Source organism: Amblyomma mixtum, chromosome 2 (assembly GCF_055824585.1).
Source record: "Amblyomma mixtum isolate Tamu chromosome 2, ASM5582458v1, whole genome shotgun sequence".
Taxonomy (NCBI): Eukaryota; Metazoa; Arthropoda; class Arachnida; order Ixodida; family Ixodidae; genus Amblyomma; species Amblyomma mixtum.
Genome location: NC_143013.1, coordinates 249,931,632 through 249,989,981, shown reverse-complemented (window position 1 = coordinate 249,989,981; position 58,350 = coordinate 249,931,632). Strand labels below are relative to the sequence as shown.

Below are 58,350 nucleotides of genomic sequence, written 5' to 3'. Positions count from 1 at the left end.
GAGCTACTACTGGGGCTAGTTGGAAACACATACTTGAAGGAATTGGTGAGCGCTACCAAAATGCGGAAAAGGGACGAACACACAGGACGAACACACAAGCGCTTCGTCATGTGTGTTCGTTCCTTTTCCGTATTTTGGTAGCGCTCACCAATTCCTTCAAGTATATTCTGACAAGAAAGGTAAAGCAACTTAATCCCTGTGGTTCTCCCGACATGGGACCATTCCGAACGTTGGGCGCCACGTTTCCGAGTCCGTATTTTTTTTCGCTTAGTTTTTTGAGCTACTGTTTTAAGCTCCTACGTGAACTCTCATCTGTAAGTGCTCCCATTACCAGTAATTAGGGGCAAACGCTTCTAGTTACCCTGGCTACCACCACGTGGGGCATGTGTTTGAATATTCAAAAATAGAGTGATGACGTCTTCCTTGATGTATGAAAGAAAGATAATGTCCTCCAGAACAAAGTGTGGAAGGCCTCAAGCTAAGCGGAACCGGCTGGGCGCTGTCCCGAATTGCTGGTAATGAGTTTCAAAGAAACAGAAAAGAATAAATAACATGTTAAGAGCATTTAAGCAAACAAGGAAAGGAGAATGAGGGGCTTCTCTCATGCTAAGAGCATGCACGACTTGCAAATAATACGAGCTAATGAGACTTTCTTTAATCTGCTTCTTTCTGTGGTCGACTTCTCGCCTTTTTGTAGCGTACATAAATCCCACATTTTGCCTTGCTTGTTTTCTGTACTATGCCTCTTTTTGTTACGGCGTGTTTAGGTAACCAGTCGTAAATATGAAAGTGCAGTAAAGAGTTGGGATAAAATGAAAAATGAGTGATGTGAAGTCTGTGAACTCTGACCAAATTTTCGCGTTCTTATAGCCGTGTATCAGAGACTGGGAGCAGCAGTCTCATCTTTTGCGTGTTAGTCCACTTAATACACCGCCAAGGAAGGCAGCGGCAACCGACCCTCCGTATCGGGTTAATTAAACCGCAACCGCGTCCTCCCCCTGCCTCGTCCACGTACGCTGCTGCAGCAGCGTCTTTGACGTCTAATTGGGTGCGCCATCATGCGTGGTTTTTGGGATTAAGTTGCTCCTCGCTATGTAGACACGGAGAACGACCCACATTTTAGGCAGCAGATTTTTTTTTTGTTCGGAACACCGGATAGGAGCTCATACTCAGATGGAAATGAAAAACTGAAACGTTGTTGTGTTTTCAATTTAATTTCCGTATTGCTTCCTGCGGTTCATTTGACACAACTGGTGCAGCCTTGTTTAAAAGCCGCAGAAGGGAGGTCGAGTGCGTCTTGAGCCTTCGTGTCCAAGGTGACATCTGCGATTTTACGAAGTCGACGCCACCCTGCGGCAGTGCCTCAAACTACTCCAAGCTGGATCGCGGTGTGCGCGGAATAGTGTCCTCTGTTCCGTTGTGTGAGAGCTCGCAGGCGCGTTAGGACGCCGTCACGAGTTTTGCGGTAGAAATGAATTTTAGACGGTACAGTTACAACGATTTCAAAGCGTTCCCTCTCACCAATGAGTGGTTGACGCTATCATGTGGGACGCCGTCACGAGTTTTGCGGTAGAAATGAATTTTAGACGGTACAGTTACAACGATTTCAAAGCGTTCCCTCTCTCCAATGAGTGGTTGACGCTATCACGTGGGACACCGTCACGAGTTTTGCGGTTGAAATGAATTTCAGACGGTACCGTTACAACGATTTTAAAGCGTTCCCTCTCACCAATGAGCGGCTGACGCTATCACGTGGTCCAATGTAAATACTGTAAAACGTGCTTGATCATTCGATGTAATAAATATTTGATAGTCTGCGCTCGTCCTGTTTTGCGTGTCTTCTTGAGTCCGAGTTCCATAGCGGTGTGGAAACCTGTCGAAGAAAAACAATGAACCAACTATAGCCCGGACCAAAGTCCTAATTCACAGTTGCACGGATGTCTTCATGGTAAAGGGGACAAAAAAGTTCCTAAGTGTAACTGCTTGAATCCTCTGGTGTAGCGACACGGTACTGGTCACAGGAAGTTTCCATGCGTTAGTGTAACACTCGCAGGATGTTAGTCGAAATGATGCGGCGTAACATAGATCACCTAAGCGCAAATTGCTTATCTCTATGAGTAATCCCCATTTATGGTGGCACACAACTTAAGTCTGCGGTGAAGCTACGCTCACATCATGACCACCACACACTGTTCCTTCGTTATAAGAAAATAGTCCGCTGTCACATCTTTCCCCTTTATTGAAGCAAAATCCCAAGAAGAAATTTTGATGTCGTTTGTTTTAGTGCAAACGCATTACTTGCTATCAGGAGAAATTCCGTGGACGACCGTCGTTGAGGTCGAGAAATGGTCCCCAAAAGGATGACGTCATCACGCCGCATTCGAGCGAGGCGCACGCACTGCTTTACGGCCAAGTGCGCCACAGGATGAGCAGATGGCGTCGCTTGCGGAGAGCCGCGGCGACTACCCTTCAAGGCCAAGCGAGCTGTAGCGCGCTGCCTGGTGTACTGATCGAGAGCTTGGTCGCATCACCTCCCTTCATCAGATAGGATTTCTTCATTGGGGTAACGTCACTGCTGGTGTGGTGACGTCACGTCCTTTCAGCCAATGGGATTTCCCCTCTCTCGTGACGCCTAGTTTCACGTCACTGCCTTCCAGCCAATCCGGCTCCTCGCCAGTGTGACAACTCTGGTCGCCGGGTGTTGGCTTCAACGACGATTCTATGCTATCGCGGAAAAGGTAGCCTGCTGACGGAGCACGAGCTATAACCGCTGCACCAGGCCGGCATCCCGCATGCCACAGTGACGGTTTTCTCTTATTAGTTGGAAGTATGCGAGAAAAAAAAGATGGACCTTGTATCGTTGCGCGCTGCAGACGAGACACGACCAGAGGCTCCTAGCAATGGGAGCAGAAGAACCGCCCCTTTATTAAACAGCCGTGTATATATACACTGAAATGGGAAAGGAGGGTGTCCCTCACCAACATGTGTTCCTCACCAACAATACAAAAGTCTGATATCGCGTACCTCACACAGGTCATAGATACGAGGCCCGCGCTACACCAGATATGATACAGGCCTACGCGGAAATTTATCTCTAGCGCAGAAAGGAGCGCGAGAGGTTTTCTGCAGTCCTGTTCTGCGCATGCCCGGATGGTGATTTCAGGACTGAGATACTAGCCGCCCCCGGTTCACTGGTCGCGGGCGTTGTTCCGGGGCCTACAGTTGAGGCGCGTCTCAGACTCATGCCTGGCAACCCACTTGCTAAGCTTTTGCGGGATCAGACGGTAAACGACTGTCGGAAGGAGCGGTTCTTATGTGTATGTGCATGCAAGTAACTGTAGAGCCAGTATTGAGCATTATCTATCACGTGAACTCTATCACGCCCCTCCTTAGCCCTAGCAGTTTCAACAGTTGGAGCCTTTGCTCTCGGCTCCATCACATCTTTCGCCTTGGTGTCGCTGAGGGGATGTCAGTCGGGATGTCCGCAGGCTGACGTGCACGCTTGGTGAACAGGTAGAACCATCTAATCAACGGTTGATTACCGAATGCTGTCTGGTGTTTATATTCTGTGGCATCGCAACTGTAGCTTCCTCCTCGGTTTCAACTAATTCTCGGACAGTGTTCATACATGTGCGGAAATCCAGAGCCAATAGCCGCCTTGTATGCGGCCTTGCACTTCGCGTAAAAGTACTCATACTCATGGACACGCTAACGTCGGACAGTGCAACGTCTACCAAAAACTATTGGTGGCGGCGTGTAGCTAGGAGAACTATACAGGATGTTTCACGTAACTTGAACCAAGGATTTAAAAAAAGCGACAAACCGCAGTCCGCTGAAACCAACACTACATTGTTCGCCATCATGTGGCGCTCCTCAGAATAATTTTTATTGTGCTTAATTAGTTAATTAACTAAGATGAATTATGCAAATTTTCAAATATTCATTTTAGTGCAAGATCGTTACGTTAGGTTGTAGAGCAGGTTTATAAACAACCGATCCAGTTTATTGTAGCATCGTATCTCTTACGGGGTCCTTTTTTCCGGCATCTAAAGGAAGCCTGCGAAATATGAAAAAAATACCACGTGACTGCGCTCGTGCGCTGCCATATTGCAGCGCTCTCAACGGCGCTTCGAGAAAACACCACAACAAGGACCTGCCTGCATGCGTGTCCGTACATAGCTGCGCGCGGAAATAATAGCCTGTCACGCAAAAGCACACGCACGGCAGGCCGCCACCGAGTGGCCGAGACAGCTTACAAGAATTCCCTTTGGCCGCAGCTCAGGCCACATCATCGCGTGGCGGCGGTTAGTGAAAGGGAAAGCCGGGCGTTGAAATATGCACCGGGTATACGCATACGCCAGCGCCGCTGCATGTCGTCGAGAAAAGGAGCGTGAGTGAGCATATGCCCAAGCGCAGCTGCTGAGCATACGCCCAAGTGCAGCTCAGTTATGCGGATAACCTTCGTTTTTCCCAGCGGCAGCGAGACAGACATTCTGGCAAGCGATTGCATATGTACGCGGGTGTATGTGGGCAAGAGCACGATCCGCTTCACATGTGTATGCCATATACGGAGCCATACTAAGCGCAGGCACGTGGCATGAACTATACCCATATCCCGGCCGTGGATGTCCGTGCCCCCGTAAGTGAGGCAGCTTCGATGCAGGTGAAAGAAACAGCTATAATGCAATGAAACGCAAGATGCGCGAATGCAGGGTAACAGGCGAAGGATAAGCGAAGATAACTTTGTGAGAAATCTTTCGACCGGTGCGGTCCTATTTAGTACCTGGTTGAGTCCTTCACGCCGTAACGTCCCAAATGCGCCGTACTCTGGGTAGTTTCATAGGTTGTACAGGAGAGTGACTGTAAGATAGAGCGCTATTACGTGAAATGAATACTATAAATGTGCCTTAAAACTATACGCTTAACCACGCTGAATAAGAAATTCACTTGATATAACATAAGCACCTATTGTGGTGTGTCAAAGTGCGAGCTCGAAATCGGTGTTCCGAATATTATTTTATGTTTTGCCATGTGTTCCTGTTTGTATATCTTTTGCTCTGATATAAACCGCGCTTCATCAACAGCTGTCCGCCTTGGGGAGAAGTTTGAGCTTAAATGGCAACGTTACCGATCAACAGTTTCTAAAGAATTATAAGCTGCTGGCAGGACTGCAGGAAATTTCGTGACAAATGTCAGAACCTAAACACTGTGCACTCGAAGACAGTAGACTCGAGTTCAACCTCACAATAATTATATTGTGTAGAAGTACAAATCCCAACTAAGTGACCCGTAGTGTGAATAGAAGAAAGAAAAAGGTGTTAGGGAAGCACGAACGCAGGAACTGTTCCACTCCATGGGTACTCCAACTGAGTTGCGAGGAAAAGAGTAACCGTTTGTACCGAACTATTCATATTGCGAACTCGACGCTTTTAAAAAAAAAATATGCTCTAGGTAGCATTAATTTCTAACATGCAAGAAAGTTTAGAATCGTTAGCCTTGCAAACAGGATGTTTTTTTATTTTAACTAGCGCATGCAGCAATAAATATTTCCCAAACAGTCAGCCATCTTGCGACATTTTCTTTCTTACTCATTTTGTGACCAGCACTAATGTCCGTTTTTTTCCTCTAGATTTCTTCCGCGATGTGCATATCCGAAAAAAAGAAATCCGCGTTCCCTGAAGTGTTAATTTCATAAAACTTACTCTTTTATTATTACAGTGTCCAACTCTCTTTACAGTTTGTAAGAAAACTTCTGTGTGCGTGTAAATAATTATCTGTAAGTGCTTTTGTTTGGAAAACTAAAGAATTGGCCTCGTTGATGACTGGATGTGTATTATGGCCCGAAAAATATTTGTTGTGAACCGAACTTACGTATGATGCCTGAAAAGGTTAATTTCAACCAACTGGTATTTTTTTTAAACGTTCGGACGTATTTCAAATAATTTAGCACCATGATGGTCAACGCGCAGAATCGATGCTTCCAGGATCACTTATTCAGCGTCAATCATTCCATTAACTGCCAGGAAAAAGCGGGAATTTCGCATCGCAAAAAACAAAAAAAAACCCCAAAAATTATATTTTCTCGCTCTCAATATTGTCTTACCCTGTTCCTCAACGAATCACAGAAATGAGCAATCGCTAACTCCAAAGTTCACTGCCGTAGGGGTTTTGCTTTACCATTAGCGATTATGACTATGATAGTTAAAGCCACCTCCCCGCAATCTGTGTCTTAGTGCGCTGCGCTGTTTTGTCGTCGTGCTGTTGTTTCCCCTGTATGCTGTTTTGTCGTGAGGTATTCGTTTGTGTCCCCCTGTTTAAATATTCCCGCAGAAAAGGGTTCCACGGCGCAAGTTCGAAACCAATGAAACCCGTAAAATTCTTTGCGGGTATATTTCATTTTCGGGAGTTTTCCGAAGACGAACGGACGGACAAAAAATTAGCGCGCACCAAGAGACGAATGCACCGAGATGTAAAATGCATACCGGCATTAAATTCCTTCAAAACATGTATCTCAAAAATGGTGGCGAATTTAAGAACCATGCAGCTCCCGTTGAAAGTAGAGAACCCCTTATTATGCGTCCCATGTTCAGGCCACTGGCTGAAGGGCGCCGGTTGAAGCTGGAGTACGGCGCGGTGTAATGGTTGTCCAACACGTTGGTAACGTGAGCCACCAAGAGCGACTATACAGTAGGACCGAGTACGCAGTCAGGTATAGTGCCACGCACATGACCTCTGGAGCGGCTCGACTGGTTGAGCATGTGGCCACTGTAGATTCACATCGTCGGAGATAGTATCCGCTTATCTGCGTAAATACAATTTCACGAAGGGTGAGGTGTGAAGAATAGGGAAGAAAAAGCAGATGGAAGTAACGCGGCAAGCCGAGCCCCTGTCTTCTTTGTTTTCAATCCATGGTACACCGGACCTTGGGTTTCCATCTTATGACTTAGAGGAAACTGTTGCTCGGAGGCGTACTGTGAGCGAGGGTATGAGCCCGTTAGTTTCCCTCTATTCCCTGGTGACCGGGGACCCATTCCAGAAGGGCGTGTTCACCTGATCCTGCTTATGCCCTGGCAGGCAGGCGTAGCAGGGGGCGGCAGAAAATTAGGTGGGCGGATGAGATTAAGAAGTTTGCGGGGATACAGTGACCGCGGCTGGCGAAGGACAGGGTTAATTGGAGAGACATGGGAGAGGCCTTTGCCCTGCAGCGGGCGTAGTCAGGCTGATGATGATGATGATGATGATGAAAGGAGGTCACCCTGGCTGCCCGTGAGGTCTACACTGTTGTTGGTTCGGTGAGGTTGGTGAAGGATGGCTTCGGCGGTCGCTTGCGTTTGAGCCGCTGTGGGGCCAGGGATGTCTGTGGGATGACATGCATTCGTTGGGCTTTTAGTCATTTCAGGGTAAGCATCTGCGATTTAAGCACCGTTTGCAACCGCTGGAAATTGCGCTGTGAATGAGCGAAACAAATCGGGCTCAGTATTGTGGTTCCGCCGGCTTGTCTACGTTTCCTGTATTATAAAAATCAGACAAATCTCTCCGTCCGTTCATCCGTCTGATACTTCGGTTGGCAGGTGCAAACTGGAAAAAAAAAATGAGAAAGAAATTCGTCTCAAAGCGGAGAAAAATCCCTCTCTATTTTCAGGGAAGAAGATAGAGAAGGAAAACGCAGAGATGTGGAGGCAACGGGTGGCGGACAGTGGGGGAGAATGAGAGATGTTATGGTGTGTCCCTCTGTGATTGCTAGATAGGATTGGCAGAGTGGAGAGAGGTTACGGCGTGTCACACGATGATTGACGGACTGGGTCACGCCACCCGCTTGCACGGTCTGAACCCGTCAGCGGCAGCGGCAGCTCCGTCCGGGGGCAACACCAATGCTAACGCATACTCTGCTGTATCAATCGCATTGATCGTCTATAGCTTTTTATTGTGCCGAAGGGTGGCGATTGTCGAGAATGAAATTCGAAGTGCAGTCAATTCTTGAGCAGCGCAGGGAGTTCACTAAACGATTGAAAATTTCTCACTGCCATTGTGCAAACTTTCAAGGGGCGATCACTCGTTAGAATAGAAGGATGTTTCGGCTCCGCTGCAGAAGCGATCGTGATTCTGAACATGGCTTCCGTAGCGGGCCGAAACATATTTTTACCTAAACAGTGTTCGGCGCTTCACACATTTCAGCTACGATTATTCTCGACCGGACGGGCTTCTGTTAAGTCCTTAATTTCATTGTGCTATTTGTTCGATTCTATCTGAGTGGCCCGAATACTCCCGATCTGGGTTGTGCATATGAAAGCAGAAGTGTTAAGAAAGGACGAAACTGCTGCTTGGTTAGATGCACTTGCACTTGGTGCTGTGTCGTAAAACGCTCCGATATCCTTTGAGCGAGAAAAAATTGAGAGTACTCTTAAGCTCCTCCTTAAGGCTATGTCGCGATAGCGTCCCTTCAGTGCCCTGCGACCCTTTTTGTGCATCGCTCCGCAGATATGGATACTTTTCTTCCTTTCTGTTGAATTTCTTTGGAGGAGAAATTCTAGAGGCCCGTGTACTGTGCGATGTCAGTGCACGTTAAAGAACCCCAGGTGGTCGAAATTTCCGGAGCCCTCCACTACGGCGTCCCTCATAGCCTGAGTCGCTTTGGGACGTTAAACCCCCATAAACCAAACCAAACCAAACCAAACCAAACCAAACATAACGCTTAACCTACGGTTTAGATTACAATGCGATGGCACTTCCCACTCAAGTGCTCCTTCTCTGTCGCTTATAGGTTCTGTCTACATACCCATATATGCGGTATTGGCCGTTCTCTAGGTTCATAGATCGCAAGGATTCCCCATGCTACTCCTGGCGCAGTGGTGCAGCGGTTAAGCGATGCGTCACTGCTCCGGCAGGCCACAAGCCGCCGGTGAAGCTTGTGGGACCCAGGTTCTCTTCTTCCCGAGCAACCTCTCGCGACCAATCAAAAAAAAAAAAAAAAAGAGAGGTACACTCTCACTCCACCTGTGAAGGACTCGATGGAGAGTTTTTCCAGCGTATAGCACTACATTCCCTGGTTAAAAAAGCCTCCGCGATAGCGGATGTTTAACGCAAATCAGCATGAAACCTTTATATAGGAATTTTATATATTCCCTTGATATCTGTATAACCTGGCTTCGGCTATGAATAGAGTCTCCTTTCCAGAAACTGGACTATTCCCTTAGTCGAGTAAAGTCTAACCTTACTCTGACATCATTAGCAAAAAAAATTGTGAGCAATGTACAGTAAGGTATAGAAGAATGGACAAATTAGATTAATTGATTCGTATAGAAATCATGGTTTATGAAGCAAAGAAGTTGAGAAAACACGCGCCGATGGCCCCAGCTGGTTCCCCGCACGAACTTGCGTCCTGACGTGTATTGTGTCGGTCGTGATTATAACCAGAATTTTGGCATTTCTTGCTCATTACGCTAGGTACCTGTTTGTCGCTATAATTTTAAAGATTGGTTAATGCTCTTTTCATACAAACCTCCTTTCAACGAGGCGCTCTTTTCCTCAAGAAGTTCAACTTCGCTGCACGGAGCGAGTTGATAATGCAATACCCAAAATGGTATCGCAGATACCTTCGAGAACCGAGGAAACGTTAGTAGCCCATAAGAAACAGTTTCTTTTTTTGCGCAACAATGGCCCAAAGAAAGAAGAAAATACACCCAAAGAGGCCTCCACAGGCTGTAAAATTTTTGAAGTTAATTCTCGACGCATAAATGTAATGTTTATTGTGTCAGTGGATTTCCCCTGCCTATAGCTACAACCGGGCTATAAAGGGCACTCAAACTGGGAAGCCACCAACTGGGATTTTTCACCATTCCATCAAATGCCACTTCACAAGAGCTTTAGTATTCAGCTTGCCATTAAATGCGGCATCCGCGTCCAATATTCGACCAGCGACCTCGTGCTTAGTAGCAGAACACTTTATCCACTCAGCCACCACTGCGGGTTCCTTACCAATTTTGTAACCTTATAATTTCCTTGATACCCGAAATTTTTTCCCCTTCTCAGGGTAAGAGGGCCTAGCACTACGTATGAACACAAGGTGCCTGCATTGCCTCTGAAGCACGTTGCGCGACGGTGACAAGCACAAAGCAAACGCAATAGACAGCTGGCGCCACCTTTCCAAAGTCAGTAGCACTCGGGAATAATCAGTGCCTCCTAGCATCGGACGGGAGCGCAGCATGCAAAAAGTCAGACGCCATACTTCAGAAAAAGTAACTCCTCTTGCTTTCGGCAGGTGGCAGTAGCTTATGTGCCGCGCTTTTTGAAAAAGCAATGCGCGGCTTCTTGCGTTGGCGTAGTAAAGGATGCGAGGACTCTCGAGGTGTGCGACTGATGCAACTTCACAAGAGTCGAGTACAAGGTGTCTTTATGAATATAAGGATACTGACGCCCTTCAGAGTGCTATGCCATTATCACGTCCCCTCTTTCCTCTCTCCTTTTTCATTTATTACCCTTCACCTCTTTCTAGCATGAAGCAGCAAGACAGACCTGTGCCCTTCAGCTATAGCACGGAACACCGTACTGAATCATCATCACTGTTAAGTACTGTGATGCGTTGCGTACCATCGTTAACGGAGCGTTAGGATTTAATATATAAGGTATATGTAGTGCTGAAAACGCTCATATAATTTATAAAACAAAACTTAATACTGAAGTTACGAATAGATTTAAAATAACATTGTAATTTCGGTTGTAAAATATTTCGTATCCTAGAAATATTTATGCGAAATTTCAGATAAAGCTGGAAATTAATACCAGAAACACGTAAAGATGTACTAGGCGAGTGTAATACATAGTGTTTTGTTTGCAATCAATTGTTAAAGTTCAACGTTCAGAAAGTGATGCTATAATGGAAGTCAGGACAAGGCTCCGCTCCTCATTGATATTCTATATTTGTTTCACCAGTGGTTGTTCAGAAGTAACTTACAACATTAAGAAAACATTACCACAACGTTAAAAAACTTTCCACGGTAGCACGAGCTTACTTTCATTTATTTCATACACTGCCCCGGACCTCTCTTCCGGAGTTCCTGTGGCAATGATAAAGTTCGAATAATAGAACTACACTACTAGCTCACTTTGCTCGTGTCGGCAAATTATTACACACATGCCAAAATTCATTTACAAAAGCTTACTTGCTAATAATTAACCATTAACACTTTCGGGGACCCTGTGTATCAGTAGTAAAAAAGTGCGAGCCCAGGATGCCCATAAAAATCAGGAAACTGCCTGAGTGACAGATGCCTCATAGTTGTGGTGCGTTGTACAGCTCGCCTGAAGCCCTTGTGAAATCTTGTTTCATGTGCAGTTGATTGAATTTGCTAATGAATGTACATAATCTCAAAGTGCTTGTTGTGGCTCTGCAGGATTTACCTATAACTCTTAATGCTCAAATTATGAATTAACCAATTAAAATATTATTAGCGCCAGATTATATTAGCTAATGTACCCACATTCAAAAGCGACTATCAAAAATTTGTTGCCGCAGGTAAAATTTGAGAAATTTGTATGTCGCAAAATAGTAACATTAGCATTTCTTTCATTTCGTATTGCTAGTCCGAGTTTTTTTGAAAGCCCTAATCGAAGGTCGGCAACCAATTTGAAGGCCCAGAGACAGTGAACAGTTTTATCAGACAAATTAATTTGCCCCATAACATTTCTTAGGAAAAAAGATACGAGGAATTGTTGGACGCTGGCTAGAAATCGCACCCCTTTTTCCTTCGCTCAGCTTGATGGCAGCTACCATACATTTCGACCGAAGAGCGCTGTCTTAGCCCGCCTACTGAGAACATGTTGGCATAAAAAATTGGTTTCCGTGTAGTAATGAGTACACAGTGTGTAAACTGTATGTCGCAAATCTGCGGCAGTAGGCAGTAAAGGATTAACATAACCTTAGTGTAGCTTGTCCAGAGCGGATGTTTAAGCAATGCAGGAAAACGATATACGTTAACGTGTAATGTTCCATGAACGTTATGACCCACAAACACTGTTTTAACACCTGAACCAAACAGAAATAATGTTCCATTGCTGCTTGGAATTTGTCAAGCTGACCTGAATACACCTCTTTGTCCATACTGACATGTAGCCTTAGTGCTTGCTGTCGCGATACCATTGCCTTATGTGAGGAATTTAAGTTTAGTTGCGACGGCTGCAGTCTTTGCAGCGAATGATGAATAATAACCTTTCTTCTCACTTTGCTAGCGTCGGTAAGGGCGACCACCTACGGCGATAACGACGAACATCCTTTTCATAGCGCCGCCGCGGTGGCTCAGCGGTTATGGTGCTCGGCTGCTGACCCAAAAGACGCGGGTTCGATCCCGGCCGCGGCGGCTAGAATTTCTTTGGAGGAGAAATTCTAGAGGCCCGTGTACTGTGCGATGTCAGTGCACGTTAAAGAACCCCAGGTGGACGAAATTTCCGGAGCCCTCCACTACGGCGTCTCTCATAGCCTTAGTCGCTTTGGGACGTTAAACCCCATAAACCAAATCAAACCTTTTCATAGCGGTAGCACGGATTTTATAGTTTATTACAGTAGCGGGTCGTATACAACAGTTTAATTCCCGAGGGTAAAAGGCCTAATATTTCTATATTGTAGAGTTCGCTGCTTTGGAAGGCTTCATATGCACTTGGGAACCGATGGCGGTCTAGTTGCGAAAAGCAGAACGCCCCTTGCAGCCCTCTTCATCTGAGATAACGCGTGACTTCGTGAAATCATAGATAAGAAAAGCCTTAAGTACATCTAGAGGGGCTGGCATTGGCAAGTGGTACACAGGTGATAAAGGATAAAAAGCTATCACACTCACCTTTATAAGAAAGGATTACCGAACCAAGAGAGAGAGGGGGCTTTTCGTGGTCGCATACTCCAAGATAAAAAAAGAAAAAAAAAATAACGAATAAAAACATGAGGTCTCACCGAGACTCGAACTCGGATCGCTGGATTCAAAGTCCAGAGTGCTGACCATTACACCATGAGACCGACTTATTCCGACGCCGGGAATCGAACCCGGGCCTCCTGGGTGAAAGCCAGGTATCCTAGCCACTAGACCACGCCGGAGACACTCGACGCCGCAGCTGCGGAACGTTTTCCCAAGACGCGGAATGCGATACGCGAACAGCAGCTGCTGTGTGACGCATCGCGTTGGCTTCGGACACGTCAGTCGGCGCGCCGCATAAAAACGTCCCTCCGTCGTTTCAGGCGCACACAGGAATGCCGCTGTGTTTATGCTGCGCATTCTGCGCGTAATGCAGAATTACCCGTCGTTTACCGAAGTTGAATGGTAACCAAGAATTAATAATTGTAGAAAACTATCAACTGTTTCATCGCGTTATTAATGATCATTTCGTGAACGCAGGCGCCGGAAAATTCCGAACTTCTTTATCGCCTGACTGCAGTTTGAAAAGATATACTGGGCGGACGTCACGCAAATCCGTGCGCCCACTTCTGAGGATAAGATAAACTTTATCATGAACTCTCTTGATAATCTATCGGCAGCTAGCCGTGACGACATTAAAATCGCATCTCTAAAAGAAATAGGCCATGTACTGATTTCTGCAACCGACGGCCGACTTCGCGAATCTTTCCCGCAAAAATGACTATAGCACATGAGGTGATCATTCACGAAGGTGAAACTTATTATGGCGTGAATAACTGTAGTGCAATTTCGATTCTGCCACTTTTTTATACTTATAGAACTTGTCAAGCACATACGTATCGACAATTTTGTCGATGGAAACTGCTTCATATAAACGAATCAATATGGGTTCAAGAAAGGAAAATCGTCTGAAATGGCCCTGGTACAAATAAAAACATAGAGGTAATAAAAGTAGAAAGGACAAGCTCTAGACAACCGAAATATTTTTTTGAAGTTTTCGAAAAGGCCATTGTCTTCATCAAATATCATATTTTGCTAAGAAAACTCGAAGTACGCGGAACAAGGGGTGTAGCACTTGAAACTATGCGCAGTTACGCTGAGTTGCGTTTCTAGTCGATGCCCCTGCATAGTTATAAATCTCCGAACGGCAATAAGATATGATGTTCTGCAAGGGTCATGTACTCGGCCTTATGATATTCCTGCATAAATTATATTGTGAACATTTCAGAATCTGGTGATGAAGTATTCTAAGCAGGTGACACAAATTTATTCTCTTGAGTAATCTTAACGAATTTGAAATTACTTCTAACACATGGCTATTCGAGCTTAGTATATAGTTAAAGTTAAGCAGACTTGAACTGTAGGTGAAAAAGAAAAACGGAGTTTGTGGTCTTTTGTTCAAAAACCACGCCAACAGATTATGATATTATGCTTCTCTACCGTTTTTGTTACTTGAATGTGTCGATTCCAATTTCTTCCTAGGAATCAAGTTTCATACAATCTAGGCTGGAGCGACCGCATAGAAAACATCCGTGTTAAGATAGGGAGAGTAGTTGGTATGATGTACAAAATATGTTATGTGGTACCTTTCTGGCTGGAAAGACAGTTTATGCTCTGTCTCATAAGATGTTTGCAGCACTACGAAAGGTAGAGCTCTCTCGTCTAATCAGGATGGCGCGCACTACATTAGTGTGTTCCTATGCGCCTGTCGCCCCGCCAATTACTGACAGGTGGCTCCATCGATGTGAAAGAAGGCTTAGTAGTAATTAGCTTCTTTATACGTCTAGCAGGTGGCGCCTGATGTCTTCTTATTCTTTTATCTGTTTGTTTTTGGACAGGCGAATGCCCATTCCAAAGGGAATGGACCCACTTTTTCTTTTTTTGTCGCCACCTGTTCGTATCAGTTCCTCTGTTGTCACGTCTCAGTTATTTTTCAATGTTCCTGTCATGTGTATATAAATTTATTTTTTCCAGCGTGGTCACTAAACTATTAAGTTGTGTCGAATGCAGGCCGGGGCACCCGAATGTCGATGGTGGCGAAATGAGCTGCGCGAAAGTCAACGCACAAGCGGTCAGAACTAATCCGGAGTCCTCCACTACGGCGTCTGCCATATCTCATGAGAGACGTCGTCGTTCTCATTTTCGTTACTCTCCTTTCTATCGTACTGAATAGTCCTGACTTTTGCGCGCACGTTAGCGCGTTAACGGGGATCATCTCATCGTCCTCATCCGAACTTTATTAAGCACTGCTGGTTGTGTGGTCCTCCAGGTTGACAACAACAGCCGGTCCTTGGTAGACAACATCGTCGATGATGTGGTCCAGTTTCCTCATCACATCTTCCTCACTCGTAATATGCAGCACGTAATTCTTCAATTTCTCAGCCGTCACTTGCATGATGCCTTGCCAAACTAGAGGCTGCACGTTTCTTTTTGCCTTTCTGAGAGAAGCAATAAAAAGGGATAAAAGGGTTCCTGAATCCGGAGCCCTTCACTTGTGTGCTTAACAGCTGCTTTGGAACGCAAAAAATGATAGATAGGTTTATGGTGGTTTGACGTCCCCAAGCGACCCAGGCTATCAGGGACGCCGTACGGAAGGGCTTCGGAAATTTCGACCACCTGCAGAGCGCACTGACATCGCACAGTACACAGGCCTCTAGAATTTCGCCTCCATTGAAATTCGACCACCGTGGCCAGGATCGAACCCGTGTCTTCCGGGTTAGTAGCCGAGTGCCATAACCGTTGAGCCACTGCGGCGGCCGGATCGATCGATCAATCAATCAATCAATCAATCAATCAATCAATCAATCAATCAATCAATCAATCAATCAATCAATCAATCAATCAATCAATCAATCAATCAATCAATCAATCAATCAATCAATCAATCAATCAATCAATCAATCAATCAATCAATCAATCAATAAATCAATTTTAAACAGACCTATATATTACGCGCCTCAGGGCTGAGTTGTCAAGGAAAACCACTTTTCTCTCTTTTGAGGACGTGAAGATTACAGTAGAATTATTTATGAGTTTCCTAGTAGAGGGTGTGTAGCAAAATGGGAATAATAGGAACAGATTAGGAGGACCCAATGTTCTGTAAGTGCTGCTGCGGATGGTGATTATGTGTGACAGATATCTTTTTACGTGAATAGTATGGGTCCTAAGGAATGGCTGCTGATTTCATTATAGGCTGTACCATTAGAGCTTAGAACTCGCCCTATTAATCGAAAACACTTTTATGCAGGGATGCCCTTTAGAGTATGTATACAAGACAGTTCAGTGGAGCCTGCCTGTTGTATTTATCAAAACAAAAAGGCTCTTAGAGGTACAAAGATGGCAGTTGTGGCACTATGATACCAGTGGCGGTGGACATCAAAAAGGAAAATAGACATGCTGACTAGTCCAGAAGTAAGATGGCTTATTAGACTGAAATATTTTGCGCGGAATTGTTAGTGTTAGGCGACAGATCGCAATTAATGCTGCAGCGGACCCTTAGTTAAGGCCATATATCAATTCTTAGATTTCAGAAAACTTGATTTTGCTCAAGTCCCTGCCTCAAATTCCTAGCCACTTCGTGCTTTAAATCAAATCGGCGCTGCCGATAAGGGCCCGAGGAGTGCTCACAGGCATGCCAGCAAGCAAACAGCACTCGGCGGCAGCGCAGGTTTGCGTTAATTTCCAAGTTCCGACCACATAGGCGAGAAATAAACATTTGTAACATTAAAAAGGACTCCGTTCCATACCTTAGGAGAGCTTTAGTAGCAAGGGCGACGTCTCTCTTCTCAGACTACACAATACAGTTTGCCTGCTTACATAGACTTCCCCTGTGCTTATAACACTTCCCCTAGTGACAGAATCGGCGCAAGCAATTCTTATGATCACCAATCATCACTAAGGTAGGTTTGGTTTAGTTTGGCTTAGGGGGATTTAACGTCCCCAAAGCGACTCAGGCTATAAGGGACGCCGTAGTGAAGGGCTCCGGATATTTCGACCACCTGGGATTCTTTAACGTGCACTGACATCGCACAGTACACGGACCTCTAGTATTTCGCCTTCATCGATATTCGACATCGACGGCCGAATCCCGCCGGAGTTCTTCACTACGGCGTCCCTCATAGACTGAGTAGCTTTGGGACTTCCTAAACCAAACCAAACCAAACCAAACCTACCTTAGCGATTGTTGGCGACCATAAGAATTGCATGTGCCGATCCTGACACTGCGAGAAGCGTTATAAGCACAGGGGAAGTCTAGCCACACGAGAAACAGTGTGGTGGACAGGGTTTATCGTACATTTAGCCGCCTGATATGGGCTTTTGTTCTGTGGTCGGTTCGTTCTCGGATCGTGAAGCAGAAAGCGCTCTATACAGAAGTGGAACCATGAAGCCTCTTCTCGGCGATGCGCGAGTATAGTTTTATGCATAGAACGCTATTCTCTAGTATTATAGAGAAGACGACCCATCCCAAAGAAACATGGAACATTTTAATTTTTGATTTGAAGTATTCAAGATTCTGGTATTTAAATTTTCAGCGTTTATACTCTCTGCAGGCAGGTAATAGTGCCACATGCACTTCTGGCACTATTAAATTTGTTTCGAGGCGTTGTAAAACCCTTCGCTAATTAGGTAACAGGTGTCACCGCTACCACAAGAGTCATTGCTTTCCTGGTAATATTCAAGGCTTGTGGTTTGCTTTTTCCAAGAAGGGCCTTTAATATGCACCTTGTACCGCGTGTTTTGTTTATTCAACGGAATACAGAAGCTTCATGCATCTCTTGACAACGTTAGCAGATATGAATGCATTTACGAAGAAACATCACTTGGTGACCTCTATGTAGATTTCCTGGGTGGCTATTAGTTCCAAGATGGTGCCGGAGTTTCTGCGAAGCCTTCGCCAAGCTTCATCATGCTGCCCTTTGGGAGCACCTTAATGATGTAACTGTAAAATCAGCAAAATAAGCAGTGAATTACATGGCTGCATTAAGACTTTAAAACATTAACGTAATCGCTATTTGTTCATCCCGAATCAGAACGGTGGAGTATCGGATATTATGTGGCTTCAGACCCGATGCTGCAAGAGTTTCGAATACGAGAGTGCAGCTTTGACCGCAGGCCTGGATAACTGGCTCTAGTCTAGTTTAGGGATGCCTAAAGCTTGAAGATGAACTGGGGAAAGGCTTACTGTCTAACACTAAACTTCGTAAGCGATGGCATTGTTAAAGTAGAGTCGAAAACGTTGCCTTTTGTGTTTCTTGCGAAGAAGAAACATTTGCGCTCAAAATGTCCAAGTAGCTGAGGTCAATAAAAAATTTAAATTATTTTGTATGTGCATGAAGGGATGAACGCAAGGAGTGTTTTCTTTCAATGAAACAATACTAACTAGATAGGGGATCATATTATCTCTTCTTAATTTGTCCAGCAAGTAGCTACAAGCTCAGCTTACCTAGCCTACACCGCACTAATATCGTGCCCTTTGGTTCTGTGAAGTAACCCAAGGCACAAACAGTCTTGAATGCAAACATCAACTGCTCCGAAAGTTCTTCAAAAGTTTAAGCAACTTTGCGCCTCGTCGATGACGCTCGCAACCACAGCTTCTACAGATCGAACAGCCACTTACTTCCTGAATATGCTGGGAAAATATTGAGCCAAATAAGCAGTGATGAGGTAGGGGTTCCGAGAGATCCACACTTCGTCCATCTTGTTGGCTACAGCGACGGCGATGAGGCGAGCACAACGAGCAGGGTCTACACACCAAGATTGAGACGAAGGCTCCACTCCACGAAACTGTAAATGTCAAAGGAGAGTTGTGGTCATCAGTGGCTCCTCAAGAGCGCCAAAATCAAATGGAAGTACAGTATCAAAATGACTGGTACATGTTTATTTTTTTGGTGGTCCGTGTTTGTAATGCCCTGGCGATCAATTTATTTCTCCTTGAAAAGGCTTCAAAAGTGACCCAGTGCATATCATGGATGAGACCACTGAGCTGGTTCTTAGTTTTTCCGGCTGTATGTCACCTGACGTACAGGCTAAAACTCTCCAGCAGGCAGGTATAATACCAAACGTGCCTATTTACACCGCAGCTGGTCTCACATTAAAAAAAACAAAAAAACAAATGGAGCTTAATGAAGCAAGCGCGAATCGCTGTCATGTAGCTGTATGCTAACACAATGGAAATTGTTTCCGACTCTTAATGTCTCCTGTACGTAGCACAGAGCAAGCTTGTAGCGCCGCAATAGGCCGCATGATTCTATTACGTTCCATATTCTAGGTTTTTGAATATGCTCTCTCACACAAGTCAACCTGGTATATGTCCACCAGTGGCAGGTTCTCGAGTGCGTTCAGTCCCAGTCGTGGAGGTGTCATGTGACTTCTGTCTGCTTGAACGTCACTAGACAGCCGATGAAAGGGGGATCTTTGGTTGTGACATGCTGCCCCGCTGTTTACCAAGAAGCAGTTTACTTATCCCATTAATGGAACAAGTTGCCAAATAATATTACCTCATCGGCACCTATCCATTCATATAAAATTGTATTTCTATTCAAAGTACCCATTTTCCAACCCTCACTCGAGGTCAGGGGCCCACATGCATACGAGCATATATGCACATAATGCTAAGAGATAAAGACTGAATGAAGGTCCCTGCTGTGGCTATCTCTGTAATGTACCGTCGAACAGACAGCACAGCGTGCGCTTTATCTAAGGGTTAATGAACGAAATAGTCCTAACGTGCAAGACGATTGCGATGTGCGTGATAATTAAGACAAATAGATCGCGTCACCACATGAAATTTTGTTTAGGGGATAAATATTCATTGAGTGGATAAATTTCTTTTCATTGCTCAAGCTGAGTTCAGTATCTTGCCGAAGTACGTATCAATTAGAATTCTTCCATTGAAAAAGGGCATTGATGCCGAAGGGGCCTAGTTTCGTGCCGAAGAGTCCTGGCGTTCAACTTCTACAAACGAAAATGTGAAAAGCGATCGGACCTGTCTGGTAGTGTTATCTAGATCGACCAGAAAGCGGGGGATGCTGAGAACGTGGGCTGTTACGTCAGCGCGGCTTCAGGGGGGGGGGGGGCACAACTTTTGGGGTCACTTTTGTTCCCATAAGAAGGGCAGAAATCTGATTGCTGTGTGCGTGTGGGTAAAATGCCTAGTCGTTGATAAGCAGGGTGTGGCAGTCGCCATTGAGGGTTGATGTTAGCGGAGCTTTGCTGTAGACGAGTTGTCTCCAACTAAATTATGTTACGTTGTGATTGGTACTTCAGCCTTTACAAGCCACGTGGTTCGTTTCACGATGCGAAGGATCCACACCTTGTCAGCTGTAGCAGGTAAGGATTCCTCGGTGAGACGATGGGAAAGCGGTCCTGGACAAGCGACCGTTATGTCCAAACCTCCAAGCATCTTAGCCTCCGAGCGCAGTGCATCACAGTAGCCCTGAAAGACCCCACAAGCACTGTAAACTCAAGCGCATTTTGTTGCTGTGAGCAGAAATTCACAGGTACAGTGTCGGAATGTAGAGCGGTTACACGAAGGAAGCCTTTGATTTAAGTCAACAGAAAAACTTCAATAAACTGCCTTTTGAAAACACACTGAGATTTGATCTACATACACAATTTACGGAATTCTAGCAGCAAAGAGGCCTCGCTCACCGAAATCAGAGATTTTATAAGCTAGACAAGCCAAAAATTGCGAGGACACTTTGGCAACTAAAGCGTTGAGAGGCGAAAGCCGAGGACACTATGCGTGACGACTTCCGGTGGATGTGACGTCACACCGTTCCCGTGGCTATATTGATACCAAAATGATACATCTTTCGTCGATGTGAAGTGTTAATTACGCTTAATTAAACATTTCTCTATCTAATCTGACACAAATCCAACGTTTTTCTGACCATTCTGTGACAATTTTCACTATGCCGTGACGACTTCCCCTGAATGTGACGTCACACCGCTCCCGTGGCTATATCGACATCCGCGCTATTTCGACGCAGTTTCGACATTTTTGCCTATAATTAATTAACTAATTAATCTTCAGTCATCAAACTTGGCTTCTGGATTCATGTTTTCCTCCTTTCTCTGAAGCAACCATTGGTTTTCTTCTATCCTTTTTAATTCCAGAGTTATACGCGCGTAACACGCTTTGCTAACGGTATGAGCCATTAAAGGCTTTCGCCTCTAAAACTAAATACAAGTGTCGTCATTCCAGGCAGAATTCGCAAGCAAACGTGTCGACACCGAATTGTTCGCATGGATCCTAGAGGCACAGACATTCACTTGAAAACGGAGGCAACCAGCTTTTCTAGATCTGGACGTCATCAGTTTGAGCCTAGTGGCGGGAAGATGTTGAAAGTAAAAATTTTCAGCCATAATTTTTTTTTGCTTCTTAATGAACGTTACCATAAAGTGAAAGAGCCATATAATCAGAGTTAACTTGAGGCAATAATTGTATGGTGTTGCCATCAGTGTACCTTTAAAGTCGCGGGCACGAGAGTTTTACTCGATATGAGCAGGAGAAAAGGCGCGGTCAGCCAAGCGTAATTTGCAAGTAGTAGGGGGTTTGACAGCTGCCAAATTTCAAGCCCTGCTGGCAGTTCACTTACGTTCAACGCATGCTTGGAAGCACAGTAGATGGATGACAGTGGCAAGCCTTAAAGAAAAGAAAGAAAACGCTTGTTACCGTAAAAAAAAGGAGCCTCGTAATGCGATCGACAGAAATGGTGTTGCCTGTACTGCCTGTGCAGAAAAGCATGTGGAAGCGTAGTGTTTATTGCATAAAATGTCGTTGGGCCTTCAGGAATACTGCACAGGTGACGAACATGGTCACCGTTTGGGAAACATTTCAGCATTTGTTAAAATACTGCCGCTACAAGCGTAACGCATCAAGGTAATGAAATTGCACAACCGGTGAAATTTTACTTTCCACCGTCGCAGATTTCGTTGTGCTGAACGTGTTTATGTTCTCAGACAAAGTGGTAGGCAGCGTCGTCCAAAAGCGAATGCCTCAGCGAGAGAGGAGGTTTCTCCACGAGTGTTTTTTTACTAACTCGACACAGTTCCAAGGTGTTTGACATCAATATTGCGGTACTCGTAATCTGCTTAGCTTACCTCACTTGTGCCGTGTTCAGCCTAGCAGATGCTAGTCATTTGACTGACACGGTTTTCAGTAACGGCCAACGTCTGATTGTCTTGCGCAGTCAATATTGCCACGGACCTGGCTCGAGCTACCTGCGCGCTAAGCCGTGACGAGGACGAAGTGGTCGCGTTCGCCGCGTGAGGCGCGCTCGAGCTGGCTCTGTTCTGGGCGATTAAAACTCTCGGCCGTTCTGCGGTCCCCCTCTACGTCTACGACTGTTCTCCGTCTGGCCTGTGACCTCTGGTGGAGGTGCTGGGTATTCTCGGCTGATGCTCCATCCTTCCTCGGAGAGCCGAAGCACAAGCCCGGTGCCTCTTGTGCGAACCCCCGTCCATCGTGTCAGCCGCAGGCTCCGCGGCTTGTCTCCAGAATTCGGACTCCGGCCTCAAGAGAGCGCACCCATGGCTACGACCACGGCAGCAAGGTCAGACAGCGCTCCGTTCATACCTGCTTCTTTTGTGAGCCTGCAAAATCCCCGGATCCCGAAGCCTTTTCACGGCGGATACTCGGAGGACGCCCAAGACTGGCTTGATCAGTTCGAGCGCGTTGCGCGTTTCAACGGCTGGGACGACAGTGCTAAGATCCGGAACGTCTACTTCAGCTTAGAAGACGCCGCTCGGATCTGGTACGAAAACCGCGAGACGAGTCTAACGACGTGGCAGGACTTTCGTCGCCAGCTGTTGGAGACTTACACCAGCAGCGATCGCCGTGAACGGGCCGAGCGTGAATTGACCGCTCGCATTCAGCTACCAAATGAGAACGTAGCGATGTACGTGGAGGAAGTGACGCGCCTCTGCAACCGAGCGGACCCGACCATGACGGAAGAGAAAAAGCTCAGACACCTGATGAGAGGCGTGAAAGAGCAATTGTTCTGCGGTCTTGTGCGAAGCCCGCCCAGAACAGTCGCCGAGTTCCTCTCCGAGGCTGTGCTCATGGAGAGGGCGCTCCAGCAACGGTACAATTTCTACGACCGGCAGCTAAACCCTATCTCGGCTCTACACCCCATGGATGCTGCTTCGGGGGCCAATACAAGCTCCCTTCGGGACATCGTGCGTTCTGTGGTCCGTGAGGAGCTGCAGAAACTTCAGGGGATTTTTCCTGTGGACTCTCTGACTAGCGCCATTCGGGAGGAAGTTCAGCAGGCGCTCAGACCACCCGTCGCTCCAGTAGAGCCGCCACCACAGCCAGCTGCTTGGCCGCCAGCGACGTATGCGGACGTACTGCGCCGTCCTGCGCCGGTTCCCTGCGCGCCACCGTATGCCCCTTCGGTAGTCGCAGTACACGCCGAGCAGCCGGTTTCCTACTGGCAAGCTCGAGGACAGGCGTCGAGAAAGACCGATATTTGGCGTGCGCCAGACCGACGTCCCCTGTGTTATCATTGTGGCGAGGCCGGTCACATCTTCCGGCGGTGTCCATATCGGTCTCTGGGATTCCGAGGCTTGTCTGCAGGTAGTCCCCGTCCGCGGCATGCCGAACAGCCTCAGGAGTTTGACGAATACGTCACCCGCCGGCGTGGTTCACCACCTCCTCCGCGCCGAACGTCCCGATCGCCTTCACCTCGCCATTCGTCGCCTCAACAGTCCGGATATGGACCTGGTGCACAGCGTGGGTCCTCGAGCCCGCACCGGGAAAACTAGAACAGGCGACCTTTGGAGGCGAGGCCGCCGAACGCCGTATTGCCGAAAAGCTTCCACCGACGCGCCGACTGACCCTTCCCGAATTGACGACCACGATACCGATGACGACGACGACGAAGACGACGAAGACGGCGCCGACGACTGGGTCTGGTAAGACCAAGGTCTCCCTTGACATACCCGTGCTGATTGACTCTAAGGAGGTTAGCGCACTAGTCGATACGGGTGCGGACTACTCGATAATGAGCGGTAGGATGGCTAAGGTGCTGAAGAAAGTTATGATGCCGTGGGCAGGGTCACAGATACGTACGGCTGGTGGCCACGTGGTTACGCCGCTCGGAATGTGTACGGCCAGAATTACGGTGCGCGGATGCACGTTCGTGGCAACGTTCCTCATTCTACCTGAATGCTCACGAGACGTCATTCTCGGTCTCGACTTTCTTCGAGAAAATGGTGCGACTATAGACCTTCGAAATCGATTGGTTACATTTTCAACTGAACTCGCCGCCACCAAACCCGCCCCCGAGAATTGCAGAGCCGCACTGCGTATATCCGACGATGCCTTAACGGTGCCTCCACGGGCGAGTATTCTGGCTAGGGTCACTTGCGACGCGCCACATTGCGGACAACGTGTTGTTGAGCCAAATGTCTCTCTTTTGCTCACCATGGGTGTTTGCGTAGCAAGAGGGCTCGCCTTTCTATCTGACGGTCGCACTGAAGTCCTCGTGACCAATTTCAGTAATGAACACCGCCATTTATTTGGTGGCACAGCCATCGCCCACGTCGACCCTGTCCAAGAGGTGGCTGAGTGTTTCGCATGCCTAGAAGACACGCCTGGTGAAGTTGACGAAGAGGCAGTACGCGTCGTTCACATAAACGAGGTCCTCCCGCCCGCAGAAAGGCAGCAATTGCAAGAATTGTTGCTGCAGTTTAAGGACTGTTTTACCTCGTCGTCTAAGGTACGTCAGACGCCCATCACTAAGCATCGGATAGTCACGCACGATGGCGCGCGCCCAATACATCAACAGCCTTATCGCGTATCTCCCCGAGAGCGGGAGGCCATCCAAACGCAAGTGAAGGAGATGCTCAATGACGGCATAATCCAGCCATCGAATAGTCCCTGGTCGTCTCCTGTCGTTCTCGTAAAAAAGAAGGATGGCACGCTGCGCTTCTGTGTGGATTACAGAAAACTTAACAGCGTAACAAAAAAAGATGTCTATCCGCTACCTCGTATAGATGATTCCCTCGACAGACTGCGCCAAGCAAAATACTTTTCTTCGGTAGATCTGCGCAGCGGATATTGGCAAATAGAAGTTGATGAGAGAGACCGGGAGAAAACCGCCTTTGTCACCCCGGACGGCCTCTATGAATTTCGTGTGCTCCCCTTCGGACTCTGCTGTGCTCCAGCAACGTTCCAGCGAATGATGGATACCGTGCTCACCGGCCTTAAATGGCAAACATGTCTAGTATACCTGGATGATGTAATCATTTTTTCAACAACGTTTTCGGAACATTTGCAGCGGCTCAGAGTGGTGTTAGAAGCCGTCCGATCAGCTCATTTTTCTCTAAAGCCGCAAAAATGCCATTTTGGATTTACTGAATTGAAGTTTCTCGGGCATGTCGTCAGCTCCGAGGGCATCCGGCCAGACCCTGACAAAATTTCTGCCGTCGCGGACTTCCCGGTTCCCACTGATAAAAAAGCCGTCCGACGATTCCTAGGCCTTTGTTCGTACTACCGACGTTTCATAAAAAACTTTGCTAAGCTGGCCAGTCCTCTGACGCGCTTGACACGAGATGAGGAGCCATTTTTGTGGGGTGCCGAGCAGCAAACTGCTTTTGACGATCTACGACGTCGGCTACAATCACCACCAGTACTAGCCCATTTTGACGATGATGCCGCCACTGAAATTCACACGGACGCCAGCAACGTCGGTCTTGGAGCGGTTCTCGTCCAGCGTCCGAACGGTGTCGAAAAAGTGATCGCTTATGCTAGCCGTGCACTTTCCCGTGCAGAGTGTAACTACTCTACAACTGAGAAGGAATGTTTGGCCGTAGTATGGGCCATCACAAAGTTCCGCCCCTATCTGTATGGCAGGCAGTTCCAGGTTATTACTGACCACCACTCATTGTGCTGGTTGACAAACTTGAAGGACCCATGTGGCCGCCTAGCACGTTGGGCATTACGCTTACAGGAATTTGACTTCACCATCATCTACAAGTCTGGTCGCAAGCACACCGACGCTGACAGCTTGTCGCGTTCACCCGTGCAACCTTACGAAGGTAACGCAGAAGACGATGCATTCCTTGGTGCAGTCACGTCGTCCGACATCATCGCACAACAACGTGCGGACGACGAGTTGAAGCTGCTCATAGAGCATCTAGAAGGTCACCATCCCTCGATACCCTCCCACCTGGCTCGCAGGCTGCCATCCCTATGTCTTCGAGGCGGAGTGCTGTATAAGAAAAACTCCGCCTCCAGTGGTAAGAGTTACCTTCTGGTTATACCAGCCGCCCTCCGCCACGAGATCCTCCTCACCTGCCACGACGAGCCGACCTCTGGGCACCTTGGATTCACGCGCACACTTGCCAGGGTGCGGCAGAACTACTATTGGCCCAACCTTGCCTCATGTGTGAAGCGATACATTCGGACCTGCCGTGAGTGCCAGCGTAGGAAGACGCCGCCTCTGAAACCGCCTGGCATGTTGCAGCCTATCATGCCTCCTAGCACACCCTTTGAACAAGTCGGCATGGACCTCCTCGGACCATTTCCCTTGTCGTCGGGAGGAAACAGATGGATAGCTGTTGCAACCGATTACCTGACGCGTTACGCCGAAACGCAGGCTCTCCCTCAAGGCACAGCGTTCGAAGTTGCGCACTTCTTTATGCGTGCAATAGTGCTTCGACACGGCGCTCCGTCCGTCGTCATCACAGACCGAGGGAAGGCATTTACAGCTCAGCTTGTCCACGACATCTTTGAGCTGAGTCACACCAGCCATCGAACAACGACAGCATACCATCCCCAAACAAATGGGCTCACAGAACGCCTGAATAAAACACTGGCCGACATGATTTCCATGTACGTGGATGTGGAGCACAGAACCTGGGACCAAATACTCCCTTACATCACATTCGCGTACAACACTGCGACTCAAGAAACAACCCGCTTTACACCATTCCGTCTAGTCTACGGCAGAGAAGTGCGGATGATGCTGGACGCCATGCTCCCGTGCGTGGATGATGACTTGACACCAGATGCGGGCTCCTTTGTCGAACAAGCCGAGCAAGCTCGCCAGCTTGCTCGTTTGCACATCACAGCTCAACAAGACACGGACTCCAGACGTTACAACCGGCGCCACAGGGAGGTTACCTACAACATCGGTGACCGTGTGTGGGTGTGGACCCCTGTCCGCCAAAAGGGATTGTCCGAAAAACTGCTGCACCGATATTTCGGACCTTATGAGGTGCTCCGTCGTGTTGGAAACGTGGATTATGAGGTTGTTCCACGTGGAACTGTGGCTACCGGTCGTCGGCAACCACGGACTGACATTGTGCATGTAATGCGACTTAAGCCATACTTCTCGCGCGAGAGCGATGACGCTCCACTTTAAACTATGTTCGGGTTCTGCGTTTTAATTTATTTCTTTTTGTTCGTTCCTTTTTTTAAACATTTTCTTCCTGCTTTTCCTGTTCATTTTCTGCTTTGTACATACCCTCGCATCGGGACGATGCTCTTCTTTTTCGGGGGACTAATGCCACGGACCTGGCTCGAGCTACCTGCGCGCTAAGCCGTGACGAGGACGAAGTGGTCGCGTTCGCCGCGTGAGGCGCGCTCGAGCTGGCTCTGTTCTGGGCGATTAAAACTCTCGGCCGTTCTGCGGTCCCCCTCTACGTCTACGACTGTTCTCCATCTGGCCTGTGACAATATCATTAAGTGCAGGAGAAGCTAAATGCGGTTGTTCAAAAAATGTGCGCCGCCATTGTCGGGCGCGCAGTATAGACTCAGAAAATGGGCAAACTTACTCAGTCTCCCCGCCAGGGAACTGGTCACAACCACGTGACCATGCACCCGGTTATCCTTGAAATACTTCACGGCGCACCGAATAAGGGAAACGGGGCCAAACACATTGCAGTTGAAGATCTGTTGATCGACTTCTGTGGAGATTTCTTCGAAAAATGCTCGCTGGCTGTGGGAAGCACTGTTCACCAGGATGTCTAGCTGCAAAAAAAGAGGGTAGTGGCAATGTTAGAATAAAAAAACTGCGCCAGATTGCAAACTGTCCCTATTCTGAAAAAAATGTATTAATTTGAATAGGGTAGAAACGTATAAAGGGCTGCGGATAATTTCGAACACCTGGAGTTTTTTAACGTGCACTGACATCGCACAGTACGCGGGCCTCTAGCACGCTTACTGTGCGATGCTGTCGTACTGTGCTGTCGTACGATGCGTACTGTGTCGAAATGCGACCGCAGTGAGCGTGATCAAACCCCACACTTTCGTATACGGTGCGACGTGAGTCAATGTTAAAGAACCCCAGGTGGTCGAAATTATCCGCACCCTTCCACTACGGCGACCCTCATAGCCTGAGTTGCTTTGGGACATTAGATGTACAGAACAAAACCAAATGTGCCATGATCCTATTTGCTGATCCATTCAAACCTATCCACATTTTCCAATTTAGATGTGAGTAATGGCGACACCAATTTGGAGCTAGAATTAATGTCAATTGAACAATTGGGACCTACCTTTCCGTAATGTTCTAGGATTTTCTCTAGCTGCTCATTGTGCAACGAGAAATCGCAGATGTTGAATGGCAGTGCAATTACTTTCGCCTGTTTGTCTTTTCCGTATTCTGCACAAGCGAATAGATAAAAATTGAAGCAATGAGTGATCGCGATGACTGAAGATTAGGGAAGCAGGCAATCAGGTGAAAAGTTCTGGAAGGTGATGGAAACTGACTTTTTTAGTTGATGCAAAACGCTGCTTATAGCGTTAAATAACCTTGCCAGCAAAGATTCCCTACCATCTCTGAAACGTGCAAGATAAGATTGCGTAGAAACTAACATCTCTTGCTGCCATTCCTTGGCAATCTTTGTGTTCGCGCTAGAGACAAGAGAATATTAGCTTGCGAATTGTCAATGAGAGACAAATGACAATGAGACAATTTGCTAGGTATGTTGCCGTAGCGGTGAGTCATTGTTTTCTTCACTGTCTTTTCTTCGGGCAAATTGATGGTTATGGTGCTCCCAGTGAGTTATCTTTAGAGCAGAACTACTACGGCACCACCACAAAAAGGTGAGCAGCAAACGTACCCGACACACACAAAAAAATAATATAATAGGTGTAAAAAGCAGGTTACCAAGGCACTCGTTTTTGACGATTTCCAGATTTTCCTCGTTGGTGTCCGAGATAACCATGCGAGAACCTATTTTAGAGAACTCGTAGGCAAGGTGCTTGCCGATACCACTGGATGCTCCTGTAACCCATATAACCTTTCCTTTCAGGGATTCTGAAATGGACGCAAGATTCGATGTTACGTGTGTAATCGAGCGTGTACGCTTCGTGCTTTCGTCATATCGGCTTCATTTTATTACACACAGGCGTCCCCGTCGAAATCGGGGAAAATTAACTGTCTTTAAGCATGTGAATAGCTATGCAGGAGCTATTGGCTGTTCCTTTAATTCCTGAGAATGCTTCATTACCTAGTTAACAGACTCAACTGCTTGGCTAAATGAGGTGATATCTTTATGCATCTTTGACTGGTAAAGGAGAAATACATGAGTACTGTCGCCCCCGAAAACCATCAGCGCATACGACATGATCGCACTTCACTTCACTGATCAATGCGAGCCATGCGGTAGTTACTCATTTTTCCGACGTGCAGTGTGCGCGTGTCACAAATTTGGAGTCCATTTAGAGAGCCGGCGTAGCGGAAAAGAAAAGCGTAAGGATCAAGAGCGATCAAGAGAAATTTACCCATGACACGTGGAGGGCGTGTAGCCTTGTGCGTACTGAATGAAACCTTCTCCACTTCGCTCGAAGCGACGGCGTCGGCTCGGAAAAAAGAGCCTCGAATCTTCTCGAACCTCAGAAGAGAATAACTCTGGGCAAGTTGGTTGTTCGTACTTAAAAACGAAACAATAGGGCACAAAAGAAGACAGGACGAAAGCCAAGACAAGGACGAGCGCTAGCTTTAAATCGATGATTTATTGCATGAGCAGGAGCATATTTATACACTTGTAGAAAAATTCAAAAAGAGTGGAAATCTTGAACTCGCGCCAGCACCAGCCGTTCGCGCCTAAAATTCAAGCTCCTTTTTGGATAAATTTATCAACGACCCGCTGAGTTCCAGTTCGCACCATCTCGGAAGCTTCAACAATCTCTCTCGTTAGTTGGTCGTAGTGACAATACAGAATAACTTTACACTCAAAAAGTGGTCGGCGGGGGTGTGGGGGGGAAGGGGAGGGGGGGGGGGGGGGCAGCACAGTCACACGTTTCGCAGTGCCCCGCCAAGAGCCGTCACCGCCACCGCGGACCTTTTTCTTGTGCCCTTTTAAGCGATTTATACACCTGCTCGTTTGCCCGATGTAGAAGATGTAAATGTAAAATTGCAGTGGAATCTTACACATCATTCCCAGCCGACATGTGTCATAGGTGTTCCTGTGTCTGATAGTGCTAATTTAAAGAGCCCCCCCCCCCTTCCTCCCCCTTCTCCCCCCCCCCCCCCCCCCTCCTCGCTGTAGTCACTTCCAGTCCTGGGATTTATATGACCATACCACACACTTTTTTCCCTGTGAGGCTTCCAGTGCTCTCAGCACCACGAAAGCTCAGCGTGCCCCGCTATCAACAAGATAAGCTGCATTTTGAGAGGGACCTCAGAGAAGGTGATAACTTGCGAGCTCTATGTCCGGACCACGCATCACGAGATTTACCTTCGTTCCCCACTGCAAAAGATAAGTTTCGTGGGATGGTGATCTTAAATACCCGAGGAGCGTTTCAAAGCAAATTGTTATACTCACGACTAAGCAAACAAAAAATTCCTGGCGGTTTTAGCGTCTCTAAGCACTAAAGATTGTGAGAAAGCTGTTTTTTGCAGATGAAAATTACCGCCACGAACCTGAAAGCGCGATTCAGATGTCCATTGACCCAGTGTGCCAGTTATGCACATCTTTAAGTTTTTGATCGTCAATGCCAATTCACCCAATGTACGCCGACTGCCTATGCTCCAGTTCCGCGTTTGTGCAGCAATGTTGTTAACGCCAATGCGTATTGCTCTATAGTGCCTTGTTTCTGCGACAGCGTTGTCTACGCCAACGCATGGAGCGCACATCTCTCTGTCCCTACCGCCACATAGATCGAAGCGTGAATATTAGTTTGATAGCGGTATTAGTTGACGAAGAAGACGACGTGCAATGCACAGCTCAAGAGTGTGTCTATGTGCAATTAAGCTTGAAGACATCATCATCATCATCAAGAGTGTGCTGCAGTTTAACACGAGGCGTGCTCGGATACGGCGATAGCCTAGTGCTCACGCGGAGTGACCAGAAAAGCTGATCTCTTTACACCCCCGTGGGTTCGACTGCCAGTCGTGACCTAACGCGGCGCTAGAGCAGTGGAAGGTGACGCTCACCAGCGGAACCCTGGAAGACCAAGAGGCGCTGTAGTCGCCACCGCCAGAGAGTAGGCGGAAGCTACTGCAGTCCTGGACTGAGGACCCCACCAACAATCCGCTCCAGTCACTTTTTACATATTAAATGTTTATTATTTGCCTCTCTCTTTCGTTTTATTGCTTTCACTTGGTACAAAACCACAAACAACACAAGCATACAAACATCGAAAGCATACGAACACCGCAAGCTTAGAAACATCCCAAGAACTTGCTCGGGGTGGATCCATCGGAATAGGGCTGTCGCACCAATAATGGAAGTGTTGAGGACCATCGTGGGCCTAGCGGAATGCCGGAGTGAGTACAAAGAAAAAGTGGCAGTTCTAGGGATAATTATGCTTACTATAACTGACGAGTGTCTGAAAAAAAATTTCAGTCACCCTTTTAAGGCAGGAATATGTGAACTCAAAAATTTTCGGCTGCTCTCCTGCTGCTCTTCGTCCTTCCGAACGATTGTTTCAGAATAGTACGGCTGAAGAACTTCTCCCCTCGAATTCAGAAGTGGCTACAATGCCTGTATCATATGCCCCACTGCGTAAGTCGCTTCCCAGATCTGCTCGAACCACGTAACTGAAGTCTACTTATTATTGAGGGTGATTACATACCTGATTACGTTTGTACCCATGTAACCGAGTCGCTGGCAGCAGCTGAGAGCGGCAGTTTTACCACGTGCTGTGGAGACATTGTTTAGGCAAGGGCACCCCCCCCCCCCCCCCCCCAGAAAAAAAGTCACAGTGAAAGGAACACACACGCACACACATTGGCACATACACACACAGGCACCAAGTTTTCCTTCGTCCTGTTAACCTTACGGCGCCTGTGTGGCCACGATGATACCATGTCAGCGGCATATCCCATCCTGAACATCAATGCGCTTTGAAATGAACCCACCTTTTGAGCGACCCCACCTTGATACGAAGAGAAGCGTTAAGTCGGCGTCGGCGAGTTTAAGCCATGCAACGATGGCCCCGAGGCATGCTAGGGCAGCGCACAGAGGCCACGACAGCAGGCAGCAAAACATCGTTTCGTTCGACTAAAGCCGTATAGACAAACAAATGGTTCAGCTATGCGCCGGAAACCGAGCCTAGAAAGAGGATCCAGAGCCGCAAGTGTTGCCGACCGAACGCGGAGTCAGAACGACTGCAGCTGTCGTCGTGCCCGACTGCCTGAAAATCGCTCGAAACACACGACCGCACGAAGGCAGCGAGGAAGAGATAAAAATAAAGAGAGGGACAAAAACACACGCACACATACTGAAATACAGATGGAGACCCGCAAATGCGCGCAAACGCGCGCACAGATACGCACATAGAGAGACAGGAACGCGCTCACAGGGAAAACGATGCACACGCGAAAGTAGTTATACATGTACGACCAGAGAGGGAGGGAGATAATCTATTACAAGGCGGGAATGTTTACAGCTCCTTGCGAGGCATGCAATACCACCTACACGTCACTTTTGCACAGAGCTTTACAGGTATAAAGGCACGTGGAGGGCAAGGAACAAGAATATGGTTTATTGGGGTTTAACGTTCGAAAGCGACTCAGGCTATGTGGGACGGCGTAGTGAAGGGCTCCGTAAATATAGACCGCCTGGGGTTCTTTAACGTGCACTGACATCGCACAGCACAAGGGCCTCTGGAATTTCGCCTCCATCGAAATTAGAGCGTCGTGGCCGGGATCGAACCCGCGTCTTTCGCGTCAGCAGCCGAGCTTATATAAGAATAAGCACAAAAACTCACAGGGTGGTTACAAGTGTGTAACGATAATGTTTGAGCGTTAGATGCTTTGTGAGAACAAAGAATTTTGATATTGTTATCTCCTAAACAAGCGCGCTCCCGTCCAGTGGTAGAGCTCGTCTGCCGCAACACGTGTCTTCCTTTGCACCATGCCTCCGGCATAGTCTTGCCTGCATTCTTATATTATACCGGTTGTTGCAGCTAGATGTTCTGTAATTTTTTACTTAATATGTTCTCCAATCGGTGTTTCATTGCCATTGTTGTAGCGCATGAGAATAAGCTAAGGGGTGCTAACTAACATGCTGTTGATTTAATATTGAATAGTTAACTCTTTAACTGTTATTGTTATTCTCATTATTTAGTGAGAGGCTTGTAGCGTGCTGTAAGTAATAACCATATCAGGCTTTAGAATTTGGAAAATGTGGTCACAGAAATTTGTTGGGCCATAGCGCTGAAGGTAACTGCATTTCCGAAATTATAGAAACTGATAAGGTTATTACTTAAGATCGGTTACATGCCTCTCAATCAATAAGGAAACTAACGGTAATAGTTACAAAGCTAACTATTCATCTCTTAGCTTTATTTGATGCGCTACACCGCTGACTATGCAGCTATGCAGTAAAAAAAAAAAACGATCTTAGTCAGAAAGTCTCTTAAAATATTACGCGATATGTTAGATGAAAGAGCCGTTATACAGTGCCCCAGCCGGCTGGCGCACCGCCTAGCTCTCTGCCAAGTTTGCCGAGATAGCGGTGTCCCTCTCGCCACTCTTCTCCTCCCAGCCTCCTTCTCTCTGTCCGCGCTGACTAGCACGTTGTGCTTTTAGCGGTGTGGGCGGGGCATTATTATTTTTTATTCTTTTTAATCGCCCACTCTTAACTTTTGTCCGCGCTGACTTTCGCTCTCCCCTGTAGACCTTTTCACGACCCTCGGGAAGACCGGTTTTCTGGGCTGTGGGGAGAACGTGGGGCAGCTTAGCCCTCAACTCTTTCCTGTACTCTGAGAACAGCCAAGTGCCCAGTATTGCGGCGCCCATGCACCTCTTTTTGAAAAGGTCTATAATTCGAGAGAAATTTACCTTTCTACAAGCTGCGAGCTGCCAACAGGATCTGCCCTTGGAAAGTCATGGCACACAACATTCATGTTCGGCAGTGGTTCGCAATTTTTATTTCTAACGGAGATTACGTTACCCTGGGTGGTATTTTAAAGAGCCCGAGTGGAAAATATGGTAATTTGGAAGCGATGTTAAGAGGCTGCAAACATATCCCGCATGTAATATCCGATACCTGAGGCCTTTCAGGTGCACTCTAAAATAAAATGAATAATAAAAATATCATGAAAGTGGCTCTATCAGCGCTCACGACGTATCACGAAACACGATAACCTTATGTCTGAAAAGAGCAGAATTACCTGCAGCACAAACGAATCAAAATGCAGAACGAAATCGCCAATCACATGACCTCCACGACACCTCTGGCGTTGCTCGCTCTTCGACAAACTTGACTGCTTTGAGCACACAATGTTCCTACATAGAGCTCACTGCACATCAACTCTAAAGACTCAGACGTTTTAAGCTGATTGCACGGCCTGTGGCTCCTTGCGCACGGCTGCCTGGATTGTGTTCCTTACTACCTTTCTTTCCTTTTGCAGCCATCTACTCCTTACTTATTGAACGACAGCAAGGAAGCCCATCTTGACAGATCTTCGCTGTCGTTATTTCTCAAATCACATGGCACATACTCCCGAAGGTGAAATGGTAAGGGTTCAGTGAGGAGATCCAAGAGAATCGGATTGCCTAAATTAAAGAAAATGAATGTGCTTAGTGCAATAAATCAAAGAATAATCAACGGGTGAAAAAATTAATTCTTTTTTGCTCATGTCTTCTTCGCCTTCGTTACTCTGATGGCCATTGCCATTTCTGGCGCAGGCGATCCGCCTGCAGACGAATTCATCGCTTTCTTTTGACATCGAGCTCGTATTCAAAATGCTCTCTGGACACATCCAAATGATAATTTGCTTCAACAGTTAGCTGACAAGAAGCTAAATGGCAAAGAACGCAGCCCGGTTGCTAATAATGTTTCGTTTTGCAATCTTTTTTTTTTATTAAGGTGTATGTTCTTCTTCATCAGGGGGTACCCCCATGAAGAATTATTACAAACTCGCCCAGCTGTCCATCCTTTTTCAAAGTATGTTCTTCTGCAGCACCACACACACACACAAAGAGAAGTAAGCGAGAAAAGCTGTCTCATGGCAAAGAAAAGAAATCATTATCAAAATCGCAGGATAAGTTTAAGAAGTTCTCATTCGTGGGTTGAATATGTTCTCAGCTATGCCGGTTAACATTATCGCTAAAGCACAGCTCGTTCCGTCCTTTATTCGCCATTAATTCCATCACGTGAACTGCTAGCCGAATCGTGAAAGAAGCTGCTCGAAGTGAAAGAAGAAGCATGATATGGAATCGGTCAGAAGCATACGCCTAATTCTCATCCTAGGCTTCTGCACGGTAAGCAAACGTGCGCGTCCGTGGGTCTAAACTTTTTTTAATGAGTGCTCTGAATGCGATCTTGTGGTCGTCTGATTGACTGCCGGGCTTCGAGGACGAGTTAAGACAAGAATTAGTTCCGGTTCAAAGAGTATCGCTGATAACAACATAAGGTGTTTGTTGTAAAGAATTCAAAAAGTCTAAGTATACTGACATGGGACTCCGTTATCGTCCTTTGCCTCTTGGTAGACTGAGACACGGAAATATAGTAAATCAGTTATGAGCGGTTGCGGTCGATTGATTGCAATGCTCACTTCAATGCGGAATATTAGTATGAAGTGTGTGACTTAACTTAGAACTGCCTCCAGACTCGTTAGCCTAATTTAATTTATACCGCTCTACTCTAAACCACTGGTATTAAGAAGGTGAGATTGAATTGCATGAGAAATCGCGTACTTTGGCCTTGCTCTGAAGCAGGATGGTTTGCTATGCGAGAAGTCGACTTGAGTTGAGGTTGTTGCAAGCTACAGGTGGTATTAGCCTTGCTATACGAAAAGCAGGTCCACATTGAAGCAGCGTGTACAGTAGATCCGACGAGCAAAAAAGTGCTTGAATAAGTAGTTACTGCTGCGGACAGCTACTCGTGAAAACGGCTCCAGTCATTTTCATAGCGTGTTTTTTTTGTCTTATCGCGGTTATTTTTTTTTGCGCACAATAGGCAATAAATCTCTTCTGCCTGGTTCGTTATCTCCTGGGGCGCTTCCGACGCAGATCAGGTGAGTAGTGCCATTTGGGTATCGGCGTACGGTAACCGTCAAGTAGTGGCTTATTATCACCAGAGGTATTAAGGAGTCATCAGTCTCTGCGGGTCAACTCCAGATTAATATTTATGCTATATACAAGGTTTTGTGCAGAAACAATGTGAAGGATTAGGTAGTGGAGTTTTTAGTTGGAATTCTAATAAATGAATAAGGGTGCCTCCGTGCGGTGCAAATCCTGCATCGTTGGCAATCTCTAAAGAGTGTCGGTGGGGTGATGCCCATAGGGTGGCTGGGAAGGAGGGTTTAGTCGCACGGTTTGGAATTGATAAGACCGAGTGGGGAAATTGCACGTATAGGAAATAAACGTGGGAGCTACAAGTGTAGATGCAAAGGCAATTAGCGAGTGATACACACTTGAAAGTAGTCTTGTCGTTATACCATGTCTAATAATCACACATGCAGGGACAGTTATAGCGGTTATAGTGGGGTACGCACTGGGGTTGTAAGATTTTAGGAAAGTTTAGATTTTGAAAAAAAGAACATAAAGGAAAAAAGTTACTATTCTGAGACGTCCGAATTATTGAAGCAATACCGAAAAACCATTACACCGACAATTTATCTCCAGACAGGAACGACAAGAGCTTAAGAAAGAAAATACTTTCTAAATTCTTTCTCGCGGATCACTATAGAAAAGTATGTGGAGCGAATTCTACTAGAGTGCCAGTATAAACTTTTGAGAAATGCTGCACCAAGCAGCATAAGGAAGTGACTGTACTATCAACGCTTTAGTTCCCGAGCAAGACTTTCTATAAAGCAAGTCGTCCTTAATAGCGGGTTGCGAATAAAATCAAAACGGAAATATTATACAAAAAAACTAGTCTATTGTGATCTGCTTCTGTGCATAGCGGTGGCACTAAGTGGAAATGAGGAGACATGTTGGAGTTCTTAAAGGGATATTAGGTTTGAAAGTTCATTAAGTAAGATTTTGTATAAATATTAATCGTGAAAGAGCGGTTTGATCAGGCAGTGCTATGGGGATCGTGCTGGGTCGGCGTAGCGTGGGGTTCTCGGCCCTTTTTTTTCCGCAAGTATTTTGCCCCCCATATCTAGCCATCTATCGATCTACTAGCAGCGTGGTTAGTATCCTACTACGAATCTTCACTCCCAATGGACCGCTAGACGCATATTTGTATCCACTCTGCTGAGCCTACACATGTAGTGTACTCCTCCTTCGTTTTTACGTCAGTAGTGTTCAACTATACGATGTGCAGCCGAGGGATATGGATGCGATATGCTAATAAAAGAGCACACGTGATAAATCCAGCGATCGATCCATATTGTTTGCCTCAGCGCTACATACGTCTATGATTGAATGACCTGCTTCGAGCAGCCCGGATGCAAATTACTTGCAATGCCAAGAGCTCTAGAAACTTCTTGCAGGCGCGAAGCTCTAAGTAAAAAAAAACAACAAAAGCAAAGCAAAGAACAACTTCACTGCAGAATCGATTTGTAACATTTTTTAAAAACTATTTCCCGACGTGTACAGAGAACGGACTCGTCTACGATGTGGTCTTGGGCACCGAGAGTTTCTTCGACCTCATCAGCGATATAGCGATGGCGAGCGTCATTCACATCAAGGTGCGTAAAACTGTGCAAGAGATTGGGCCTTCGTGTTTTCTGCCTGCTTGCATCAGTCCTAATGAGTGTTTGATTTTTGAATCCATTATTTCTTGGCTGCAGAGATTTGTTAGAGACGGGTATACACTCACTCCCCTAAGTACTGACCTAGAGATAGGTCAACACTTCAAAAGAACCAGAGAGAAGGACACTTACAAGCTTCATGCGATGTGTCATGTGTTATCTCTTACCAATTCGTCTAAACTGCCACTCTTTTCGATAACAATGTATTCAGCACTGCCAACAATATTATGCCAACGTTTAGTTCTCCACAGTTGGCGAAGAAGGGCAAACTGAAACAGGGGTTAATGTGGGATAAATTTGAAAGAAAAGGCCAACCAAAGACTTTTGCATATCGGAACTGCGCACTGATATAGGGTAACACTTGGATGAGATCATTCTTATAAGGCAGCCGAGTATCAGCCTCGCAACGGACCTCATGACTGAAACCTCCGGTGCCAGACTAAATTGAAAAGCATGTCTGTTCACACTACGTGTTTCTGTGTTACAAAGGTACACTCTAAAGAGAAAGATGTAAAGAGGGATGAACCTTGTCCTTTAGCACACACCCTTTAAAAAGGGGTGTACGCTAGAGGACAGCGTACTTCCTCTTTACTCCCATATAGGTGTATTCGTGTTTAGAGGGTAAGCAGAGGTCAGCTCTGGCAGTACCAAAGAACGCCTTTCGCTTGTCATGGCGTCTGCTACCCACACACATAATAAGGGAGTAATCACTCATTGACGTCCACCCGAACGCAGCTATACGGCTACAAAGGAAAGCTACACAGCTTTCTCAGAAACTTCGTAGTTAAAGAAAAATTCGTCCTGGTCCGGTGTTCGAACCCGGGACGGCAAGCTAACCGGGACGGCAAGCTTATGGTAGGGCGAGAGCGAATTGATCAATAACTCGAACTTGGGAATAGTGTTGGCCAAATGTTTAGGGGCCATGTTTAGGGCCAAATGTTTACAGCGACTGCTCCAGTGATGCGGTGGTCCCGGGTTCGAACCCTAGGCCGAATTTTTCTTTAACTACGAAGTTTCTGAGAAAGCTGTGTAGCTTTCCTTTGTAGCCGTATGGATGCGCTCGGGTGGACGTCAATGAGTGACTACTCCCTTATTACAAATCTACTCCACCTTGGGGGTTTCCCATAACATTTGGCTACCCACACACATTTTTGAAGAACAATGTAGACGTCTTCTTGAAAGCGCGGACAGCTTGACAAACTGCTTTATGTTCATAGCACTGCTTGCCAGTAGTACATTCGAAGGAATGACTTCTTTTTTGTTATAGGGAATGCCACTGTACCGAAGGGATCGAAAAGTAAGTTCGGAGATATCTTGTTGCAATCAGTGTTCGCGGGATGGATACGCTGAGCGTACTGACCGAATGGGATGTATAGGAACGGTGCATCACGTTTAGAGGGGGAGCTGTTTCACCCACCGTTTTCTGCTTCCCAAGTGACCGCCTGCGCACACCTGGCATTTCCGCGCTAGGTAAGGTTGGTGCGGTTAGCTGACAATGCAGGTTCTCATGACAGACGCCGAGAACAGTAAGGAGGAACCTGACTTGGCCTAAAACTTTAAAGCATTAAAAAAACCCCCGCTGCTTTAAAGTTTTTTTTCAGGTTCTTTCCTTTCTTCTATTTTTTTTTTCTTTTTCTTCTCCTGCTCCCTTTGTTGTTGGGTCGATTTTTTTTTCGCTGCCTTCACGGCCGGGAGGAGCGACAAGTACCCGCATTTTTCCACGATAGTTGCTGCACGGCCACGCATCCTGTCGAGCATATCAGCTCAGCTCGACACGCCTGTCAATCAGCAAGCCTGCGGTGCTTAACAAAGCGAAGGCCGCATCTGGACATTGTATTTTCCTGCTGATTACATGTTCTGCACACTCCATGTTTTTTCGTGGGAGTTCCCACACCCCCTTTTCCTATCCAAGCTTATATCTTTGTTTCTTACTTGTATACTTTTTCTTTTTTTACTTTTTTACTTCTATCTACTTATTTCTGTTTCCCGCTCACCTCTTCTGTGCCCAAACCCCTATAAAAGGGGAAACATCAGCGAAGACAAACCGCTCTTGAAAAAGATCGGTTTTCCGATCAAACGTCGAGTGAAATAAATGTTTCCTTTAACGAATCGTATATATATATATGCGGCAGCTTTAGACGTGAATTCGTGCAGAATCTTGATGCGCACACGATACAATTACTGATTATGCCGTGTAAACCATTGAAATGTTACGGCTGACCAAAAAACTACTCGTGAAACGCATATGAGGCCTTTCTTCCATTATATACGCTGGACATCAGCATGTATTTTTCTTTTGGACACGAACGTAGCGACGGCAGCCATGACCGGTTCTGATGCACAACTACGGTTCCACGCATCGGTCGTGTTTTGCAAAATTTAGGCAACACTGTGTTCTTATATGTTCCTGTGTACCATTTGTTGTGAGTATTCACATGAGAGTCAGTGCTTCGAGATGGTGCGAGAGAACGCCAGGAAACCTGTTCTTTGAAGATTTAAATTGGCGTGATTACGCCGTTTAAAGCCATTTAATCGCTGTGACCACGGTCAGAAAGCATCAATAATCCTTACAATAGGGGAATCGCTACATACAGTTACGTGTTCCCTTTGCACAAAATGCACTGATATTCGCGTACAGCAAAGGGAATTTTGTCGCTGGTTGTTCTAGTTCACTAACAAGCCGCGAATATGATGAAATTGCAGCATCATGCGCTTATTCTTGGCACTAGCTGGATAAATAACCTAGTGTGGTCTCTCCATAGCGTTCACGTCATGACGGAATCTGCTTAAAAAGCTGTCCGGAGTATATATATGAGAAAATAAAGAGTCTCATGTACCACCCCTGTACAGTTTTTCAAAGTGTGATGTTTTCATTGTGATATCCCTTAGAAAGCTCTCTGAAAGTGACGTGATTGACTCCACAAAACGCAGGCAGTTGTCCAAAGGATGCTTGGAATTTTCCTCCTGTGGAACTGCCTAGCAATGCTGATATGCTACGCGACCAACATTTTCGCCATCAAGTTCTACAGCAGCACGGTAAGCATACACGGCCAACTGAGTACTGATCGATAATTCTGCGTTTAACTGAAGTGACAGCCACCTGAACTGTCTGTCTTTTTACACAAACTCTAAAATTCAGCATAGTTAGCGTTAAGCTCCCCTCAAACTGAACACATAGAGACATGCTTAGAGTCTGCAAAGCTTTAATTGGCACCGCTGCGATAGCAGTGGTCGCCATGGTGGTTGTCAGTAGCGCCGACAGCGACACTGAGCATGGAGCGAAAAAAGAAAGTGGACACCATATAGTGACTGAGATAGGATAGATAAAAAAGAATCCTTTTTACAGGTCCATTCAAGGTTGTAATCAGTAGCCATTGTAATCCAAACCCACTCGCTCCGAATCTAAACCGTGGAATAGCCATTACCTGTGCTGGCCCACAAGAATTCGGAAGGGCTCAACACGCTTCTGGAAGGGACCCGCTGCTCTAGGGAGCAAAAAGCGTCATAGAAGAGGGCCGACGCAGTGCAGTCTTCTTTAAAAGACAGAGCGCTTACTGGCCACCACGGTGACTCAGTGGTAATAGTGCTCGGCTGCTGACCCGAAAGACGCGGGTTCGATCCCGGCCACGGCGGTCGCATTTTGACAGAGGCGAAATGAAACAGTCAGTCCCGTGTACTGTGCGTTATCAGTGCTCGTTAAAAACTCCAGGTAGTATAAATTATCCGGAGCCCTCCACTACGGTTTCTCTCATAGGCTTAGGTGCTTTGGGACATTGAACCCCATGAAACCTAAACCAAAGAGCATACTCACTATGGTGTAGTCTTGGCTGAGGCGTTCTATTGCAGAACATAAAGTCGTAGGATCAAGAACAAGACGGGATGGTTACAGTTCGACTGGAACGGAATGCGCCTTTCGTTAGAGTAAGGAAACTGAATTTCTGAAATAAAGTTTCGGGTCGTGTTAACTCATCCAAGTACGTGAGCTACACAATACTGCCCTGCTCCAGATTGCTCTTCGATATCGTCTCAGCTTTGTTGGGAGCTCGCACTGCCCGTGTCTCTCGTTTTCGGGCACCATAAGCCGCTTGCAGGGGTGTGTGCATCGATTTCTCAAGTTTCTGTTCCTTCAATTACATTCCTTCACGCATTGAAGGAATAGAGGAAAGCTTTCAGTCGCCAGTACTCCTTAGTCATGTTGGGCGTCTTAGAAACCCTCCACACTGCTGGGCGAAAAAACCTCTCTGCTAACATTGAAGTGTGCGATTCCGGGCAGTGACCATAGTGTAAGTTATTTCTTCTAAAGTCGGCTAATTTCACGCATAATATTGACCACAGAAACACATATGAAAAGAATGTGTGAAGAACGCATCAATATAACGACACTGAGTACATCTCGCGAAATGTGCCGCTGCTCTCTAGAAGTAGCTCGGAGCAGCGTTCATTTTTAAATGATGTAGATTTCACACTCAAGGCTAATGGTTCGTGTGTATTATCTTCTGTTTCATGCTTCAAGACTGGATTTGAAGATCTGCCTAAGCGTACAGACGAGGCCCGTCTCCGCGTGAGTAAAACACACAAGGTTGACGTGTTTAGCGCGTCGACTACGCTACATTGTCTGCACAAGATAAACTTTGATATCACTGCGAATAAAATTAGGCAGCTAAAGTCTCATGACTTGCTGGCTTCAAAATACTGAAGTAAACGCCTACCTTTTGTGTTGCAACGGTCAACTAGTAGTGTGGGCCGCGAAAGTTTTCGAGATGTGCGACGCTGGGCGTAGCGCAGCAAAACTAAAGCTGCACTGCTGCGCCATCTGCCGGAGTCGAGGCTCATTAATAGTAGTGCCGCACAAGGCGTGCCGTGAGCCTCGAAACCACGCTTTGTGACGGCAGACGGCGCAACAGTGTTGTTTTGCTTCGCTCCGCCACACATCGCACATACCGCAAACTTTTGAGGCCGACTGTACGTCGGCTACGCTTGCACGTTGACGCATATGAGGACGCGAAAGAAAAAGAAAGCATTAGCCGGTTTTTAATGCCTATTTTTGTTTTTATTGCAGAATATGCTTTTTTACGAACTGCTCGTTTTCATGAGCTTCATCGCTGTGGCCAAGGTGAGAAGTACCAGTATTTTGATGCGTTCTCTCTTGTGACCATATGCATGACGCGCGCTGCTTAGGTAGACAGACAGAGTTAAAGATAACATGAACGGTGAAGCGCAATCTAGCAAAAAGAAGAAACTTGAGGTCATCGAGGCTTTCGGATTGATATCTGGCATGGAAGGCGAGTAGGTAAGATCTGCACCGTTTGCCCTCACCCGGAGGGAGGTTTGTATGCCGCGTAAAGATAAAAAATTCTCATGATTGTCAGTTACGCGTGTGCATCAGTAAGGCAGAGTTGATATGGTTACGCTCTAAACTCCCAGCCGAGCTTCACAAACACTTGTTTAGTTATCATGTTTTTTCTTTTTGAAAACTTTCTATTTTTCTTTTCAATTTTTCTTCTGTCATTTTTGCTATCGGCATGGTGAGCTTCCGTGCTGTCTTCTGTTCCTCTCTTATGCTTTTATCAACTTCTTTGTCGCATGCTCTTGTTTCATTTTTTTCCCACTGGTATGGAATAAAATCTCAGTTGGTAGAGTGCCCTTGACCGTTCATGTTGTCGTTCACTCTTTGTCAACTTAAGCAGCGCATGTCTTTCATTTGATCATGTTGAAAGTAGCCGACTCCCAAGCACTTCTCCCTTGTGACAACGAAAATAGGTTGCCTGGAACTCTGGAAGGCATATCAGCTTGCAAAGCAACCGCTTCTTTGGCAGAGCTTGATGAAGCATCTTCACCTGTCAATCTTTCTTGGACAACATGAGTAAATGTTAGACCTCAGAAGTTTACAAGAAGCCAGAGCAAATCCAACCTGGAACGAAAATTTTTTGTCACATCTCGGTGTTAAGGATAGTTTGTGCCTTTTCAGTTACTTTAAAGCAGGCTTACTTAGTGGTAATTGCGACAAAGCTCGACTGAAGCAAAATGGCTGCTCGTGCGGTCTTCATCAAAGATATAGTTTACAGCTACGAAATCATTTTACATAATTTGAAGCCCTTCTATTCCGCATGGCATGTACAGCTACAAGTAAGCCATGTGTAATTAGAATGACGTTTTGGGGCTCCTAAGGTGTATATTTCGGGCCGTTAACGGCAAGCTCGTTTAAGGTATGTGAAAGAACTTGTTGACCCGTGCTTTACATCATCAGGCATTTTTTCTTGGTGGGGAGGAGGGGGGCGGTGGTGTTCAAAAGGGCCACTTGCGTTCAGACTATGTCCAGAAATGCTGGAAAAATGCGTTTTTCAGAGGTAAATACTTTATAAGCGCAACTTTTTCATATATCGTAAAATTTCACTCTAATAATCATTATACCCGCCGATTTACCCTGGGCAGGATTGCATTTTTTTGTCATTAATGTTTTCACTATCGCCAAAAGCGTTCCCCATTGGTTTTCTGTGGCAGTCTTAACTACTGGATGCAAGCGGCGGTCAAACTTTCTTTTTAAAAGAAAGATTTTGCTACGCATCGGAAGAATGAAATATTAGCTTCAATACTTCTATAACAGGACGTTGCAATATTCAACAGTTGTCTCAGAATTAAAATTATTGGGCAAGAATCCTCGACTTGGTATCACGCAATATTTTCTTTCTTGAATGTCTCGAGAACTACTTTAGCTTTACTATGACATTCTGACGTTGCTGGCGTGTTAATGCAGTCTGACCCGCGGTCGCAGGTGTTCGTCCTGTACAGCCTGTACTGCGTCTACCGTGGGCCCCGGGAGAGGGATGTCGCGGACAGCGCGCTCTCCTTGAAGTCATTTCCAGAGGCCGGGCAGGCCGCATCGCTGGTCGTCGATGACGTGTCCGTCGCCTCGTCGTCCCGCCGGGGTGACGTCGCCGTACCGAGTGCCGGCGAGCGCGATAGAAGCACGCCGTCGGCAGCGTCCCGCCAGATGAGCTCAGTGTCAGGAGCGGCGGCGTCAAGGGGAGCGACTGTTGCCGATAGGAGGGGGCTCACGGCGAAAGAGACCCAAAGCCTACACGGAGGCGTACCCAGCGAACAGGGGTCACCTCCTTTGGCGTCCGAGTCCTCTACTCCTGATGCAAAGAGTCGCTTGAAGATGGCAAAGCCAATTACACCGAAAAGGCAAGCTGGTAAACTCTCGCGAGCAAAGACCTCGTCGCCAACGTCTGTGCGTTCACGGGACCCGCCGACTTCTGGCCCGAGTAATAATCCCCACACAGTGAAGAGACCAGAGACGGTACAGGCTAGCAACGCCTCCTCGCGTCAGCAGTCGCGGCCCTCTACTCCGGGGCCGGTGACCAGTGGCGTTGCGACAATAACGTCGGGCAATGATCTGGAAATGGCGCAGGCGGGGTACTTGCGCGACAGAACGCCGTCGCGGACGCCGCAGCGCACCCTCGGGGTGCATTCCTTATTGCCTCGCGAACCAAACAACCTTCGTCGAGCCTACACGGCAAGAGAACTCAAAGGTGCCAGCGGGAAGTCTTCGCCGACACTGCCGTTTACTATTTCGCCGGACGAGCGGACCAAGGATGAGGCGGCCTCTGCCGCACCCGAGGTCCAAGCTAACACCCGGCGCGTACTGTCTTCGTCAGCGGCGTCGCCCCTAACCTAGTCCGGCAGTAAGTGCGCGCCTCCTACCCCAGAGGAGAGGACGTCGACGTGCGTACTGCAGTGAGAGGCATATCTGCGCTCGCATGACTGATTTCCCTCCAGTAATGCGTGCGCTGTCTAGATTTAGATATGAACAATGCTTTCTGTTTGCTTCGTTTCGTGCCAGTCTCTCTGTAAATGACGTTAAGCTTCAAACGGCAATCCGTCGCCGTGCCTTTGGTTACTTTCTCAGGTAACCTGTTAAGGATAATTTGGGACTTTGCCCTAATTCACAAACGTCAGTGTGTTCCTCGTGCATAAGGCTGATGACTTTTGCGTGTTGCTAAATGAAGACTTTGCGTTTCTCGCTACCACTTCTTGGCTGTGCGAAGTAGACGCAGTCAGTTTCTCAATATAAACTAAACCAGCTTCCCAAAAAGAAAGGAAACAAAGGTTGCATATCGCACATAGACATAAAATGGAGTTTTTCTGGTCAATCATTTGGCCTTGTGCGGTGCATTTTGCGCTATGATTGTCATGATATGATGTAAGTGATCTGAGCAGTGTGCAATGGCTGCTGGAGATGCCATGAAATGCTACGTATTACCATTTTATGAAAAAGGCTGGCGCTTTGCACGGGGATAACGAAGTGAGAAAACGAGCGCTATGGGCGCTCGTCGTGTCAACTGCTATTTCTTCGCCCAGTGCTAAGCGCCAGTCCTTTTTAAAGAATGGTGAACAATCAATAGATTTACGCCTTATCTACACACTGCCGTACAAGGAAGAGAATTTAGTCAGTGGCCAATAATAAGTAAAGGGGCGCTTGGCAGCTGGTGCCTGCTACCGATTCTGGTTCAGGCTAGACACACTTTCTGGATAAGTGTCGAGTTAAGCGATATGAAAAATACTGAGCTTTAAGAGTGCGTTTGTGGAGTTTCGCTGCTAGAAGCAGCATGTTTCCTGCTTACCCGCGCAATGATAACCATTACACGGTCTCGAACATCTCCCCAGTCGCTTAAGCTGCAGGAAGTGCAGGACCGAACCCGTCCAATAGGGGAGTGTGTTCTTTTGCTCACGTCCGATCAAGTGGTTCGGCTCTGTCTAAAAGTGTGGTTTTGTCCCTAACACTTGGTTTTGTTGGCTTCGTTCAGGTTTTCGTATCGACTATAAATCATAAGCTTTATGGCTTGTACGGCGAGCCTGTGCCACAAGAGTAGCAATGTCCAAACACTGCATGCGCGGACAGGGCAGTAAACGCTTCGAAGAAATGACATGAACTGATTATGAGTGGCTGTGCGTGCGCATGTATCTGTGGGAAGTTTCTTGATGTCCAGGTATTCAGTATGTACCCTTCTGCAAAAAAATTTGATCCAGACACCTAAGCCTGCTTACGTGTGATAATGCGAACGGAGTGGTTTTGTGTGGCCGAGTTTCGTTGTTTCATTCATTGCGTAATTTGTTGTGCGTGAAGACAGGCACACGGTGGGAACTTCGAGCTGCACGCAGTGACTGTAGCAAAGGCCCAACGCGCTACAGGAGGAGCACATGGCGTCACGTCTGGGGAGAGCCGCGGCAACAACCCTGCATGGCCAAGCGCACTGCAGCGTGCTGCATAGAAAGGGCGCGGCGAGAGGCGAGAGAGTGCCTTGCGTGCGGGCAATCCTGTCTTAGCTCTGACTCAGTGGTATCTCAGATGACGTCACTACGCGCGCTGCTTTTCCTCCTCACTTGCCACAGTGAGATCGCCTGTGTGCCGAGTCGTATGTGAATGGGCATGTAACCAATATCAGTGCAATGCGTGTGCCTCGATCGCAGTAGACGGCGTGATGACGTCATCTTTTTGGGGCCGTCTCTAGCCCTCAACAACGCCGCTGGCAGGCGGAATTTCGCCTAAAGGGGCTAGTAAGCTTTCGCATTAATAAAGTTAAGGAGTTGTTGAGATTGGGCTAGTCTGTCTTTGACAACCTAAGCAGCGCATGTCTTGCACATGACTTTGGGCTAAAGTGCGTGTACCACTTGGCATGCGTTTGAGCCTGGTAGTGGATCACTTACTACCGCCCTGAGGCTACACATCTACAAAAGGTAAGAAGAATTCTCGCTGCGACTCATTCTGGTATTTTGAGTTTTAAGAGTTTCATAAATGCCTGAAACTGACAACAAAAGCAGTTGTTAGTGTAGCGCCTGTCCTCGTGTTTCTCTCCCCTTCGTGGATTGTATGGTGTTTTCGCTCACCATAAAATATTAATTCTCTCGAGGTCACACGAGTAACAAAGAGGGGACGGTCGGTAAAAAGTTGCGTTTGTGCAGATACTCTACGCGCCTTTGCCGGAGTATACAACCGCAGCATCTGATAACTTAACAGCAGTGGTTGAGAGAATTTACAAAAAGCTAACAAAAGTAATGGATAAGTATAGCCATAAGATATCTATTTACCAGAAGTGTGTCACATTTTTATTGATCATTGCATAAAACATAACAAAACACATTTCACAATGGTACATTCAGAAGATGCATCTGCAGGAAACACAGATACGCTGCGTGCAAGATTAAAGCACAAATTTGTTCTTAGCATGATGTGATGGTTATGAAAGATCAAACAGGCGAAGAATAGAAATTAATTTGCCTGTTGAAGTGTCTTCCAGTATAACGTTATTTCTTTCGATGATATTGAGGTAACGTGGTAGATTATATATCAGTGATTGCTTACGATATGTAGCGCGGCAGTGAGGTACACTAGAAGGGATTTGGTGCCGTATATTGTCGGCAGGAAGAGAACGAAAAAGTCCCGAGAAAGGACGAGCCGTTGTAACGAGCTCGAGAGCATCCACCGATTCCTTAGAGCTTCCTAGAACAAAGTAATCTAAATTAGGTTGCCAGACATATCTACTCAGCAATAGTAGGCCCCTGTAGGTGTGCAGTTTTTTTTATCCGCGCCTTTCCGACACACTCAACAAAGCAATAAATTGTTTACACTGAGTACAGCTTTTCCACTTCGTGGCATTTCCGCCTGGACGGCTAAATTTAGCAGTGTGAAGAGTTCTCTTCGTATAAACATGGAAGTGTACCTACGCTCTGTATTCGCATTTTTCCTTCCTCACAGTTGCACGGCCTGTGAATTTTGTCGGCAGTCATGATTCGGTTGGTTGGTTGGTTTATGCGGCTTAATGTCTCAAAGCGGCTCAGGCTATGAGAGACGCCGTATTGAAGGGCTCCGGAAATTTCGACCACCTGGGGTTTTTTAACGTGCACTGACATCGCACAGTACACGATGTCAGCGCACGTTAAAAACCCCAGGTGGTCGAAATTTCCGGAGCCCTCCACTACGGCGTCTCTCATAGCCTTAGTCGCTTTGGGACGTTAAACCCCATAAACCAAACCAAACCAATACAGTCACGTGGGCCGTGCGTATGGTTTCTTTTACTTCTTGATACTTCTTCTACTTTTACTTCTTCGCACTCGTAAGGACACAAAAACAAAAATTAGTCATCGCTTAGCATACGAGATCCCTCCCGAGCTCGCTCCCGAGTAAGGTCTCCTTCTCTTCAATAGCTTCATAGATCTCAGGTGGCGCTGTTGTGCAGGGTTTAAGCGATGCACCTCTGTCCCTCCAGGTGGCTGTTCGAAGCAGCCACAGGTGGCGCTTGTGAAGCACACTTTGTTCTTCCCGAGCTCCCATGAGGCTTATTTCTGCACGGATAGTTCTTCAGGCGGTGGTCCATCCCTCGAGCAATGAGCTGATGCGCAGGGCCACTGTGAGCAGGGGGTAAGTGTACTGAATTTATCGGAACTGATTTCATTGCCACCTGCTTTTAACGCGATAGAGTTAAGGAGCACGTGTCGCAGAAAGTACGGAGTCGTCGTCGGCGCCGTTGAGTCGCGTGAGCGAAAAATCCCCGAAAAATCCCCTGAGAAGCAACCTTTGAGGCCGGTGGGCCACCTAGGTCACGTGACCTTGCGGCAGCATCGCAATCTACTAATCAGATTGTGAGCAAATTGGCCACCGGGACAGGTAGCAGTTAAATTAATGATTCCCCGCTCGGGAAGAGCAACCTGGGTCGCACAAGGCCCACCACTGGGAGCAACTGCCATCGTTAGGAAGTGGCGCGTCGCTAAACCCTTGTATGACTGCGCCAGGAGGTGTATGAAGAGTCCCAGGGATCTATGAATGTAAAGTAGAGAATGACATTCTGCATATATGAGCATTAACCCATTACGCTATAGCGTCAAACCCTTAAAGGGTCAGTCTACTGAATTTTATCGACCATATTTTCTTTGCGGCAACCGATAGCTCTTTACTCAAATTACCGTTTAGGCAGCTGTGGTGCCAAGGAGTGCGGTAGAACATTTTAAAATAGAATTTATTAATGTGGGAACACATCTGTATGAGATGGTAGTCTCATCTGGCAACCATCTGATTTCCGCCGCGCGGCGACAAACATGGCGGCGCCCGTCGAAGCCGGACCTCTCGCTTCGGACTGAATTCTCGTTGTTGCTGCCTTTTTAAGTGCGTTCACTGGCCATTAATGGGGCGCCTGTCTTTCGCTTCGTCTCATCTCGCCTATAAGAAAACATATAAGAGATAAATTTGCTTTATTTTAATAATTAGAGTGACGATTCTGCCGCTCCTAGGCTTAAGTGGAGAGTCGGTTTGTTTACAGCAATGGTTCCCGTCCTGACGACCAGATGGCGCCACTATAGGCAAGTTTATTTTTGCGTCTCTGCTAGCATACGCTGAACTAAAAGAGGGAATGTGCCTGCGTTTTGCGTACGTGTAACTATAAATATTCATGTGATTTACAGAAAAAGCGAGCGGTACGCCTTCTACAGTTTACTAGAACAAAACGTGCGTTTCTCTGACATTGGGGCATACAAATGGTACGTAGTATATTCACTGATGCTTCTACAAAAAAAGACTACCACTTTCTTGAACAAAATGAACGTTTGGGGTCGCCACCATGCTTTTTTACGCGACTTTTAACCCCGAAATAAAATATAAATTCCTGCCTAAACCGGGCGCAGACCCCTCGTTATTGATGTTATAGGATGCCAACTACCAGAATATGCCATTATTTATACACTCATCTCGGTGAGTAGACTGACCCTTTAAGGCGGCGCTTAGTGTCCCCGCCAGTTTTTTCGTGACACGGACGGACTGGACACCGCTTTTCCCGTGAACGGCACCTCTAATGCTATAGAATTAAAACTTCGTCGCAGGTTTAGCCGCCGGAGTTTCGTCCCTGAACGCATTTCAAACCTTTAACATTGTTTTTTAACTGCTACTCTCTGCTGCACGAAAGAAAATTTGCTGCCCATTCAGTTTCTTCTTCTCTGTTTCCAGCCTGCACTGCTAATACACGTAGCTGCAATGGATAGTAATGACATTTTGTCATGTCGTGGTCGCAAGTGACTTCCAGTCAATTCTTAATCAGTGTTTCCTTATTGTTAGTACGCGCTTTTGGCCTTCTGAGGCCTCAACAGCATTAGCAGCACTGAGAACAAAAAAAGAGATTGGTAACACCAAGAAAATTCTTGTGAACCACTCATTTCATGACTCTTTACCATGAAGAGAGGTCGGCTGCATCTAAATCTTCGTAAGAAGCGTGCCGAAAAAAAGGGTTTCTCTCTTCGCAATCCTCAAGTGTTGTCTGGAAACTCATAATAACGGAGCTCGCAATGTGGACTCCGGCGCAGCTGTTATTTGAAAAGCTACAGGGAGAGCCTATTAAATGCGTGAGCAATCAACGCCAGCTCCGCGGCATTAATTTCCTCGAAGACACCTGGCGGAGAAGCCGTAATGAATTACCGGCGTTGAAGGCGCCACTGCCCATCCATAGCCTCCTTGCGATAGGTCCTGGCGCAGGTTCTGTGTTGAACACTAGTGACCAAGCTACTTGAGGATGATGCCCGTTCTGCCCTCGGCCTTGCTCCTGTTGACACTGTGGAGCGGTACTGCAGAAGCAGAGAAGTCTAGGGGCAAGCCTAAGTCCCCGTCGAAATCCAAGCAGGGGTTGAACTACGAGGATGACGATTGGTTGACGCCACCCTCTGAGGATGTGTGGAAGACTTCAGAGCTGGCGTACGACCTGTCTCTGCCCGACACGATTTATGGTGAGCTCGAAGTGAGGTACGGGGACATGTCGGTGGCCCGGGACACTATGGTCGTGCCCACCCGTACATCTGAAGCCCCAGAGGTCAGCTTAAATGGCGCCGTCAACTGTATGCCACCGTTCGCTCTGGTTATGATTGACCCGGACGTGCCTAGTCGCGAACAGCCCACGGAGCGTAGTCGGGTACACTGGATGGTGCTCAACGCCAACAGCACGGAAAGGCTGCACGAAGGCGAAGAGGTGGTGCCTTACAGAGGTCCGAGCCCGCCCGAGGGAACGGGACCTCATCGGTACGTGTTTCTGGCCTACTGCCAAGCTGGCAAGTGGGTGTCGAGCGACGACATTGCGCCGAAGCGAAGGAACAAATTCGAGCTGAGCGATTTTGCAGCGAATCTTAACGCTGGCAACGCGTTCGGAGGCACATTCTTTTACGCAGAGAACGCCTGAAAGGTGACCTGAGAACTAGTGCGGCAGGAATGTATGAATATGTGATGAAAAGTCCGATGGTTTTGTAGCTGGTGACACCACCTGTTGGCTCTTTGATGGACATCGTTGAACGCAGGGCAATGCAGACAATAATGGGAATTATGAGAAATAAAATTCATTAAAAGCGTTTCACTCGTGGCGATTTTTATTGTGTCAGCATCTAGCTCAGCGCTAATTCTTGGTGAAAGAGCCTGAGCGTCACAAAGCAATTTCGGCGTTCTGGAAATGGGTTTAGGGCTTTAACGCAACATCATGTTTATCTCGAAAATCTCGAAACAATTCGCATATGTTTTAGATTAATGCTTGTAGATATGTAATTAGCGTACGGGTTTATAGGTTTATTGTTGGATTTGCGTACCTCGTACCTAAGTGATGAGGATGGAAAATTTATTTTCAACCAATAATATTGCATTATTCAGACCAATAAGGGTGGAACAGCTTCGATTTTTGTGCGTGTATATATCGCACTGAAATTATATGCTGTGTAGTAGTTTTGAGTTAGCAGGGGCTCCAGATAAACTATTTTTTTTGTGTGCTACCGTTACCGTCTTTGTTGCGCTGTGAAGCGCCAAAATATGCACGCTTCCGCGTTTGTTTAGGACAAATGGTTGCGCCTCATTTGCATTTTCATGCTGTATTTTCACAATGTAAAAATATTTTCTTTCTTTTCTCGGTACGTCGTATAGGGCAGCTGCGTCAATATATCTCATTTCTACCTTGAACGTTTTTTCGAAACGATATGGCTTGCGCGACTTCTGTCGTTAATCTGCCGGTATCACTACTTTCCAAAATTATATAGGCATCAAGACCCGTTTCAGGAGTTTCTACAGACACTGCGAAAACCGGCCAGCAAGAAGGCATTTATCAGCTCAGAGTCTTTTACAACATGAATCGTTTGTGACGCTTGTATATCGATGTTGTTTACCCCAGTAAACATGGCAGATACCCATGTAGGGGGATTGGCCAAGGTATGGTGTAACGTTAAAGACCGGAGGCGGGCAGAGTGGGTGAGGGAACAAAGGCGGGTTAATGACGCCCTAGTCGAAATCAAGAGGAAGAAATGGGGTAGGGCAGGGCATGTAATAGGAAGGCAAGATAACCGCTGGTCGTTAAGGGTAATGGACAGGATGCCAACAAATGGCAAGCGTAACAGGAGGCGGCAGAAAGGTAGGTAAGCGGATGAGATTAAAAAGTAAGTAATACTTTTTAACATACATCTTAATAACCTATTTTCACGTTGATGCCAGATACGAGGACAATGAACAAATGTTATGATTCCATGCCTGAATACACTGTAGGCTAATGAATGAAGTAATAGTTTCCTGACCCAACTAGGTAAAAAAAAACATTTTAATACACTACAACAAGCAGACAACTTTAACGAAGCCTTGCACATATGCAGCATTAGTGAATAGAAAAAAGAAGACCGGAATGAAACCAAATTCCCAAAGATTTTACCGAATCAGAAAAATGTACTAGAGGGCAAGAGAAGTTTGTACAGCGAGATGTATGCAAACAAAGGGAGTATGAAAGTGAGACACTCTTTAGTGGGCTGTGGAAGCAAACTAACTTTGATTTAGAATGATTGATATCAGTTAAATTCATTTCAAACCATTCTGTTAAATTTCTGACGTCATTCTGAAGAATTGAAAATGTGTTTGAAAAATTCACGTGGGTAGATACAACTGCAGTACCATCTGCGTATTGAAATAGTTTGCAAGTAGGCAGCAGAATAATTAGAATAATGATTATTGAAAAAGTTCAGATACTATTTTTTTCAAGCTACATCTTCTCAGATCCGCGCCCCATGCATGGAAAACATGGCTATCTCCTATGTTCCTGGCTATATTTTTTAACTGCTCACAACAGCTGTGCACAGCATTGTTCTGCCGTCTTGTGACTGTCTGGAGCAAATATTAATGCGTCAACATTTGTTTCCAGCAGTTCGCTCCACCTCGGAGCGCCTGCATTCATTGTGTATTTAGCGCAACTAAGTGAGCCTTTCAGTATAACGCATTGTGGGGTTAGTTGTCTCATTTTAAGTAGGGGTGTGCGAATATCAAATTCTTCGAATACGAATCGAATACGAATACTTGGCTCGGAATATCGAATCGAATATCGAATAATCAAGGACAGACGCATTTAACCACTACAAAACACTTATTTGAGCGCCCAAGAACATCACAGTTCAACTATCGATGATTAAATGAACACAAAAGGTGTGTGTGGCTGCACAAAAAGTATCAGTCTCGAACATTATTCTTAGAAGAGTGGAAATATCAGAGAAGATGGCTGGTACACAGCAGTGATTAAGGCTAGCTTGCCATCAGCACGAACGCGCGTTGCTGGGATGCACATAAAAGGTTGTCATGAAAAACCCGCTGCTCCACATGGTCAGGCAGAAGTAGTTCCCTTCTAGCTGAAACGACCCCTCCAGCCACAGAAAATGCCCTATCACTTGGCACTGAACTGGCACGTATTGCGAGGTACTTCGTGCACAGCTCTGACTATGCCAGCTTCGCAGGTATAGCCACAAAGAAGCTCACCAGCGCAGTCAGCTACGGCATGGCCCTTGGAGGAAGGAATGCGCATTGCTCTGGGCGCCGCCATGTTGTTATGTCTCAGTCGATAGGGCTTGCGGACCGAAATGAACGCCGGTGCTCACAATGAATATTCGGCTAGATACGAATATTCGCGTCGGGTCGAATATTCGAGACAACACGAATAGTTGGATTTCGAATCGAATACGAATACTAAAAATATAATATTCGAATTATATTCGAAAATTTAGAATATTCGCACACTCCTAATTTTAAGAGTTCTTTTCAGAGCACACGAAGACGGCGAATAAAAGTACGACGAAGACCGGGCAGGACGCTGTCTTTCTTTCTCGTCCCTTTCTGCGTTGTCTTTATGTGCGCTCTCGGCCATCTCGCCACCCTCTCCACTCCTGGGATTTCGTTCTGGCGGACTGGGGCATTTATGACAGTTTTGCAGGTCAACCAGTGAATTCCGGTCCGGCCAACACACTGCAACTTAATGTTTCTCGCCCTACAACTCTTCTCACATAAAACTCTCGTTCCCCACAGGAGCTTGCTCCTCGGAGCGAAGGGCCTATTATACCCCGCTAATAATGAAGGCTTTGCACAGTCGAATGCAAGTCCTCTTGTCGAAATGTCGGCGCAGCACCACGAGGCTCCCTCAATCTCTGTTCACTTTGTGTTGTAATGAAACTACCGCAATTTACAAACTTTTACCGGTAATTGGTAATGTAATGAATTGCTATCCCACTCTAGCTATTAAGTAATGCAATAAATTACTTTAGCCTTGCCGCGGCGGTTCCGTGGTTACGGCGCTCGGCAGCTGCTGACCCGGAAGACTCGGGGTCGATCCCGGCCGCGGCGGCCGAATTTCGATGAAGGCGAAATTCTAGAGGCCCGTGTACTGTGCGATGTATGCACGTTAAAGAAACCCGGGTAGTCGAATTCTGGAGCCCTTCACTGCGGCGTCTCTCATAGCCTGAGTCGCTTTGGGATGTTAAACCCAATAAACCAAACCAAACCAATAAATTACTTTGCGGAAAGTGATCTTAGAGCAAAAGTAATATATCCGGGTGGGGGTCGCCCTAACTCCAGCCGTGACACGAAAGTGGCCGCAATTCGAAGGTTTATATCCCCGCCCCGGGTGTCCAGTCTGCAAGAACCGAAATCATGAGGCCGACATTCACCACCTGCTGTGGGTTTGCCCGGCGCTGAAGCCGACAAGAATTCGGCACCTGGCGGCAGCGGGTCTTTCGCCCGACAATAGTGCTTCGTACACCGCTTGGACACAATGGCCTTATCATCGTTCACTGCTCGATTCATTAGATCAGCGAACCTTTTCTTATTTATTTAGGCATCCTCATCTATCATTGCATATCGTTTTATGCCATGAGGCAATCAACATCGCTTAAAAAAATGCCCAACTGCCTCGTTCTTTCGTATGCACTTGGAAAGCAGGATCGACGCACGAAAAGATGGGGATCAATTAAGGCATCGGCAAGTACAAGAGGATTGAGCGAGACCATGTGTTCAAGACATCCGGTGTCCTGTGTTGTCGGCTCGCATTCACTCACCAAAAACGTCCATCGTGTCCACTACCCAGCTCGCCGAGAAACCACAGAGTTGCACAAACACTGTCACGCAACTACCAGTGGAGTCTATGTGGATACCGCAGACCCCTCAACTGCTGCCACACTAATCTTTAGTGATTCATAAGGAGCAGTCCGGAATTTTGCACCCGGCATTATTCAAACGGCTGCTTTCAAAATTCTCAATTCAACCACCGACCAGATCATTCCAACTCTTATGGATAACTGCTCATGTGGGCAACCTTGGGAATGAAGCAGTTCACAACAGAGCTCGAGCGCACGTTAACCGATAAGGGCCAGCTACAGACTCAGGCAGTGCACGCGAACACCTGGTTGCCTATAACGAAATTTCTCTCTACTATAGAGAGCAACGGCTCAAATATCGCAATAAATTCCTCTGTAAACTGGAGCAAGTGACCTGGCGAGAGCTCCAATCCCGTACCTTTCTATCCCCAGCTCACCTTATTTTATTGTTTCCTCAGCCTTATTACAACCTACCGGTACTCATCTATGGGGCAGAAATATGGAGGCTAACAAAGAGGGTTAAGCTTAAGTTAAGCACAACGCAGCGAGCTATGGAAAGAAAAATGATAGGTGTAACGTTAAGAGATCGGAAGCAGGCGGAGTGGGTGATGGAAAAACGATCGTTAATGACATCCTAGTCGAAATCAAGAGGAAGAAATGGGCTTGGGCTTGGAATGTAATGCGAAGGTAAGATAAGCGGTGGTCCTTAAGGATAACGGAGTGGATTCCAAGAGAAGGCAAACGTAGCAGGAGGCGGCAGGAAGTTAGGTGGGCGAATGAGATTAAGAAGTTTGCGGGGATAGGGCTGCCGCAACTGGCAAATGACAGGGTTAATTGAAGAGACATGTGAGAGGCCTTTGCCTTGCAGTGGGCGTAGTCAGGCTGATGATGATGGTGATGACGATAGGTATGCTTGATATCACGTAAGGTCGCTCGTGCTTTTGGCCCATCCCACCAGCTGCTTTTGTGCAGCCGGGTCTGAGCTGGACATTGCGCTCTCCCATTGCTCTATGTCGGGGAGTTGCCATTCGAAAGGTGACTGGAGCTCAGAGCAGATGCAGAGCATCTGCTCTCAGCTCTTCTCTCTTCTGGGTGCCCCGCAGGGGGTGCAACAAGGGTGTAACAAGGCTCAGGGAACAATAAATGTTTCGCCATCAGCACCGCCTGCGGATGTACGAGAGGTAGGCAGACCTCAGGAGACCACATGGCGCTAGCGTTCGCCAAGCACTAAGATGTAAGGCAGTGCTTGTGGCGCCGAAGGAGCAGATGGCACACGTCGGAGTGCAAAAAAATTCAGGAACGCGTGCAAAGGCACTCCCATTGTTTCGTCGCCGAAGGACGCACCAGCGCCAAATTTCACTCGTCGCCATGGAGGGCTGGCGAACAGCCAGCAGTGCGCATGATCGTAAAATTCTTGACTGCAGTCCGCCGGCGTCGATTCCCGAGACTGCCGCAGGAATCAAAAACCTGCTTTGCAGGATTCAAACTGTAGAAAGAGATTCGGTCAGCGAAGCGTTCGGTCCACCGCAACTCCGCCGCTCTGAAGTTAGATAGATAGATAGAGAGATCTTTATTTCAGACAACAAGGTCTCGGATACAAGGGCAAAAGGCAGATAGACTCCGCCTGACGGGGCCCAAGAACCCGACACAATGCTCAGGACAAGCAGCAAAAGAAACAAAACTTCATGCCTTTTCATTACAAAATAAAAACACATAATTGTACAAGGCAAAAATTGGAGGAAGGTGCATACTTTTGCAATGACACAATTATAAAGTAAATATTTACAAGGCACATCAGAATAAGAAAAACAAGAGAATTCACAGAGCTAATGGGACAACAAGGACATCAAGAATTTCTGCGGGAACAACCCTTTAATCATTCGGACGAGAAAAGAGGTAAGCTTCAGCATTTATTTTGAAGGACTTTTCGGAAACAGA

General features: G+C 46.8%; 3 protein-coding genes and 2 non-coding genes across 5 annotated transcripts; 2 read left to right on the top strand and 3 right to left on the bottom strand.

Annotated features, from left to right (window-relative positions):
• Nucleotides 1-12,928: 12,928 nt before the first annotated feature.
• TRNAQ-UUG (transfer RNA glutamine (anticodon UUG)) lies at nt 12,929-13,000 on the bottom strand. Its single transcript has one exon. It is a non-coding gene; the product is annotated as a tRNA-Gln (tRNA).
• Nucleotides 13,001-13,006: 6 nt separating this feature from the next.
• TRNAE-UUC (transfer RNA glutamic acid (anticodon UUC)) lies at nt 13,007-13,078 on the bottom strand. The gene has a single exon. It is a non-coding gene; the product is annotated as a tRNA-Glu (tRNA).
• Nucleotides 13,079-17,750: 4,672 nt separating this feature from the next.
• On the bottom strand, nt 17,751-32,353 carry LOC149363465 (dehydrogenase/reductase SDR family member 7-like). The gene is made up of 8 exons (XM_089568557.1): nt 32,219-32,353; nt 29,021-29,170; nt 28,407-28,513; nt 27,684-27,879; nt 21,497-21,543; nt 20,209-20,331; nt 18,514-18,680; nt 17,751-17,835 (listed from the first exon to the last, which is right to left on the bottom strand). Exons 1-8 carry the CDS (start codon nt 32,346-32,348, stop codon nt 17,751-17,753), a joined length of 1,005 nt encoding a protein of 334 aa, XP_089424683.1. The 5' UTR covers nt 32,349-32,353.
• Nucleotides 32,354-35,518: 3,165 nt separating this feature from the next.
• Nucleotides 35,519-45,688, top strand: LOC149363464 (uncharacterized). The gene is made up of 7 exons (XM_089568556.1): nt 35,519-35,569; nt 36,267-36,324; nt 37,856-37,947; nt 40,942-41,046; nt 42,524-42,571; nt 43,070-43,123; nt 44,783-45,688. The coding sequence occupies exons 1-7, from the start codon at nt 35,519-35,521 to the stop codon at nt 45,686-45,688; spliced, it is 1,314 nt and encodes a 437-aa protein (XP_089424682.1).
• Nucleotides 45,689-51,563: 5,875 nt separating this feature from the next.
• LOC149363463 (protein D3-like) lies at nt 51,564-52,220 on the top strand. Its single transcript, XM_089569929.1, has one exon. The coding sequence runs from the start codon at nt 51,564-51,566 to the stop codon at nt 52,218-52,220; it is 657 nt and encodes a 218-aa protein (XP_089426055.1).
• The last annotated feature ends 6,130 nt before the right edge of the window (nt 52,221-58,350 follow it).

Bases quoted from the DNA above. Each gene is read 5' to 3' on its own strand.
- LOC149363465 (XM_089568557.1), bottom strand. From the start codon at position 32,348: ATGTTTTGCTGCCTGCTGTCGTGGCCTCTGTGCGCTGCCCTAGCATGC. The intron at 21,544-27,683 runs GTAAGTTTGCCC...CTTTTCTTTAAG, and splicing joins TTCCCTGGCGGGGAGACTGA to GCTTGCCACTGTCATCCATC. The intron at 20,332-21,496 runs GTAAGTGAACTG...GGGGTCTTTCAG, and splicing joins CTTCCAAGCATGCGTTGAAC to GGCTACTGTGATGCACTGCG.
- LOC149363464 (XM_089568556.1), top strand. From the start codon at position 35,519: ATGGAATCGGTCAGAAGCATACGCCTAATTCTCATCCTAGGCTTCTGC. The intron at 37,948-40,941 runs GTGCGTAAAACT...CACAAAACGCAG, and splicing joins CGAGCGTCATTCACATCAAG to GCAGTTGTCCAAAGGATGCT. The intron at 42,572-43,069 runs GTGAGTAAAACA...TTTTTATTGCAG, and splicing joins CAGACGAGGCCCGTCTCCGC to AATATGCTTTTTTACGAACT.
- LOC149363463 (XM_089569929.1), top strand. From the start codon at position 51,564: ATGATGCCCGTTCTGCCCTCGGCCTTGCTCCTGTTGACACTGTGGAGC.